Raw genomic sequence first — 62,240 nt, forward strand, 5'->3', positions numbered from 1 at the left:
CTAGGAAAAACAATAGCGCCAATTCACAGTCTTAATAAAACCACCGCAAACACCACCTCCGGCCATCACAACAGGTTGAACAAAAAATCAAAACCCGCCGCCTTTGAGGGTAACATCGGACGATAGCTAATGATCTGGTTTATTGATTTGCATGCTTTGATACCATGTTATGATCTAGTAATTGATGCAATTTGAAGAGAGAACATACACAACCCTAGTTCTTAGAGAGAGGGAAAATTTTATTCATCGAAATAAACTGAGTTCTCTAAACATTTACTAACCAGTTAACTAATATATATATATATATATATATATATATATATATATATATATATAATATATCCGGTAATTAGCGACCAAAAAAACCGACCAATTTTGGTCGGTTATGGCCAATTATATACCAAAATGCGACCAAATACGCTTGGACGGTATTTTGGTGGTCGTTTTAGTATACCGACCAAAGTTGGTCGGAAATTACTGACCAACGTTGGTCGGTAAATTAAATTCAAAAAAAAAATATTGCAAAAAATAAAAAACGGACCAAAGTTGGTCGGTATTTTAANCCCCCCCCCCTTAATTTCTCCAGTAAAAGATATCCCAGTATATCACAAGCGTCTATCCCCCGTTTCTTCCTCTCATATATTCAATGTAGGTCAAAATACGTGTAAAACAAAAAAAAAAACTCATTGCTTAGAAAATCATGGACAATAGAGACAATGTTTGGAATGAAGAAATTTCAGAATTATTTGTTGAAAGAACTAATTTTTTGTCAATATTCCGTGGTTCTGGTGCATACACATTTCATGCTAGCCATCACCCTCATCCTGATTATCAACAAGTTGCATCTGGGAAAAAGGAGATAAAACGATTTCTGGGAAAAAAAATACGGTAGAGAAGAATCTGTGAAGAAAAATTAATCTTTTGTCTTTCACACCCATGGTATTCTTTTTCTTCATCTTTTTTCCCTTTTATTTTCTAGTAAATTCAATCAATTGTTAAATAGATAAGTTGACATTTTTAAATTTATTTTTCTGAGAAGTTAGCGTGGTTCAACATTTTAATTGTTGAATCATGTGGTATTAAGGATTAAAGGCAAAATATCAAAATATTTATGTATGAATTTGGCATAATATATGTAGATTGTTTTATATACTTACAGTATAGCAAGAAAAATAAAATACTGGTGCAATATTCCTATACATTTAGTATAATATGCATATATATAAAGAAAATCGTATTTGCGAGGACTATATATTAAGTACCATAATATGCATATACTATATATGAATATATAATTCGAATACAAATATACGTATTTACATAATATATTTAAGAGCTCTATTATCTATAAAGAATATTGGATTTAAGAGGACTATATATAGTATATAATATATTTATACTATGTATACTATATAACTTCTTTAAGTATATTGCATATTTTAGGTAGAAAGTATATTATTTTATTTATATATATTATTTAACCATTATTTCATATTTACAAAATATATATTATATTCTAGTATTTATTAATACTTTTAAATATATATACATTATACAACATATTGGGTTCTGGCTTGGATGAAGTACAGGGGATGCATTATTTATTAATACATTTAAATATTATTTATTACTCCTATTTACAGGGGATGCATTTTTTGGATGAAGTAATGTCGTGTACAGGTGGAGGCTCTGGGTCTTTTTTGTGTGCATATTAAGTGTATAATTTGGGTATAATAAGTGTATAAAGTATATACACTGAATGTATGCATCAATTCTACATTGCATACTAAATGAATAATGTGTATAAGCTAATGTATAATGTATTTAGACTATGATAGATTTTGAAGTTGGAGAATGACATATACAAAATAACATGAAATTTGAAAACCCACGAGAAACAATTGAATTTAGAGAGTCAAAGTGAATTTTGAAGAACCAAAATTTTTTGGGTTCTGGCTTCAATGGCAGAATGAAGAAAAAGCTAGAAACACTTGTTTTGTGCAAAAGCCTTTTAGTGGTCGTAGTTTCTGAAGATCTTGAATGACTTAGAAAGGAAGAAGCATGCTGGAGAATTTTGGCGTTTTAATTGAATTTAAGGTTATATCAGTAACAATGAAGAGATAATAGCTTTGTGCCATTGACAAGAGTTCTTAAGACTTAGGTTTGTCTACTCGTTTGTTACCCGTAAAATGGTACAGTTAAATTTATATGTGATTTCTAGACAAGTGAATTAATTCGATCCTAAAATAATAAAGAAATTGAAGAAATATGTATCACTTAGCCTTGATATGAAGATGAAATAGCAGAAATAGTAATTCCCGGAGCGAAGCTTCCGGCCACAGCAATAATGAAACCAAAACGTAAGAAGATAAATTTGTATAGAGCATTGAGTAAATTATATCATAAGTTTGCTAGAAAATTCGTGTCCCCTTACAATGATAATAGAGCTTACTATTTATAGTTACACCTAGGGAATAAGGTCCTAGGATCAAACCCCTCTTCAATGCCAATTATGAGGGCCATTGAAGGATATATATAACGACAGTCATGAATGCCATATTCTTTTGTAACGGGCAGCGCACTAAATGCTGTGGAATATTCTCCATTAAATGCTACCGGACGGAGGGTATTTATTGCCTCTTTATGAGTGTCATTCCTTCCGGTAGCAAACCGGACAATTGCCTTCGGTTTTAACTATCCCCTGCCTTAGGCTCCACGTGTCATTCTCTTAAGAGACCACTTAACATAGCATGTTTTACTCTATACAGATAGTCCTTCTGCTTCCCGGTGACATAACTTTGTGTCACCGGGAAGTTGGTAGAAACTCTCTTTTTGGCGGGACTTACTATGATTCCTTCTGAAAAGCTTCTGACGGTTGATTAGATGCACGTCTCTTCGCATTTAATGCCCAGAACACGCGTCATCCCACAATTCAACACCTTTTTTCCGAGGTAATCATGACCACGAGTTTAGCCGCCCAAACCTTTACTTATACGTAACAACCTTCTTTATTCATACTCTATAACTCTCCAAACTCTCTAAGGCCTTCTTTATTCAACTTGTGTCCTGTTCTTTAACTCTCTTCAATCGAAAAAGCTTTTCCTTCTTCTATAACATATAATGGCTTCTTCTTCAAAGAATACCAGTTCCTCAAAGAACAAGAACAAAATTGAGGACGCTGCCCCTCCAATAGTAAGAACCATCATCCCTAGAAGTCTTGTTACAACAAAAGACTTCGAAGAGAAATTCCCTTCAGTTAGCCCTCGTATATGGGTCATTGGCAGATACCCTTCTCCCATCCGTCCTTTCAGTATTTCTACTGTGAAGGAAGATTGCCGCTACCAAGATTTGGACATTATTGCTCTTAATCTAACATAGCGAGTAACCTTACCCAAGGAGGGTTTTACATACTTTTATACATATCCCTTTACTTTGGGAGCGTTTTCTTGAGTGGAGAGCTTGACTCTGTTATTGCGGAGTTCTGCCTCCGCTACTAGGTGTGTTTGGCACAAGTAAGTCCTTCTGTATGGAGGACAATTGCTTGTCTTCGGCGTTTGTGCCAAGAGACGGGTGATGAGCTATCCTTAGCTCATGTGATGAATCTCTATTCCCCCAAAATCTTTTGTGGGGGAATGATAAACTTCAGCAAATGCGGCCACCATGCTCTATTATCTATCATGGATGATGAGAATAACTGTGGGTGGATGGAACGATTCGTTGCAGTTGCCACTAATGATATCATTCCGGCAACGGCTTCATCCTTTCCGGAATCATGGAACCGCACTCGTAAGCTCCTTGTTTAAATTTCTTTCATTAGAATTTTTTTCATATCCGCATTGATCCTCCTTTCTTCTCCTGTTTTAGCAACTCGATAGGTTCCACCTAGGATTAAAGACTTGAAACAGTAGGTCCATAAAATCTTGGACGTCTCTACGCCCGAAACTCGCACGTGGGAAGAACTGGCCCTGAAATACGGGTGGAAGGCAAAAAATCATGGTAACTTAGACTCATCTCGTTTTTGCTTCTATAACGATCCGACCGGTTGTTTTGAGCTTTTGCACTTTGCTCGCCAGTTCTCGGGCATGACTTGCCCCGTGTAGTGTATTATGACTTATGTAAATTGTTGGTTTTGGTTTTCAGGGTGATTAGAATGAATTTGAAAGAACAGTTCTCAGTTTGAAGCTTGAAATTTGAAAGGTTTGACCAAGATTTGACTTGTTAGTATATGATCTCGAATTAGAATTTTTATGATTTGGTTAGCTCCGTTAGGTGATTTGGGACTTAGGAGCGTGATCGGAATGTATTTTGGAGGTCCGGAGTAGATTTAGGCCTAAATTGGCGAAATTGAGTTTTTGGCGTTTTCCGGTTGATAGGTGAGATTTTGATATAGGGGTCGGAATGGAATTCGAGAGTTGCAGTAGTTCCGTACTTCCGTTGTGTCATTTGGGATGTGTGTGCAAAATTTTATGTCATTCGGACGTGGTTTGGTTGGATTTTTATTCAAAAGCGTAATTTAGAAGATTTTGAAATTCTTAGGCTTGAATCAGATGCGAATTTGGTGTTGTGACGTTGTTTTGAGCGTTCCGAAGGTTGGAACAAGTTTTATTGATGTTATAGGATATGTTGGCATATTTAGTTAAGGTTCCGGTGGCCTCGGGTGAGTTTCGGGTAGTTAAACGGACTATTTCATGCTTTGGAAAAGTTGCATATTTTTGAGCTTCAGCTGTTCACCAGAAAATTTCTGATGCGAGGAGTCGAGTTTGGAAGCTCATATCTTGCCATCTATAAGGAATCAGAAAAATTGCAAACCATGAAAGTTGAAGTCGTTGCATTCAAGTTTTCAGAAAGTTAAACCATTCATGATTTGGGCATGTTATCAGAAAGTTATGATCGATTGAAAATGGCTGGTGGAGCAGTTTCGATAGAATTTTCTGATGCATGGAGCCGACTTTAGAAACTCATATCTCGGAATATATAAAGAGTTATATGGTGTACAACCTAACAAATGAAATATCTTCGAGTCTAGTTTCTAAATATTCAAACCGTTTGTCATTTGGATATTTTCACAAGGAGTTATGGGCGTTTTAACAGAAGGTGTACAACAGGGGAAAATGGTAAGAGGATGTACAACCTGCACAGCGCAAGGTACAACTCAATGAAGCCTGGGCCGATTGTTTTAAACACGAGTTTTAGCCATTTCTTTCATCTCTTTCATTTGGCTTGGACGATTTTGGAGAGCTCAAGGAGGGATTTTCACCAAGCAACACTAGGTAAGTGATTTCTTCCTATTTTTGAGTTAAGTATGTGATCTTACATGGATTTAGACATGAAAATCAGTAGAAAAAGGTGGAGTTAGGGCTTGAGATTATGAGACCTTCTAGGGATGATTTGAGGGGTCAAACGAACTCCAATTTTCGAGTTCTTTATATGTACGGACTCGTGAGATGATGAAGAACATTTTGGTATAAAGTTTGTCCAGTTCCGGGATGCGGGCCCGGAGGTCGGGATTTGACTGATTTCGGGTTTTGTGCTTAAAATCGATATTTTTCAGTTGGAATTCATTCGTTTAGCATAATTTGATGATAAAAATCTGAACTTGGTAGATTTGAAGCACTCGGAAGTTGGGTCGAGAGGCAAGCGTGTTGCAGAGTAGCTTTTCGGGCTAGTTCGAGGTGAGTAATGATTTTAAATGTTGTTCTGAGGGTATGAAACCCCGGATTGCGCAGCGTCGTGCTATATTGAGGTGAAACACACGCTAGATGACGAGCATGGGATCGTGCACAGTTGGGGATTGTGACTTAGTCCATCCCGAATGACTATTTTTCTGTATAATGGGCAGCTAATTGTTTGATATTATTATACTTTGGGCTAAACGCCATATTTGGGCTTCGTGCCAACTGTTTGAACCCTTAGGGGATTGTTAATGATATTTTTCTCACTGTTTGATTTCATACTTGTGCTCAGTCATGCTATATTTTCACTATTTTAAAAACTCAGCTATGTTATTCTGTTTTAAACACATTAATTGATATTTTCAAAGATAATTGAGCTGAGCTTCATATTTTATTGATGCCCGAGGGGCTTATGAGATTCTGACTGAGTAAGGCCGAGGGCCTGTATTGTGAGGATACTTTTGGGTCGGGCTGCACGCCACAGCAGTGATCTACTGATTATGATAATGAGGCCGAGGTCCTGAGATTGTGCGCCACGAGGTGGCTTGATATTGATATAAGGCCGAGAGCATGTTTATGATGTCACGAGAAGGCTTGATATTGCGCTTGGGCCGTAAGGGGCCCCTCCAGGAGTCTATACACCCCTAGTGAGCGCGGATACCCATTGTGATGTGAGATATAGCCCGAGGGGCTGGTATGGTTCTGAGATATAGCCCGATGGGCTGGTATGGTTCTGAGATATAGCCCGAGGGGCTGGTATTGTTCTGAGATATTGCCCGAGGGGCGTATTTGTTGACATTGTGCCCGAGGGGCGAACTTTTATGTACTTATCTTTCTTATTTACCTGTCATGTACCTATTTAATTGTGTAATTGTACCTAAGGGGCGGATCTTCTATGCTTATCTAGTTCTAATTGCTTGCATTCAATTGCTTAACTGTTGAAAAGCCATTTTGAAGAAGTTTAAACTGAGCTAAGGTGCTTAAGAGATTTCACAGCTTCATTGCTTTCTTACTGGTTTTGTACTATTTCTATACAGCATGTTGATGTACTCTTCGTGATTTCCTATCACTCAGTCTTCATTTATTTTTATTACTCACTAAGTTGGAAGTACTCACTTTACTCTCTGTACCTTGTGTGCAGATTCAGGTATTTCTGAACCCGGTAGCGGGTATTGGTTGCTCAGAGGCAGAGTCATCGGAGTTTAGCAAGGTAGCTGCCTGACATTCGCAGCACTGCTTTTCTCCCTCTCGATTTCAATAGACTGTATTTAGTACATTTTTTACTCTAGTTGTATTCGGACCTTAGTAGATGCTCATGACTAGTGACACCCCGGTATCGGGCTTGTTGGTTTTTATATTTCGCAAATTATACTGTTAAATGCTTTTTTGGTATTTTATTTCTGATTAAAGACTTAGTGTTTATTGTTATTAATTGTTTAAAATGAATTGGAAGTGTGTCGGCTAGCCTTGTCTTCACGAGAGGCGCCATCACGACCGGGTTGGTTTAGGGTCGTGACAAGTTGGTATCAGAGCCTAGGTTACATAGGTCTCACGAGTCATGAGCAGGTTTAGTAGAGTCTCGCGGATCGGTACTGTCTGTATTTATCCTCGAGAGGCTGCAGAACCTTTAGGAAAAACTTCACATTCTTGAATTCTTATCGTGCGTCCTTGATTCAGCTTGAAAAGTAACTCTTGAAATTCCTTCCACGCGTTCGTATGCGCGCATGAGCGCTCAGTATCAGATGTGCATCGATGGCTTGTCATTCCCTGATCGAGGGGCAAGATGTGATCTCAGTGTGTTTGACATTGGGCCAGTCTGGAGGACTTGAGGTCGGATTTTTACCTATAGCTTGAGCACCGAGGTGCTGATTATGTGAGCCGTGTTTTTGAACTTATATATTCGGTAGTGCCCCTATTAGTAGAAGTGATGGCTGGATAGTTACGTGATGAGTGTGATGTGACTGCGAGATGTATTCATATGATTTAGAAGCGACAAGAAGGGTCTGCTGGAGGATAGAAGAACTATTAGGTGCTTGATTTCTATCTTGATTCGAGGTATAGCCCCGAGTTATGGGTGTGTGAAGAACCTTTTCATGTTTCCTAGTTGGGAGTGAAGTAAATTTCATTTTCCGGTATGAGTTCAGACTCAGGAAGATCAAGCGACTGCGTAATGTTTATGACGGTGGAAGGTATACAGAAATGTTAGTTTGAGGCAAAACAGGTGGGTTATCTCATGCGGAGTGTTCTGAAGTTGTGTGATCCTTATGTTGTCTGTTAGGAGATATCATTTACAAGTGAAATATACGTGTTGAAATTTAATTTTGGGTCGCTCAAGAGAGTGGATTTAACTGTTACGAGGGTGAATGCGAGATTTGCAGAAGATTCAAAGTACTAGATGGTTGGTGTTTCACGAGTTTATGAAGGATCGAGTTTAATCTCACTATGGTTTTATGACAGTAGTAGAGTATAAGCATTATGAGTTATTGTGTGTGTTTTGATCTATGTCTTCGAGCCAAGTGGGAGAGTCTGCTATTGATTAGTTGACTGCACGGTTATGTGCTATGTTGGTTTCAGTTGAGGCGTACGGGTGAATCAGTTATGGCCTACGGAGACTGAGACCGAGGATGGCTCGAGCAAAGGAAAATTCTTGACAAAGGTTATAGTATGCTTCATAGGTGTGTGAGAATCACGGAATGTCTTGAGTTGTTGTTGTAAAGGATGCTCGGTGCATAGAGCAGGAAGTTGCTTGGTTGTTTTGGAATGAGGTTACATTCTGCGGTGTCGGAGTGCTAATGAGGCACTGGTTGTTCGGTCTGTTTGATCAGGCTAATTGCAGTTTGAGTAGAGTGAATGACTCTCGAGTATGGTTCTAATATGTTCAAGATTGTACATGTAATAATTAGAAAATTTTCAAGTGTATGATTTGGCTAGGAACTGAGGTTTGCGCTGGAGGGTGTCAAGACTTGTGTCATTTCTATATCAATTATGGCATTCTATACATCAGTATTAGGAAGGTAATGGCTTCAGATTCGCAGGAAGTCTTTTCAGGGTAGGTATTTTGAATGTGGTGCTTTTGAGAACATTTAAAAGAGTATTCAGCGGGTTGTGAGCCTTAGACTGTGTGGTATTATGCTTGGGTCTCGTGTGTTGAGTCTGGGTTGAGGAATTGCGATGCTATAGCAAGAAGGAGTATCAAGTTGAAGGTGAAATCAGAGGAACTCGGATAGATGGGATCGGATATGGCGATTCGTGTGCTATATGGAGTTGGAGACTGGGAGTTCTCATAAAAAGGTTATGTTGTGGTTGTGGGTCGCATGTATTGGCACTGTGTAGTGACTATCGGGGTTTGGAGACCCGAGTGGATCTTTTGCTGCTTGGTAAGTTAGGATTTGAGGGATATTGGGTATAGACTGGTTGATTTGTGGGAGCGCCAAGAGGAACTGGACCTCGTCTATTTGCGTTATTGGAAGCCCTCGATAATGCCTGCTTTAACTCTGTCATAACCTTATCTTGCCGTGTGAGGTGGCCTAGAATGATCTCTTGTCGCTCTTGTAAGACCCTTACCGCATCAACAACATGCTCCTCATCAGCATCGTCGGGAGTCGCATCTTGAACATGTCGCGGATACCGCTTGTCATGGACCGGCGTAGCACCGTTCCCCTCATTGTGGGTGTCGCTGACTGAATTCTCATGATGAGGTTGATCTCCTTGAGTCTCAAGATTGTGTGTGTTGTTAACACCATTATCTGCCATTTTTTATGTTTTTTGCTAAGACAAATAATCAAAACACGTTATTAAAAGAGGCAAGGATCAACTTAATTACACGATTGTCTAGGCCCCACAGTGGGAGCCAAACTGTTTACCCGTAAAATAGTACACTTGAATTTATATGTGGTTTCTAAACAAGTGAATTAATTCGATCCTGAAATAATAAAGGAATTGAAAAAATATGTAACACTTAGCCTTGATATGAAGATGAAATAGCAGAAATAGCAATTCCGGGAGCGAAGCTTCCGGACACAACAATAATGAAACCAAAAGTAAGAAGATAAAATTGTATAGAGCTTTGAGTAGATTATAGCATAAGTTTGCCAGAAAATTCGTGTCCCCTTACAATGATAATAGAGCTCACTATTTATAGCTACATCTAATGAATAAGGTCCTAGGATCAAACCCCTCTTCAATGCCAATTATGAGGGCCATTGAAGGATATATATATAACGGCAGTCATGAATGTCATATTCTTTTGTAACGGGCAGTGCACTAAATACTGTGGAATATTCTTCATTAAATGCTACCGGGCGGAGGGTATTTATTGCCTCTTTATGAGTGTCATTCCTTCCGGTAACAAACGGGACAGTTGCTTCGGTTTTAACTATCGCCCGTCTTAGGTGTCACTCTCTTAAGCGCCAATTAGCATAGCATGTTTTACTCTATACAAGGTTAAATTAATTTTGAAATTTGGTTGGTTAAGCTTTTTTATTTTATTATTATTGGATTTACTAACGACGGTTAGAAATATTTACGGCTATTTATAGTGAATCAAATTTATGGCTAAGCGGGTGTAACCAAAAGTATTTGAGCGGCTAATTGTGCTTTTTTCCCAACAATAAATGACCTAGAATGATAAAGAAAAAAATAATGTGAAAACTAGACTAGTGAGGTTTACTCTAATGATAGAGTACCTCCACCACTAAGCGGTAGATTAGCGATTAAAACACTATAAATTCTCTTGAATCTCGCACATGTTATCGCTGTGAGTATGAAGCTGCCGATCACTTTTATATATCTTGTCTAAATTTAACAACTATGAAAAAACCTTTCTCATCTTTTTCATATATTTCAACTAGCACTGACCAAATATAAAATACAGCTAATCTCAGTATGCTTGTCCAAATTATACTTTAATCCTTATAGTGTTCAAATTTCATTAGAATGAGACGAAAGGGACAATAAGCTTTATAGTGTACATTGTTTGCACAATGAAATAAGATACGAATGCTTTATATTCAAGTGAAGTCCACTTTAAGCCTCTCAAAGTAAAGAGCTAAAGAGAGGTTATTAGCTTGGATAAACACTAAACCTGTAAAACAAGTCGTTGGTTCTCTTGAAAAAAGAGAAAAGAAATGACTTAAATGTCTACTTCGAGATTTTCTTTTTTATATATTTATTTAATAAACATAAGTTAACCATAGAACTTAGTTATTTATCCATAAAACTTTAATTATCATTCTGTTCATTTTTTTTTTTTTTTTGTCTTAATTCTGTTCATATATCTACGGGCTTCCAAAATGTTACTAACAGGAAATTGAATTTTCTGTTTTTTTTTTTTTTTAATTGATTAGATCTCACATCTTAAACTCTTCTTGTTAATGACGAAACTACCTATGATACTTCTCTTGTATATATAGTGCTAATATTTCTTAAATTCCTTAATTTCACGTTGATGATAAAAGTTTCATCAACTTAAATTACATAAAATAACGAATCTTAACAGCTTGTTTGGATGGTTGTTACGTATCGTTTCATAATGTATCGTATCGTATCGTATTGTATTGTACTGTATCGTTTGATGAATACAATGTTTGGATGGACTGTGTCGTTTTGCCTTCGTTTCATGGTATCATGCACCAGTAATATGATGAATAAATTTGCAATATTATAAAGAAAAATTATGATACAGTATATAAAAAGGTAGGTTAAATGATAAAATAAAATTATTTAATAAGAATGAAGGGTGAGATTGAGAGAAAAAGACAAGGTAACGACGGGACCACACCAAATCGGTCGTTACATAAAGTGGCACATTTCATCGTTACGTAACGACGGATTTAACGATACGATACAATAAAATTTAAGTAACAATCAAAACAAACATTGTATTTAAAGTAACAATACGATACAATACAATAGGTAACAACCATCTACATTCTTAACATTTTTTTTTTCTTTCACACAAAAAAGCAAAATAGCGAGAAATCAATTGAAGATTCCTAATTAAATGAGCAGTTAAGCTTCTAGCCACTAGACTCACCACGTTCACTAAATATCGATGAATACATGTCACCTTGATATAAAGACAAGTTTTACGGTTTGCCCACCCGCATGTCAAATGAGTTATAGAAGGTTGGATGATCGATAAATCTGTCGAAATTTAGATGATAAAAAATAATTAAGACTATTTGATTTTTAACATCTGAATGTATAAAATTTATCTTTATTTGAAAATTAATAAACATAAAATTCAAATAAAATACTAACTAATCTAATATTCTATCAATTAAATATATAGTTTTTTAATATATGATAGTTGTTGGTGGTGATGGCTAACGGTGAATGCCGACTAGAGGCGGTGGTTGGTGGTAGTTTTAATTGATGATGGTGGTTCATGCTAGTAGCTAATAGTGATTGGTAGTGGTGGCGCTTATGATTGAGGATGGTGGTGGTAGGTGGTGATAGTTAATAATGGCGGGTCGTGGTAATAGTTGTGACTGAGGAAGGTGGTGGATGGGTGGTGGTAGGTTATAAGATGGACAATACCGGCTGTGGTTGTTGATGGTGATGGGGTGGTCAGTTGTGGTAGTTGAGGTAGATGAGTGTTGATTGTGTGTATGAATGATGGTGGTTGGAGTGGTGGGGGTAGTGGGTGGTGATGGTTGATAATGGTGGCGGCTATGATTGAGGATGATGGTGGCGTGGTGGTGGTAGTGGTGGTGGTGGTGGTTGAGTATGGTGGTGGTGGTGGCATGGTGGTAGTTGATAATGGTAGGCGGTGGCGTCAGTTAATAATGAATATGTGATAGCATCTTAATGAACTTAAGTCTCTGTTAGGCCTCATTTGTTTGCACTTAATGGAGGTCTGAATATTAATCATTCAGATCTCAGACATTAAGTGCGTTTGTTTTTAAAGTCTGAATCTTAATTATTCAGATCTTAATCATTAAGTGTGTTTGTTTTTTTTACTTCACAGCCACTTAATGTGTCTGAATAGGTATGTATGATTAAGATCTATAACAGAGACTTAATTTCATTAAGATTTAACTGCCGCCACCGCCTACCATTATCAACTACCACCATGCCACCACCACTACTATACTCAACCATCACCACCACCACCACCACCCCACCACCTCTACCTCCTCCACCACCACGCCACCATCATCCTTAATCGTAGTCTCCATTATCGACCATCACCACCACCACCCCACCACCTCCACCTCCGCCACCACCACGCCACCAACATCCTTAATCATAGCCTCCATTATCGACCATCACCACTTACTATTCCCACCACTGCGACCACCATCATTCTCGCCACAATCAACACTCATCCGTCTCAACTACCACAACTAACCACCCCTTTCATCATCAACAACCACAGCCGGCACTGCCCATCAATATAACCTACCACCACTCACCCACCACCTTCCTCAATCACAACTACTACCACCACCCGACATTATTAACTATCACCACCACCATCCTCAATCATAATCGCCACCACTACCAATTACTACTAGCTACTAGCATGAACCACCATCATCAACCAAAACTACCACCAACCACCGCCTCTAGTCGGCATTCACCTGTTAGCCATCACCACCAACAACTATCATATTTTAAAAAACTATATATTTTATTGATAGAATATTAGATTAGTTAGTATTTCATTTGAATTTTATATTTATTAATTTTCATATAAAGATAAAATTTATATATTCAGATGTTAAAAATCAAATGGTCTTAATTATTTCTATTCAGATCTTAATACACATCTTAATATATTCAGATGTGTATTCAGATTCAGATGTCTTAATCTTAATACATATCTTGATATTCAGATGTGTATCCAGATTCAGACGTCTTAATATTAAAAAAAAAACAACAAATGAGGCCTTATAGATCTTAATCATACAGACTTATTCAGACCCATTAAGTGGTTGTGAAGTAAAAAAAACAAACACACTTAATGATTAAGATCTCAATAATTAAGATTAAGACTTTAAAAACAAACGCACTTAATGTCTGAGATCTGAATGATTAAGAATCAGACCTCCATTAAGTGCAAACAAATGAGGCATGAGTCATAAATGAAGATTGCCGGAGGACATAAATCAAAAGATTTAGGGTGTGTTTGGTACGAAGGAAAAAAAAATTCAAAAATTATTTTTTAATTTTCTCATGTTTGGCTGGCTTAAATGTTTTGAAAAATATTTTCTTTATGAACTCATTTTTCTCCAATTGTAGGAAAATATTTCCCCTGTCAAAAGAAGGGAAAACATTTTCCAAAACTCTTTTTTTCGACCTTATCCACCATATTCCCCATCCCCACCAACTCATCCTCACCCACCCCCACCCCCCAAACCACCACCCTACCCACCCCCAACCCTCTACCCTCCCCCCTCCCGCACACACCCACCTCTTTCATTCAACAAAATGAATACTTTTTTTATGATGTAAAAAATATTTTTTTTATTTCAACAAAATGAATACTTTATTTTCATGATATAGAAAAATATTTTCTTTTATTTCAATAAACTAAGTATTTTTTTCAACAAAATAAGTACTTTCTATTCATGATGTATAAAAAGTAGTTTCTTTCATTTAAACAAAATGAATACTTTCTTTTCATGATGTAGAAAAAGTAGTTTCTTTCAATCCAATAAACTACGTACTTTCTTTTCTTGAAATGAAAAAAAAGTATTTTTTTCCAACAAAATAAGATTTCAAGTGTAACGACCCGGCCGGTCGTTTTGGGAATTAATGCCCTGATCCCCTACTAACTGCTTTCCCCGTGTCTTTTCCTGCTATTGTGGTTTGCCGGGATGGTTCATCTTGAGTTTCAGAGTTAGGGGTGTTCATGAAAACCCGAAAAATCGAACCAAACCGATAAAAAAAACTGATACTTTTTAGGTTTGGTTTGGTTTTGGTTTTGAATTTTAAAAACCAATCAAAATTGATTTGGTTTTGGTTTTAATCAAAAAAATAACCAAAAAAACCGAACCAAACCGACTATAAAAGTAGTTATTTAAATTTATTATTACACCTATATATATGTATATTTTTATATAAAGTTTCTAAAATTTTATGGTACATATTAGTCATTTATATTTTTAATCTAGTTCTTTGCTATTATAATCATCTAATTCTTTGCCCTTACATTCTGGTTTGCTTGGTAGTTTTATTTTGCTAAGCACAAAAATTTATTTCATGTTAAAAATAATCGATTTTTAATTGAGTACTTAAATTATTCATCACTATTTGATTCAAATATCATCAATATATCTTGGTAAATGATAGATTTCTCAAAGACCAATTGATTTGATAGTGTTACGTTGAAAATGTAGTCGCCGGAATATGCGTTTGGTAGTGTATGCATCATATTTAAGAAAAAAACCACAACCGAAAAATCGAAAAACCGAAAAAAAACCGACAAAAGCCGAATCGATAAAAAACTGACTTAATTGGTTTGCTTTGGTTCTAATATTTGAAAAACCGACTTACTTGGTTTGGATTCTTTTTAGGGAAAAACCGACCCAAACCGAACCATGAACACCCCTATTCGGAGTGTTTTGGGACACTTAGTCCCTAAATGAGAGTTTAAGTCTTAGAATGTAGACTGTAGTCGGAGCAGTGTGAAGACGGCTCCGGAATGGAATTTCATCGACTCCTTAGCTCCGTTGGGTGATTTCGGGCTTAGGGGCGTGTCCGGATTATGTTTTGGAAGTCCATAGCTCATTTAGGCTTGAAATGGCGAAAGTTGAATTTTTGGAGTTTCGGGCCGATAGTGAAATTTTGATATCGGGGTCGGAATCCAATTTCACAAATTGAAATAGGTCCGTAGTGGTGAATGTGACTTGTGTGCAAATTTTGGGGTCATTCGGACATGGTTTGGTTGGCTTCGGCATCGGTTGTAGAATTTTGGAAATTCAAGTTTCATTAGGCTTGGATTGGAGGGTGATTCGTGGGTTTAGCGTTATTTGATGTGATTTGAGGGCTCAACTAAGTTCGTATAATGTTTTAGGATTGGTTGGTATGTTTGGTTTAGGTCCCGGGGGCCTCGGGTGAGTTTCGGATGCTTAACGGACTTGATTTGGAGTTAGACAATTTTCTTAAGTGCTGAACCCGTTGTTTTCGCACCTGCGGATATTGGATCGCAGGTGCGGTGCCACAGAAACGGCTAGGTGGACCTCAGAAGTGGAAAAGAGCTTGGCATCAGGAACCGCAGATGCGGCCGGGGGACCGCAGATGCGGCCCCAACCCGGATAAGTCATTTCCGCACCTGCGATGATTTTTCTGCAGGTGCGGGACCGCAGATGCGGTGGACCCCTCGCAGAAGCGGGATCTTTGGCAGAAAAAGGGCCAAGTCGAGGGTTTTATCCCATTTTCAATTTTGGGACTTTTGGAGCTCGGTGGGAGGTGATTTTGTGAGGTTTTTGAAGAGAAAATCAGTGGGCAACGATTCCTAATCCTATTTCGTTTATATTTCATCAATCCATATTAATTTTCTCAATCTAATCAAGGAATTTGAGTGGAAAAATGGGAATTTGGGGGAAAAGTTCCCCTATCGAGTTTTTGGATTTTGATCGGGTTTTAGGTGTCGGAATTGATTAATTTTTGGACGAGCGATCTCGTGAGTGAATGGGTGTTCTAATTTGGTAACTTTTATCCAATTCCGAGACGTGGGCCCGGGGAGAATTTTTGGGCGTTTTCCTATTTTCTCACCTTAGCTTTAAATTCACTAGTTAAATTAGTTGATTGTAGCTATATTTACGTTATGTAATTGATTTGATTAGATTTGGGCTGCTCGGAGTTGGATACTCGTGGCAAGAGCGTGATATCTGATTGATTTTGAGCTTGGTTCGAGGTAAATGACTTGCCTAACCTTGTGTGGGGGAACTCCCCTTAGGATTTTCGTACTGTTGTTATATGAATGCTGTATACGTGAGGTGACGAGTGCGTACACGTGCTAATTATTGAAAAATCCCGTTTCATTAAGTAAATATCTATGTTTCTTTTAAATTGAGCAACACTAGTATATGTAGCCTCTTGTTTAGCGTAGGAAAACATGCTTACGTGCCTTAACTGCCTTATCTGCTTTAATTGCCTACCTGGACTCTGTGTAGCATGTTTGGGCTAGGAATTACTTATCTCTTTGATACGATAGAACTGTATATTTCTTGTTGAGACTGTTGTGTGTATTGGTTGGGTTGTGTATTTACTTTGGGACTACGGAACGGTATTCCGGGAGATCCCCCTGCATGTTTACTTTGGAACTACGGAACAGTATTCCGGGAGATCCCCCTGCACATTTATATTTGGGACTACGGAACGGTATCCCGGGAGATCCCCCTGTACTGGATATTTACATTGGGACTACGGAACGGTATTCCGGGAGATCCTCCTACATATTTACGATTTGGACTACAGGACGGTATCCCGGGAGATCCTCTGTACATTTATATTTGGGACTACGGGACGGTATTCCGGGAGATCCTCCTGCATGTTTACTTTGGGACTACGGAACGGTATTCCGGGAGATCCCCCTGCACATTTATATTTGGGACTACTGGACGGTATCCCGGGAGGTCCCCTTGTACTGGATATTTACTTTGGGACTATGGAACTGTATCCGAGAGAACCCCCTGCATATTTACGATTTGGACTACGGGACGACATCCCGAGAGATCCTCTGTACATTTACGTTTGGGACTACGGGACGGTATCCCGGGAGATCCCCTGTTGCTATTTCTGTGTTCTGAGTTATTTCTTCTTGTGATTTTATTTTGACTGTTAGCATTTTTAACACTACCGCGATATTTCATATTGTTTTATCTTATTATATGTATAAACCAATAGGGCCCTGACCCGATCTCGTAACTACTCGACCGAGGTTAGGCTTGGCACTTACTGGGTACCACTGTAGTGTACTGATGCCCTTTCCTGCACATGTTTTTCATGTGCAGATCCAGGTTCTACTTTCAGCCATACTTCCAGTGAGGCGAGGCGATTCAGAGACTTCGAGGTATATCTGTCGCGTCCGCAGACCTAGAAGTACCTCTCTATTCCTCCTTTAGTTACAGACTTACTGTATCTTCTTTGTTGTTAGACTTTCTAGAGATTAGAAACACTATGTACTTCTGTAGCTTGTGATTCGTGAGATTCCGGATTTTGGGAGTGCTATGTTCAGTCCGAGAGTGTTATTATTTTATATGCCGAGCGACATTTTAAACTCCGTTATTATATTTACCTATTAATTGCTAGTTTCGTATCTTTATTTCATTTCCGCAAATTTGTTAGGCTTACCTAGTCATAGAGACTAGGTGCCTTCACAACAGTTCACGGAGGGAGAACTTGGTCGTGACATCAAGATGTAGAAAAGATATTTTCTTTTATTTTAATAAAATGAGTACTTTATTTCATGATGTAGAAAATATATTTTCTTTCATTTCAACAAATTGAGTATTTTCTTTTTATGATGTATAAAAAGTATTTTCTTTCGTTCAACAAGATGAGTTCTTTTCATGTTGTAGAAAGGATATTTTTTCAAATAAAGTATTTTCTTTTTGGTTATCGAGCCCAAATTTCAACGTTATTCTTGTGTGAAAAAGTAAAGCAGCACATTAGTTCCTTTGGGTTTGTGTAAATTTTGAAAAAAATAATTAAATTGTTGAAGAAACTATAGTCGCGGGGGTGGGGGTGGGGTGGAGTGGGGTGGGGGGGTACAAGAACATGGGGATTTTGGGGAAGGTGGGTCGAGCAGAGGAGCATAAAAAATTATTTCCTAAAAATATTTTATACTATCTAACCAAACACTAAAATTATTTTCCGAAAAAAGTTTCACTCATCAACCAAATAAGGAAAAATAAGTGACAAAACTACCCATCTTTTAAGAAATTTTTTTTATGAGAAAACTTTTTCCATGAGAAACATTTTCATTCTTACCAAGGACACTCTTAGAAATGAAAGAATTTGTTTGTGACTGTTTTGCCATTTACGAATTTAGGCCATCTCCAACTCTCCCCCATTTCTCTATAATGGGGGCAATTTTTGCCATAATGAAGCTCCAACCCTCTCCCATTTTTGCCTCCAAAATGGAGGATGAATAGTGTTCTTTCATATTTGGGGGGACACTATTCATCCCCCATTACTATTCATGCATATTTTATTATTATTTTTTATTACTTAACTCTTCTAATTTATCTCTTTATATATATATATATATATATATATATATATATATATATATATATATCTAATTATGTTTATGTAGTATCTTTATAATATTAATTTTACATATTAACTTTGGTGTATAATTTTGATAAATTAATTTTCGTGCATTTAATATTTTTATGTACTATGTAAGTTAATTTTATTATAAGTTATGATTGTACAAAGAATATATAATCATCTCAAAAAATGAATGGTGCAAATATAAAATATTAGATGTTGCTAAAATTGAAAGGTGCGAATATAAAATATTAGATGCTGCTAAAATTGAAAAGTGAAAATTGAAAATACATTAAATTGGAAATACATGAAAATTGAAAATACATAAAAATTGAAACTACGGTAAATAACACAATAACTTAGTAGGGAGGTATTTTGTTTCCAGATACACCAAAATCACTATAGTATTGAGTGAAAGTTGCTCATTTTGCACTTCGTAATGCAATAATAGATCATTTATGGGAGCATACTAGATGTGGAAGTTGAATATTTATGTAATATTTAATATGAATTTTACCATTATGTAACATGTATTGAATTATCTTGTATCTAAATGATTTCACTTTTGTTTGAATTATCCTTATATATATATAATGTATAATATTTGCTTACAACTTATATTATTTAAAAATTTATGGTATAAAATAATTTATATATGTGATGAATATGTAAAAAAGAAAAAATATAGATTTTCTTTAATAGAAATAAGAAAATAAAATTTAAATAAAGATAATAATATAATATTGAAGAGAGAGAAGAATATAAAATGGAATATATAATAATATAATATTGAAGAGAGAGAAGAATATAAAATGGAATATTCTTTTTTGGAGTAAAAAAGTGAAATAATGGTTGGAGTAACTTTCCTGCATTTTGGAGATTACTGCATTTTGGAGTAAAAAATGGAGGTAAGGGTTGAAGATGACCTTAACGAAAATGGCATTGACCGGAATTTATATGTTACATTTCTATGTCACGCTTTTAAATTTAAACTTTAATTATCCTTAAATTTATGATATGTTTTTTTAGCGATAAACATATCATTGTATGTGTAAGACCCTAAGACGTAGGGCTGCTTATCGGGCGGATTGTGCGGTTATTTACTTTTAACGGTTCGGCTTATCGGTTATCGGCTTTTAAATATATTAATCCGCTAGCCACCCGATAAGATATCGGGCGGATTGGTATCGATTTAGCTCTTATCGGGCGGTTATCGGGCGATTTTATCGGCCTAATTCAATCTATATTGCATGCATTACAGAGGGCGTACTATCGCAACAAATATATTGAGTGGCAAGGTTTACACGTTCCATAAGCAGTTGAATTGTGTGAAGACATACGCTCTCTTCTAGTAGTTCCAAGTTAGCCTGAAGGTCAACTAAATGAGTCTCTTTCCACTTTCACATGATGAATTTGAAGTTTTGAACTCATTACATGTTTGAGAAATTTGAACCAAGGTTGTTGATTATTACAATCGTTTTATGGTCCGCTTTAACGACAACATTTATTCTCTACCGGAAGGTAAAATTACTATGTTAATAACCGATTTCACTTTTAATTTGGAGGTGATGCTGCCTTTTCTTCCTGCTACTATTATGTATTATCTGCTTGTGAATGAAAAGGCACCAGATTAGCGATGACACGTGTTTGATGATGGTAAGTTAAGTGAAACTTAAGGTCAAAGGTAACGCTTGGCCGATTATGATACTGGTGGCGTTTGGATTGGATGCGGAACATAGATATATGATATCATCGATGGCGTTTGGATTGGATTATATATATATATATAAGTCGTTAATATATATATATATATTCTTAACGGGTTAGCAGGCTATCCGTTAAGAAAATTGAATAATCCGCCCCCAAATCGATAAGTCGTTAATGAAAAAATTTCAATCTGATCCCTGTCCGTTAAACCGTTAACCCGATACTAATAAGCCATTAAGCTTCAGTTTCGGTTCGATTTCGGTTTCGATTCTGTTTTGAACACCCTGCTAAGACGTATTGAAGGAAAAAAATTGGCCGAATTAGATTGATTAGGAATATGGTGTCCTTAGTTTCTGGAATAGATATTTCAATGCCACTCACATGTAAGTTAAACTAATTAGGTTAATTGAATTAATGAATCATTCAAATTTCTCTTCTTTCCTTTTTCCTTCTTTTACGTGAATATAAAACTTCTTGTCTCAACCTAATTAAGCATAGTCAAACAAATCTCTGACAGCGTGTAAACTAATACTAGTATACTAATTTCCAATTGCATGTGAAATTAGTCAATTCTTTTCCTTTTTTAATCAAAATCGGAACATCGACAGTCATAAGTAGCACACGTGGAAAGATCTCATCCATTGACGAAAATTTTCAGATTTGCCGCGCTGAGGTCATTTTATGCCCCAGGTTCGAAATTTGTCCTTTGTCCGAAACCCAAGGCTCGGAGAACCCGAACCTACACCAGTTTCCAAACCAAAATCCTATCTGTCGAGTCGACAAACATAAGGCTCGGAATCTCCGAACCTAAATTTCAAAATCCGAACCTCCACATCACCTTCCTCTCTCTCTTCTCTGCTTAGACATGTAGCTAAATCTCAGCTTCCCTTATTCACTGCTGCATTAAACTCTTCCCCACCCACCCCCTCAAAATCACCCCACGCGTTGGCGAATCTATCGACCTCCCATTTCTTCCTCCACCGTCCGATAATTTGACCCCAGATCAATCGCCCGCCGGTAAGTTGAAGTGTTTTTACCTATATATATGTATTCAAATTTTTTTAATTTGTTTTTGTGTTAATAACATCATCATTTTTTTTTGGTCTTTTTAAATCTCTGTAACTAGATTTGCACGAGTTTGGTGTGATTTTTCATTAGAGTTTGAGTTTATCCTTTCTTCTTTTTTGCTACTACTTGTTTTTATCTGTAAACTCAGGTGTTCATGCATGTGTGTGTGTGTGTGTTTATGGGTAAAGAAGGATTCTTTTTTAGCTGTGTAAGAAACGTGTCTCTTGATTGTTCTGTAGAAGTGTAAGAGTCGTGTGGATTTAACCAAATTGAACCCTCCATTTGACTGTCCACTTGCTACTCTCTCTCTCTCTCTCAAAACAATGATCTGTCCTTTCTCTCTCTCTATCTCCATTTTGAGGTTGATTCATGAAATATTATAAACCATAAAAAATGATTTTTTTGAAGTTTTAGAACGTCATAATCTTACATGTATAATTATAAGTATTCTGTTTCCATTATTGTTATTGGAATATCAATAAATTGAAAATTCTAAAATGGGTCAGCGACTTAAATGCATACCCTACATGTTCACATGCAAAGGGTGATAGGTTGTTAGCTTTAATTGCTAAGTTCATAGAAAGAAGCAACTCAATTTATCTTTTTTCCTTTTTTTTTTTGGGTGGGTTTTATACGCTTCACAGGTGAAGCATCAGATGTCGTAGTTGAAAGCAAAGTTCACTCTGGATTTGTATTTGATTCTCAGTAGTGTTACGGCGATGTCAGTAGAAGAAAGGCCGTCATCTTCATCTTCAACATCGTCAACGACGTCGTCGTGTATGGTGGTGGATCCGTTGTTGAGGGATCTGAGTGAGAAGAAACAGAATTTCCGGCGAAATGTAGTGTCTCTTGCAGCGGAGCTCAAGGAGGTTCGCAACCGTCTCGCTTCTCAAGAACAGTCTTTTGTTCGTGAAACCCTAACAAGACAGGTCAAATTGATTTAGTATGATTTATTGTTGTGTGAAATGATTTTTTTACTTTTTTTTGTTTTTTTTCCTTTATTTGTGAAGTAGAGTTTAAGTGTGGGTCAGGCAATTCTTGGACTTTGTCTGATTATTGTGTGTTTTTTGTTTTATCAGGTAGCAGAGAGTAAAGCTAAAAAAATGGAAGAAGAGATAAGCAAATTGCAAAAGAATTTGGAGCAGAAAGACGGGCAGCTTCAAGTTTCTTCTTTAAACACCGAGAAGGTAAAATAATCATGAGTGTCACTCTACTTGAAAAATTATGCATCTTTTATTGCAATTATTTCTTGCATATATTTGGTTTTGATGGTTTTGAATTTTAGATAAATTTAATGGTTTTGGATCTGGGTGGAGTTGGGTTCCAAGATCTTGCGTGGGAGGCACCTGGGTTAATTTGCTGAAAAAACAGATACTTGAAAGGAATATGATGATGGATATCTTTTGAAGCTACTTTTTGGTTGTTTTTGCTTGTCCTTTTGGGAAATTGAGGAATAGTATTGAGTAATTAATCTAACATTATTGTCTCTAGTAGTTCTTTATGAATGAAGTGGTCCAAGGACTTTGTCTGGGTCTTGGATGGTTCAAAAAATTTGTTTCTTGTAGCTGAGTTAGTGAGATAAAGAGGAATCTTGGATGACTTACCATTTAAAAAATCAAACCACTTTTTGGCTATACATGTTAGTGGCTTTTAGATGGCCAGCACTGGGTTGTAAACATCACTTTCTTTCCCTTTGTTCGGCATTTAAAATTATATGTACATCTTTTAGTTCGTTGAGTCCACTTGGGCTCCCAATCTTTGGTCATCATTACTGCATATAATTTTGAGGATTAACATGATGCCATATGATTGAGATTTTTTTTTAATCATTAAGCTAACAATGGAAGCTCTAACATGCACACCTTTTGAAACTCTCTATTATGAGAGTCGAGTTCTCTTGGTATTATGTATCTTGATTCCTTTAGATGTTGAGGCATATATCATTGCTTGAACTCTGAATAAACTGGTAATTGAGAATCTTGAATCCTCAGATGATAGAAAAGCGATTAGTCGAATTTAACATAGTTATTGTACTGGCTGAATCAAATAAAGAGTGCTCAATTGAGAATCTTAAATAGCACTTTTAGTATATTGAGTTCATTACAGTTTTTTACCTGATGTATTTAGGGGTAACTCATGTGCACAACTTTATGTAGCATTCTCAATTATGTGTGATAAAGTTAAAATGTATGTATGACTACGGCAACCTGATAGATATTTGTGGTTGGTTCAAACTTTTGACACCATATTGGTGTGTTACTGATGAAATGATTTGAATTGACAAAAAAGATGATGTGTAATAAAGGTAAACATATGATGATACATCCCCATTAAGTGTATTAAACTGAAATTAAAGGAAATTAGCATGACTAACAATATTTCTTTAAACTCCTAAAGTTTTTGACTTTTCAAGTGACATACTTCAAATGTAAAGAGTTATATATAGTATCCCTAATTGATGAAATTCCTATTAAACCCTTCACTTACTATTTTGATACTCTTAAGATTGAATGAAAACTCAAATTGTGTGGATTGCATAAGGAGAATCTTCTGTAAAGAATATGTTCTCGTCCGGTTAATTTAAGATACTAGCTAATTTGTTCACTTGCTTTTGAGTTTTCCCTTATTGTTACAATAAGAGTGGGCTATTTCTGAAATGTAGAGATGCAGTTCTTTTGTCCTCAATGCAAAGAAAGAAAATTACTGCACAGATGGAATAATATGCATAAATTATCAATTGAAGCAGTCGAATGGAATCATTCAATGGTCTGTTTGCTTTTTGCCCTGATTGGGTTTAGCTTCTTTCACTTGTTTCATAATTTCTATTTTCTTTATTTTGGGGTGGTTGAAGTTGCAGTTATTGGAGGCTAGATTGTTTTTTTTCTTCATTCCAATTTTCTAGAGCACAAATTCTCATTTTTCTGCTTAGCTTGAGTTCAAGCTGATACTGTTTACCCAGCTGTCACGATCTAGCTTCCTCCAATATTTGCTGCCCAATTCTATTTTTAGTTTATATTTTGTTACAGCTTGAGGAAGACCCTGTCAGGAATTTGCACAAGACACTGGTAGATAGAACCTTTTAAACTTCAAAACTCAAATATGCACTGGTTATCATGAGCCAGTTATTTTGGCATTTAAACATGACTACGTTGTGCTCATTCAGTTAGGTTTATGTATTATTGACACTTGTAACAGTAATAAATCCACTTAAGAATAACATAATGCAGTAGTCTTTTTTCCTTGGATATTTGTAAGCAGTTAATAATATAGGTTCTGAATGCGATCCAGTATCTCAAGCAGTTGGATGATCTTAGATCACAGCTTTCTGCTACTCAAGCAACTGCAGATGCAAGTGCTGCATCAGCTCAATCTGCACAGCTTCAGTGTTTGGCACTTTTGAAAGAGTTGGACGAGAAAAATAGTTCACTGAAGGAACATGAAGCTCGTGTAAATAAACTTGGTGAGCAATTAGATCTTTTGCAGAAGGATCTCCAAGCAAGGGAATCATCTCAAATGCAATTGAAAGATGAAGTCCTGAGAATTGAGCATGATATCATGCAAGCATTAGCGAAATCTGGAGCAAACAAAGATTGTGAATTGAGGAAGATTTTAGATGAGGTCTCACCAAAGAATATTGAGAAGATGAACAAGCTGTTGACGAGTAAAGATGAAGAAATTGCCAAACTCAGGGATGAAATCAGGATCATGTCTGCCCACTGGAAGCTAAAAACTAAGGAGTTGGAGTCTCAGGTTTGATACATGTTTTCCAGGCTCTCTAAATTCCACGACACATTTGAGTTATTCTTTCTCATGAATCTCTACCTCTTTTCTGGACAGTTAGAAAAGCATCGTAGAGCTGATCAAGAGTTGAAAAAGAGGATTATGAAGTTGGAATTCTGTCTCCAAGAGGCGCGAACTCAAACTCGCAAGCTCCAAAGGGTAATTCTACTCTTTACTGCTACATTGTTGAAATTATATCTGATATCGGAAACCTTCTTTGTTTTAGTTCAAGAATTCTGAATTTAATTTGTTTAAGTTTCCAACCAATTTATAAGATCTTAACACATTGAAATACTACTGAAAGCAATGTCATACATGTGATATAAATACAGATGGGAGAACGACGTGACAAAGCTATTAAGGAACTCAGAGACCAATTAGCAACTAAGCAATTCGGAACTTCCAGCAATGATAAACAGAACTTCTGGGAATCCTCAGGGTTCAAGATTGTTGTGTCAATGTCAATGTTGGTGTTAGTCCTCTTTTCAAAGCGGTGATAATAATATATGTATTTAACGTTGTATAAAGGAGATGTGTAGCTAGCTTGTAGTCAACTTGGGGAGAGATTAGGGAGAGCTGTAGATTTGTACCTCACGCTCTCACAGCTGAACCCTTCATTTTGATCCTCAATTATTAGATCAACGCAGTACTTTAGATTATACTATAATCATATTCTCAGAGTGCATAATTGCATGCCAAATTTCACGACACTAATTATTTTAGCTAGCCCCAATCAGCAGAGACCCGTCATATTATTTTCTTGTCTCCTATTAATGTCTGTACTTGGTATTTTTCTGGTGAGAAGTCCTAGTCTCTTATGTTAATTTCCAGAATTAGTCAAAAAATTGAATCGAGATGCTTTCTTGTTGACTTTAATTTATTAAATTATACTACTAGTACCTAATAGTAGAAGACAAAACATATTCTACTCTTTAATGAGTTTAGTTTTTATATATCAAGAGTAAAGTTTGTTTTGTAGATCAAATCACTTGAAAGATAATTATAGGTAAATTATCCATAACTAGTGAGATCAGTAAATTCAAAGTTAATATTTATAAGCTGATGTAGAAAACTTCGTACACTATCAATATAATAAATTCAGATTTAAATCCTCTTTAATCTTGCCGTAAGGGAGGTTTACACGGCGTTAATGTAGCACGTAATTTGCGTTAATGCATGCAGTTATTGATTAATCAACTTAAAGTGGCCATCAATACACCACACCGAAAGAGAAATTAGCTATTACTTTATTCTGCTCTCTTTTGATGTTGATAGCTACATTATGCTTTACACTTTTGTCCCTGTTAGGCGAATGAATGAAAATTCCAAATAATGCATAAGCTTTTAGGGCATAATTTCCATGTACCAAATGGACTTAGTCGCGGTAAAATAGTTGAGGTGCACGCAAACTGCAAAGACATCACCGTTATTTAAACAAAAGAGCAGACATATAATTAACTTAGTTTTACTGGGCTACATTTTCCATTTTATTTAATTCGAAACATATATAGACCTGTCTCTGTAACGTATTTACCTGGCAAATTCCCTCTATTCATATATAAAAAGTAGTAATAGTAGTAAACTAATACAATGATTGATCATATGAGATGTAGGACTAGTAACCTACTTCCTAAACAATAATACAATATAACAGTGGAACATCTGACCTATTAAACTTAAATATTGATGGATGTAGATAATGGCTTCTAAAACCAATATATGAATTTTACATCTAAGTAGGTGGTATGCAGGATAATTAACTATACTAAAGCAGTGTATAGGTATGTCATGTCTAAACCTCGAGAATACTCCTAACTGCTTCCATTTCCTCAACAAGAACTGTACATAGCTAGAAACTGAAAATCCAGCTTCTTACTTGGTAACTGAACTTCTTCTTAATTTCCTCAAAACTCCAAGATAAGCTTGCTAGTCACAATGGAGGTGACAAGAAAGATGCAGCCAACTAAGGGTTGCAAGCCATTTGACATGGACAATGAGGTGGTTGCAGTGGGAGGGATACTGTCACTAATGCCCGGCATCGTTCCAAATCCAGAGTCGCCTCCATTCGGTACTGTTGGTGCTACTGAGCTGCAAAATTACACAGGACAAAGTTAATGTAATCATTACTCCCTCTATTCCATGTTATATGACACTTTCCATTTTAGTTTGTTCCAATACGTTTCTATATTTGAAAACTGTTTAACATTTCTATTTTATTCTCAAGGACATGCTCTTATACCCATATAAATGTCATTTAAGATCACAAGTTCTAGGATACTTTTGGTATGTGTCAAGTCTTTTAACCTTTGTTAAACTCCATTCCTAGTCAAAACCACGACATAACATACAACGAAGAGAATATTCATTAGACTGATTGAGCAAATGAAAGACCCCTTACCCTGGAGTTCCAGGCGTTGGTGTTGCAGACGATGATGTAGAAGACCCCGATGCAGGAAAAACACAAGAACCAGTGCCTATATTTCAGCATGTTAATGATCAGAAAAAAATAAGAAGATCCAGATTTATAACAGTAAGGCAGGATATATAGTAAAGAATACTTATTTGCTTACTTGGGTTTGAGTTGGTTATCATGGCAGCACCCCCAAAATCACAGCTTGTTTGCCCTGGATTCTTTTGGAAATAGCTATTGAATGCATATGATGCATGATTTTGCATACTATTGGGATTATAACAACTTCCACCCTGCTGAATGGCTGAGCAATCTGCTCCCTTTCCACAAGCATAATCAAGCGCTGACTGAAGTGAAGTTTCCATCGCTCCACTCTTCGCGACACACCAGCTCTGCCCTGAAGTAGCAGGAGAGCTTGTGGTTGCAGGTGGCGTTACCGGGGTGGTGACAGGAACACCACCTACTGGGGTTGGATTCGCCGTTACAGGATTACTTACAGGTGAATTTGTGCTAGGGGTGGTAACTGGATTAGTTATTGGTACCGATGGATTGGGGTCCGTGTCAGTCGGAGGGGTAGTAGAAGGAACTGCTGGAGGTGTAGACCCAAGATTCGGAATTCCAGCATTAGGATTTGTGGATGGGACAGTGACAACTGTTGGAGCTGAATTATCAGGAGGCATATTAACTGGAGTGGTGACAGGATTTACTACAGGAGTTGTAGGAAATCCGGTTGTTGTTGGATCGATCGAGTCATGTTTGATTGCTTTAATGGGCAACAATTCGAGCAGTCTTTTCGAGAAAAAATGGAATTTTTGTTCCTTTTCCCTTTCAAGTTCTTTATGCTCAAAGCTTTTAGCTGGCGATAATCCTGCAAAGAACATTTACAAGATATTTAACTTGAGTTCAACTTATGTTTTGTAGCTCTTATAACATCAAATCTCAACCAATGCAGCTCATAGTCTAACTGGCCATGGTAAATTTAACATTCTTTATTTTACTATAAACATCTTTTTCCTGGTGAAAATTGGTGATAAATCAAAGAGAATAACACTGACTTTCTCTAATAAGATAACTGTCTTGTCACTTTCAATGTTGGTCAAATTCTTGTCTAGGCTTTGTTCCAATATACCTGATTTCACTACCCCCCACACACACACACCACAATAAATTGGAAAAGAAGATGAAAAAAACAAAAATATTGCAAATAGGCCCTAAATAAGCATGTAAGGCAGCTTGAACCATCAACCCCTCAGAGCAAACTTGTCTAACTACAGAAATCCAATATATCAACAAGTGGTGAAACTTACATCAATTGTTATAACATCAACCCACAATAGTACTCTTGCTCACAGAAAAAGGAAAAAGAAAACTGACCAATAGTCTTAACATATAGCAAGGAATACAAAAAATGGTGAATATTCATTGCAGAATCTTAAAATAGACAGAAAACACAGTAGTCATAGAATAGAAGAATCATCAGCAAAAACAAGAAACTTGGAATATTCAAATCAAGAAAGTACACTAACCAGAAATGCAGGCAAGAAGTATAGACAAGAAGAATAAGAAGATGAATAAGGAAGTTCCTCTAGTCATTATAATGGTGGACATTTTCTTGAATGTATGTGACTTGAGCAAGAGATCCCAATGGAACTATAATAGGAATTATATAATGTTGGTCTTTAGAAAAACATGACAAAAGTTGTACTATATATATTTAGCAAAGGTGAGAAAGGGAAAAAAAGGTATGAGTAGATGATAAACAATGGTGGGGTAGAGAAGGAGAGAAAGTAAAAGAGAAACGAATATGTAACTTTCTAGACGTATAATATATATAGGAAAAAAAGTGATTACTTTGTGATGAAGAAAATATTGAAATTTGTTTTTGCTTCTCTGTTGTGGAAAAGCATAAATTATTTTTGTTATTTCATTGATTCTTTTAGCAGAAATTTCTGAAAGATTGAGTTCATACTACTAAAATGTAACACTTGGCAAATTGCAGACAATAGTACATGCATGTAGAAAGCAAAGAGTGGAAACCTTATCTTTGAAAGGGGCAAAGGATCATGCTGCAGTGATCAATAAAGTGAATAAAAATCATGGAAAATTAGGATTTTAAATTTTAATAGAGATAAATTCACTAGATAATTTCATTTTAAGCTTTTATAAGTAGAGCTATACGATATACGCATTGATATATACGAGATAAAATAGTTGAGTATGCATAAATTGATTTTAATACGAACAATAAATTTAAATAGTTGCTTACCCAATCACTTAGCTTAAAAATAGCCGACAAATATATAATATACGTATCGTATAATCATATATAATCAATATATAATTTTATGTATATCGGCGGGATAAAGTAAACGGTAAATCCAACCGGAGGGAACATATATAGTGGTCGGTGGAGCCATGTTTTAGCGTATTGAGAAAAGGATGGGAGTGGCAACATGAGACCAGGAGATACCATAATATTCTATTTTGATGTAAATCACACTCTTTCCTCCCCAGATTCACTACACCATTTATTTTGTACACGAATATTAAGGTAAAAGTCTGAATATCATATACCTTAAAAAAGACCAGATCCAACTATAATAGTAGTAGTATATAATTTTTTGACCAAACGGTATCAATCACACCTTTGTCTTGGTCATTGGAAAAAAACAAGAACCAAGGTAGGATTAATTCTACTCAAACTCTACAAAAAGAGGTATGTACCAACAGTTGTTGAGCCGATGGTCTATCGGAACCGCATCTCTGCCCCATCGAGTAGGGGTAAGGTCCGCGTATATACTACCCTTTCGAGACCCTACTTGTGAGATTTTTCTGGGTCGTCGTTATTGTCCAGATTCATGTTGATGACCTCAAAATCCACCATTCTGCTTCGTAAAAGGAAAAGTTGAATTGCAGGTACATTCAAGAAAAGGTGATTATGGTGGGTATTGACATGTCAAATTTTTTCGTTTAAATGGTCAAAGATAAATCAGATTTAGGTGTTTGGTACATCACAGTAATTGGAGCTGCTGACACTTTCTGTTTGCCTTTTTATCTGTTACTCCTTTTCTTAGCAAAAGGAAAAGACAATGATTTGGAATTTCAATTTCTCGTTTTGGAGTTAAACATGCATACTTTGTCGAACAATCATCCACAGAGAGGCATGGATCAACATTAATAGCAGCATTATGTTGTATTTTTACCATATTTGGTATAGGAAGCTTATTGGCCCGATTAATTCAAATTTACACGGAATATGTTCACTAAGCAGCGTAAAACACTCCATACCAAAATAATTTATATTCTTAGGCTCGAACCTGAAATCTTCGATAATAATTGAAGAAATTTCAACCATTCTACTATACCCTTTGGGCGCCATCATCGTCTTATATAAACACTTGTCGGCATATCAAAGTATTCAGAGTAATCACGATTCAAGTCATACTATTCTAAGTTTGCATAAGATTACTTCCTGATAGTTGTAAATTCAGTTGGATCCTTGTCTTTTCTACTACTAATTCAATAGGAAAAAAGTGAATTTGAAATTTAGCTAAGATCAATAACATCATGAAGTAGGTTTAAGAGAATCAAACAAATATAAGGTCACGAGTATTCTCATTTTTTAATATTATTTAAACAATAGTTAATAAAACCAACATCTTGTTGCACGCAAGGTGTAGCCTAGTGGTCAATGAAATGGGTGGAGAACCATGATGTTAGGCTCAAACCCTAGTAGAGATAAAATAACACTAGATTAATTTTTTCATACTTGCTACTTAGATATAATCACAATGCTAAGTGATGTTGAATTCTAGCAATGGAACCAACGCTTTTCATTTAATACTGAAAAAGCTAAATTTATATTTAAAGAAAAGGGAAGGAAATAAAGAAAACAAACAATATGATAATCAAGAAATAGTGCATTAGCTTTATGACGGCTGGCGTATAAATTATTGTCCAGAAGAAATACATGTGCTAAGTCTGCTTTAATAAAAAGGTTCTTTATGATCATGCAACCAGCTTTTAGGAAGGTTTTGTGGATTCGGTTTCTCTTTTTGCTCTAGTTGTCTGGAACTTATAATATGGATTTTGCATCTCCATTTAGAATTTAAGTTTTTATGTAGTGATAGTAAAAAAAATATTTAAAAAGTTAATTTGAAAGACAATTGCAATATTTATGGATTTATATTTTATGCACTAACAACTCTTCGTATCAAATATGATGACGTAACTTAATATAGATAACTTGGCGAATTAGTTAAACTTAAACTTTGAGTTTATAATTTGAAATAAATGATATGTCAAATATGTCAAATCATACAGTGTAAACGAAAACTTAAATCCTTCGAATTTAATATGCCAAATCAAAAGTATCCATTTCCATGTGAGCTAATTCGTAATCCCTTAAATCTGAGTCATCCGACAGCTGAAAAGATTTGATCAGCCTATCTAAATTGAATAAACAACTAACAATTACAAAGAAGTCCGCTAGTTCTTTTCACGAAAAAGCAAAGAGATAAAAAGCAACAACCAATACAACATACTACTAGCTTTTTCTTTGTAATGCTTTCAAATTTGATATTTAACTAATAGGTCGGCAGAAGTGTTATAGTTACCCTACATAAGTATTTTAGTCAACTAATTAAAAGGTCGAGATAAGTGATATAGTGTTATAGATAAGGTAAAGTCAAGATAAGCGTCGCTCTAATTGTATATTTTACAAAATTGTTTGTGTTTTGTGAAGTTAAACGTTTAAACTTTGTGACTAGTGATGACGAAAGTAAAAGAGATCCAATACAATTTGCCGTAAAGCCGGGAATTGCAATAGATTTCTTGTCAAGTTTTAGCTTCAAGCATACAGGACAAAATATACTTACTAATAAAATAATTGTAAGGAACCACTATAGTTTCAACTTTCACGAAAGAAAATTTTGGCGAGAAAAGATGAAAAGCATCGTCTGCATGAGCTGCATGCCCACAACTTCTGGGACAAAGCACGAGTGCTTATGGTTTAGTGGATATAAAGGTTACTGAGTTGATCCTTTGAAATTGTTGAGGTTTGGCTGGTCACTACATACGGTAATGGCGACAATTTCCTCTTCTTTTTCTTTATATAAAAATTGTGTCAGACAGAACTTGCCTGCACTTCGGCTATTCCACCAAAATACATATTACCTCTCGCTGCACATATACAAAGTTACCCTTCCCACCGTGGCTTAGATAAATGGGAAGAAGTTACAGTAATTCAAGTAAAAAAATTTCGGCAACCACACGAATTCAACGTCCTATGAAGGATGCTTATCATATTCCAACTACTGGAGATCCACTAAGGGGTCTTAACATTGTTTACAATAAAAAATATGATACAGAAGAAAAATGAAGACAAAAGAAGAAAAGGAAACCAAGTTGGTTTCTTGATACAAACCTCTCATAGGCACAAAAGCAAATAATACCGTTTTCTTGGGGGTTCTTTTGGCCAGTCAATGCTGGAGGTTAACGAACATGTCAGAAAAGAAAACATCTGATGTTGCTTCTCTTGCTGAACCATAGCCATTTAGGCGTTTTTTTAGAGAACGTAGATCCCTCTCATCTTTGGAGGTTCTTTCCTGCAACATTTTCATGAAGTTAGGCCACTTAACTTTGAACCGAAAAGAATATACTATGAGCTTGATTTAAATCCCAAATTATTAAGTACCAGACTATCACGCCACTTAACTTTGAACCGAAAAGAATATACTATGAGCTTGATTTAAATCCCAAATTATTAAGTACCATACTACCAGGCAAAGGATAGCAATTGGAGGAAATTGACCAATCAGTCTGATTTTGTTTTTCATTTTTCTTTGAAGAGGATGGAATTACATGGTCAAAATAAAATATTAGAATATCAAAGTGCATGCAGCTGAAATTACAGTAACGGGATGCACATTCCAACCAAATACAACATATGTTAGAAACAGAAAGCCAATTGCATAAAATGAGGACATACTACCATGCGTAATACTAAACAGTTTTGATAAGGTGATATTAACTGATAATAACATGGAACCAATGTTGTCGTAGAATACTCACATATGATTTCTTTAGCAACAGTATGTCAACCAAGTATTGTAGCCACAGCACATTTGTCTTGGGGAAACTGTACACGCAGATAAAAAAAGAAAAGAAGGCAAAAGGTCAAATCCCATAATCCAGTCACTAAAGCCTTGGTGATTTGCATAACGAAGATACTTCTTAGGTGCTAAGACTGAGGTCTGAAATTCAACCACACCATAATAGAATGCTACTTCATTTATCAACAAGTGATGGTTCATGAGTTCTATAAGAAGAACAAGAAGAAATAGACCAGTCCACAGTGTTATGACAAAAAACAAGCATGATTCGTCTTTGGCAGTCTAAAGCATACAAGTATGCTCTAGTACTAGAAACCCATTAACCTAGCATAGAACTTTTATTATGGGTTAGTTCCTCTGAATCTCCAATAGAAAATGAAATCCATGAATATAAGACAAACACCATCAAACAGGAAAGCCTCCCGCTGATGGTTTCCATGATTTAGAAAATTGGCCACCAATACTGTGTGCCAGAGGTCATTAAGCAGCAAAAGCTAACTGATCACAAGAGATAAAAGAACTTGCACGGATGTAATTTTGGTTCGATCCAAATTCTCTGACAGCAGCTTACACAAAATAGGATGTTATTTCAGTGATGAATTCCAGACATCTAACATGCCAACAGTTTTAAACTGGAGAATTATGAATAATTTTGTGGCAACATAACCTTGAAATGGAAGAGAAATACACTATTGTTAGAAGCCAAATGCAATTTGCTGCCTCCTGAAACAATTTGTTACTTGAAAGTGAAAGGAGTATTTATACCTTCCTTCCCAAAATTCGCCTGTGACATCTCTCATTTTCCTGTATGTATCAGACTGCAAACATGCCACAAAACAATGAAATATAAATAAGTATTAAAACACCTGAAGATATATGGGACTTCTTTGGTGTCATACCTGTTTATCTCCTTTTGGACCTTCAAAGAGTTCAGGGTCTGATGACAGGTCCAGAAAAAGTATGTCTTCACCTGTGATCAGTACGTATATGGATAAGAATCTCTAATCAATTCAAGTACAAGATTGTTAAGGGAGAAACAGAAAGGGTGAACACCTGTATTTATCCTTGAAAGAGTGAAGTCAATTATCGAAACCAATAATCCATATGTTTTGACATGTATTTCATTTCCCTCAAGAGTGAATTGCACCGTATCTGAACCTTTCCGACGTAATAGAATATTTCCCCTGTGATAAGAAAATTATTAGCGCACAGAAAAGTTCAACAAAGCATTGTCCTACTCTAGATTGTAAAATATGACACAAATCATCACATGGAAAACGAACCAGTGCAAATCGCGATGTTCAAATTCATATGCAGCTTCAGATACAGCCAAAGCAAGAGTTATCTGGAGTGCAGATTTTGCAGTCAAGCAATTGATAATGAATGAGATATTTGGTTAACAATGCCAAAAGAAAATATTCAATCACTTGCCTGGGCCAATAAACTCTTCGCTTCGTTAAAGTTCAAGAGCACAAAACTCTCAAGATCCTTACCTCCATGTTCTTGAACAAAGACAACATAGCACTGGAAGGCATGCAATAGCTAAGTCAGTGGCACTTAAAATTGTCAAGTAATTATACTCTAACTGCAAGAAAAATACCAATCTGCCTAGACACAAGATCCACTCAAAGAATAGATGAACAATGGGAGGCAACTATTAGCAATTAGGAGAAAAGGAGTAAATTGTGCTTTGCAAGGAACCTGTTTTTCTGGAAATTCCTTAGGATGATCATTTTCTGAACCATGCTTCCCATCCCAGTCTTCCCACGCTTTTAACAGAGATGCATCATAATGGCCCTGGCACACCCTCATGCTGTAGAAAGGTGAAACCAATTGTACATGAGTGGTCAACAATTGCTCTTCTCCTACTTTAAGAAATAGTATACAATTGAGAGTGCAGAAAACAGCACGCAGGAGGAACTTCAAAGTCATTAGAGGTGACAGTTATATATGGATGCTTATTTCAAGACCTATTACTGATAAGGTTTTTAAAAGAACTATTCCTCATTAGGTAGCAAAAGTTAGTAGTTTCATGACATATTCTGAGGTTAAGCATAAGATAACCCAACACAGGCAAATTAAATCAGACAGGATAGATGTTCCTAAACGCAGATTTTGTCTTGAAAGTTGAAACAGAGGTTCAGAACAAGGACCAAAAAGTTGAAAAGTTGCTTTAAGATTAACTAAGAATATACAAAAACTTACTCCATTGTCTGTATAAAGGTGGAACAGGAATTCAGGAGATGACCCTCATGAGCTCTTAAGCTATTAAGGGTACCAGAGAGTATGACCTCCTCAAGTAGTTCTTCTGATTTCTGAAATGTATCAAAACACAGATTTCGAATCAGAGTGACTTGAATATTTTCAGAAAATTGGTTGCTGACCCTTTGATCATATGCATGTTACTTAGTCCGTATCTCAATTTAATGAAATTGGAACCTATTCAATTGCACAAGAAATATAATTGAACTGGATACCTTTTGGATTTCTCCATTTACTCGTAAATCTCCATCAAATGGGACAATTTTGAAGACATTTTCGCCAACCTTAAAGGCCTCACCAAATGTGCCTTCGCCCACCTTGGCAATTGTTTGTGGCTCACTGCATTTGACATAGTTCAGTTTACGAAACTAGATGCTTTGAGAAACTAAAATTAAGAGCAAAATCAGACTGAATTAAGTCTATTGCCAACACAAATATGAATTTGATTCTTCATGAAAAGGAATGGGTACTGATTGATAAGGTCAAATTATACAAAGTATTAACTAGATAGCCATTCAGATATAGTTCAAAGCTAAGATCACATGCACCAAAAGAGAGCACTAGTACATGAGTTTATAACAGTACTAAGCTAAAGGTGTTTCAGTCAAAGGGAATCCATATCTGTATTTATCCTCATCCATTCTTACATGGTTCAAAACCACTATTAGGAGCATTCTCACCAAACGTATAAAAGATAATGAGATAGAGATTAAGAAGCCTCAGCCAGATCTACGTCTAAGAGTATCAAGGTGGACAACATCTTTCGTGCATCTATACATTATATGTTTAATGATCCTAGTTAAGGTTTTTCAAAAGGCAAAGTTGACAGTATCTAGAGATAATTGTATCAGCTGAAAGAAAATATACGTTTTACGTTATATGTTAATGATCCTAGTTAAGGTTTTTCAAAAGGCAAAGTTGACAGTTTCTAGTGATAATTGTATCAGCTGAAGCAAAATATCATGTTAAACTCGCTGCTCCACAAGTACCAAAGACAGTAAAAATCTGACTAAGAAGAAAGATATGCCTAGGGAGATATTTGTTGGACTTTAAGCCATTGGGCTTTAAAGTAGAAGAAGTGTGAATTGGAAATGGAGGGAAATTAAAAATTTGAAGAAGTGAACTTTTGTCTTGCACTTTGTCCCTCATTGGTGAGGGACAACCACATTTGTGTGCTTATATATAGAATCACTTCTTAAAGCTCTTAAAAGGAGTTGAAGAGAATGAACCCTCGCGCCGTCGTCGTCGGCTCGGCTTCGGCTTTGGATTTGTCAAATGATTGATTGATAAGATTATTTTTGGACAAAATTTATTTGATTATTTAATAATTAATTAAATGCCAAATCACTGCTGAAAATACGCCAGAACCCTGCTGAAGGTTCAGAGGGCCTCTCTGGCCGCAGTTCTGCCGCGACCGCGGTAGAACCGCGGCAGGCTGATTCAGAGAGCCTCTCTGACCGCGGTTCTGCCGCGACCGCGGTAGAACCGCGGCAGGCAGCGTATTCTTCTGAAAAGGCACCTTTTCTAGACACCTCTTCTGATAATTGCCTATAAATTCTGAGGCAAGACTCCATTTTCTAGACACGAAAAACACTCCAGAATCGCAGTCTCTCTCTCTCAAATTCGTAAGTGTGATTTTGCTCCGTTCTTTAAGTTCGTTGGTATCCTGCAGTTTGTATTGCCACTGTTGCAGGAAGGTTTATTCCGTTTTATCCTGTGAGGATTTAATCCATTACCTTGGCAACGTGTGAGGGGGTTAAAATTCCTTAAGGACACACAAGCAAATTATGGACTCGGAATATTTCTTAAACTCTTCTGTTTTTCCAGTTTCTTTTATTTTTCTAACAGTTTTTTCTGATTTTGTGTTTTAACACAGTAGCGCTCACAAGCTTAAGGAATTTCATACTAACGTTTCTGTGTTGAAACATATATTAAACTGTTATTCATATTTTGTATACTGTTTTGGAGACTAAAGCCTTGTTGCTTTCTACTCCAATAATTCTTCCTGTCCGGTTTAAAGTACATAAAAACTTTGCCGGAATAATAAACGTACGGGTTTGAAGTATATAAAAACTTCACCATTGTTACGTGTTGTATGTTTGGTTTGATATTCAGTTTGAAGATATCAAAACTTCACTGATTTAACAAAGTTCTGTATTGTTTTCAACTTTACAGAAATATGACGAATGAAAACCAAACTAATGGAGTGTTGCGGGAACGGGTGCTACTGTTACGAGTGTTGCTGCCTCGTCAAGCCGTTCTACTCCTGCTCATGCTATGGCACCGGCAGAAAAACCCGGAAAGTTTTCCGGTATTGACTTCAAACGCTGGCAAATGAAGATGCTCTTCTATCTTACTACGTTGAGTTTGCAACGTTTCATCAAGGAGGATCCTCCAGTCATGGCTGAAAATACTCCGGATGATGAACGACTTGTTGTAACTGAAGCATGGAAACATTCTGATTTCCTGTGCAAAAATTACATTTTGAGTTGTTTGGAAGATGGCTTGTACAATGTCTATAGTGTCATGGAAACTTCAAAAGCGTTATGGAATACGCTTGAGAAGAAGTACAAGACTGAGGATGCCGGACTTAAGAAATTCGTGGCTGCAAGGTTCTTGGATTTCAAGATGATTGACACTAGGTCGGTCATAACTCAAGTCCAAGAACTACAAGTCATTGTACATGACCTCCTTGCTGAAGGTATGACCCAAATCAATAATTTTATTAATAAGATTTATCTTATTATTAATAATGAATTTGTTATTGAAGGTATGGTCATAAATGAGGCCTTTCAAGTCGCTGCTTTCATTGAGAATTTACCTCCGCTGTGGAAGGATTTTAAGAACTATCTTAAACACAAACGGAAGGAAATGACACTAGAAGACTTGATTGTTCGTTTGAGGATAGAAGAGGACAACAAAAATGCTGAAAAGAAGTCACGTGGACACTCGACAATAATAGGGGCAAACATTGTTGAGGAGGCACCACAAAATAAGAAGAGGAAGAAAGCTTCTGGACCAAAGAATTATCCAAGTAAGAAGAAGTTCAAGGGTAATTGCCACAACTGTGGAAAAACTGGGCATAAGGCAGTGGATTGTCGTGCGCCAAAGAATAATAAGAAGAAAAAGAATCAAGCCAACATGGTTGAAGATGAAATGGAAGACTTGTGTGCCATGTTGTCTGAATGCAACTTGGTAGGAAATCCGAAAGAATGGTGGATAGATTCTGGAGCCACCCGCCATGTTTGTGCTAACAAGGAGTTATTTTCTTCTTATGCCCCCGCAGGTCCCGACGAGACAATCTTCATGGGAAATTCATCTACGGCCAAAATTGAAGGAGTTGGCAAGATTGCGTTGAAGATGACGTCGGGAAAAATAGTGACTCTAAACCAAGTCCTCCATGTTCCAGAAATTCCCAAGAATCTTGTGTCGACTTCACTTCTTGTCAAGAATGGATTCAAATGTATTTTTGTTTCCAATAGTGTTGTACTAAGTAAGAATGATATGTATGTAGGAAAAGGTTACCTGAATGAGGGCCTTTTTAAGCTAAATGTAATAGCAGTTCCTATCAATAAAGTGAATGCTTCTTCTTGCTTGCTTGAGTCAAACACTTTATGGCATTCGCGTTTAGGTCACGTAAACTTCAAAACATTGCGAAAGATGATAAATCTAGAAGTATTGCCAAAATTTGATTGCATTAATTCCAAATGTCAAATATGTGTGGAATCAAAGTATGCTAAGCATCCTTATAAGTCCGTTGAAAGGAATTCAAGTCCTTTAGACTTAATTCACACAGATATTTGCGACATGAAGTCAACACCATCTCGCGCTGGGAAAAAGTATTTTATTACTTTTATTGACGATAGCACGAGATACTGCTATGTTTATTTACTTAATAGTAAAGATGAGGCAATTGATGCTTTCAAGCAATACAAGAGTGAAGTTGAAACGCAACTAAACAAAAAGATCAAAATGATAAGAAGTGATAGGGGTGGCGAATATGAATCTCCTTTTGAAGAAATATGTTTGGAAAATGGCATTATTCACCAAACAACTGCCCTTTACACTCCACAATCTAATGGAATTGCGGAGAGGAAGAATCGAACGTTGAAGGAGATGATGAATGCATTGCTAATAAGTTCTGGCTTACCATAGAACTTGTGGGGGGAAGCTATACTTACAGCTAGCCGAATAATCAACCGTGTACCTCATAGTAAAACACAATCCATTCCTTATGAGAAGTGGAAAGGAAGGAAGCCTAGCTTGAAATACTTCAAAGTGTGGGGGTGTTTAGCTAAGGTAAAAGTTCCTAAACCTAAAAGGGTTAAGATAGGTCCAAAAACGGTTGATTGTGTGTTTATTGGATACGTAACCAATAGCAAGGCATATCGTTTTCTGGTTCATAAATCAGAAAATCCTGAGATTCACATTAATATGATAATAGAATCAGATAATGCTGAATTCTTTGAAACTATTTTTCCATATAAAAAGGAAAGTGAAGTGACCTGCCAAAAGTCAAAACGACCTCGGGAGGAAATAATAGATGATATGCCTAATGAAGACAATCAGAGAAGAAGTAAACTTCAAAGGACATCTACTTCATTCGGTCCAGATTTTCTGAATTTTCTGTTAGAAAATGAGCCTCGTGCCTTCGAGGAAGCAATGTCTTCCTCAGAGGCACAATATTGGAAAGAAGCTGTCAATAGTGAAATAGAATCCATATTAAGCAACCATACTTGGGAATTGGTTGATCTTCCTCCAGGTAACAAAACGTTGGGTTCTAAATGGATTTTCAAGAAGAAAATGAAAGACGATGGTACTATTGACAAATACAAGGCAAGACTTGTTGTCAAAGGATTTAGACAACGAGAAGGTCTTGACTATTTTGACACATACTCGCCGGTAACAAGAATTACATCCATTCGGATGCTAATAGCGTTAGCCGCCTTGTATGGTCTTCAAATCCATCAAATGGATGTAAAAACAGCCTTCTTAAATGGTGATTTAGAGGAAGAAATTTACATGGACCAACCTGAAGGGTTTGTGGTTCCGGGAAAAGAAAAGAAGGTGTGTCGACTTGTTAAGTCTCTTTATGGACTAAAACAAGCACCCAAGCAATGGCATGCGAAATTTGACCAAACAATGTTGTCAAATGGCTTTAAGATTAATGAATGTGATAAATGTGTTTACATTAAGAACGTTCCAAATCATATAGTCATTGTTTGCTTATATGTTGATGATATGCTAATAATGAGCAAAGACATTGCCGACATTCAAGCTACTAAGCGTATGCTTGCTAGTAAGTTTGATATGAAAGACTTAGGAGTTGCCGATGTAATTCTAGGAATTAAAATCCAGAGGACTCCTCAGGGTCTAGCTTTGTCTCAATCACATTACGTGAAAATGGTACTTGAAAAATTCAAACACTTGGAATTTAGAAGTGCAAGAACTCCAATTGACTTAAATCATCATCTTATAAAGAATAAAGGTGAAAGTACGTCTCAATTGGAGTATGCTCGTGTGTTGGGAAGCTTAATGTACATCATGAACTGTACACGACCTGATATAGCTTGTGCGATAAGTAAACTTAGTCGATTCACAAGTAATCCCAACAAACATCACTGGGTAGCAATGAAACGAGTTCTGGGATATTTGGAATATACCCAAGACTACGCTTTGCACTACAATAAATATCCTGCGGTTATCGAAGGATATAGTGATGCAAATTGGATAACCGGCTCAACAGAAACAAAGTCCACAAGTGGATATGTTTTTACTGTTGGTGGAGGAGCAGTATCTTGGAAGTCTTCCAAACAAACGTGTATCGCTCGCTCTACAATGGAATCAGAGTTTATAGCGTTGGATAAAGCCGGTGAAGAAGCTGAATGGCTTCAGAAATTTTTTAGAAGACATTCCGTTCTGGCCAAAACCTTTGGCTCCTATTTGCATACATTGCGATAGTGAGGCTGCAATAGGACGGGCAGGGAGCGTTATGTATAACGGAAAGTCTCGTCATATACGACGAAGACATAACACCGTTAGACAACTACTTTCTAGTGGAATTATCACTATTGATTATGTAAGATCAAAGGATAATGTGGCGGATCCGCTTACAAAAGGCTTAACTAGAGAGGGAGTTGAGAAATCATCTAAGGGAATGGGACTATGGCAGAGGACAAGTCAACATGGCGGTAACTCTACCTAGAATTTTGGATGTTCCGAGATCTAGGTTCAAGGAGCTCAAACAAAGTTGTGATTGACCGGTTCAACATTGTCAAAATAAAATCTTTGGTCCATTCTCGTGATGAAGACAATGTTCAACAAGGATAGAACTTTACACGTTCTTTAATGATTACCTAAGTTTGATGAGGTATTTATCAAATAGTGTCAATCTAAAGGATTACACGTTTAGGAATCACCTATGTAAGTGTGAAGTGGAAGCCGCTTCAATGAGAATTTTGTAAGGCCAATTCTCTACGCACTTATGAAACCAGGCGGTGTTCATGGCTAAAACGAACACAACAATGAGAACCAAAAGACGGTTAAGGGTTGGTTGTGTGATATATGGTTGTCTAGGTATACACTAAAGTTCGACGGTTCAAAGATATCAAATCTACCGATTGACCGAGTATATCCGACATATGTTCACTACGGAAAGTTCAAAGGGAAACCTACTTATCCAGATGCAATTAATCCTTACTTGCAAAATCACATAGCTTTCATCTATGATCTTTCTTGATACAGCCATTCCCATTCATGTGGGGGATTGTTGGACTTTAAGCCATTGGGCTTTAAAGTAGAAGAAGTGTGAATTGGAAATGGAGGGAAATAAAATGGAGGGAAATTGAAAATTTGAAGAAGTGAACTTTTGTCTTGCACTTTGTCCCTCATTGGTGAGGGACAACCACATTTGTGTGCCTATATATAGAATCACTTCTTAAAGCTCTTAAAAGGAGTTGAAGAGAATGAACCCTCGCGTCGTCGTCGTCGTCGTCGACTCGGCTTCGGCTTTGGCTTTGGATTTGGATTTGTCAAATGATCGATCGATAAGATTATTTTTGGACAAAATTTATTAAATTATTTAATAATTAAGTAAATGCCAAATCACTGCTGAAAATACGCCAGAACCCTGCTGAAGGTTCAGAGGGCCTCTCTGGCCGCGGTTCTGCCGCGACCGCGGTAGAACCGCGGCAGGTAGATTCAGAGAGCTTCTCTGACCACGGTAGAACCGCGGCAGGCAGCGTATTCTTCTGAAAAGGCACCTTTTCCAGACACCTCTTCTGATAATTGCCTATAAATTCTGAGGCAAGACTCCATTTTCTAGACACGAAAAACACTCCAGAACTTCTTTCTTTTTGAATATACTGCATCCTAATTCGCAGTCTCTCTCTCAAATTCGTAAGTGTGATTTTGCTCCGTTCTTCAAGTTCGTTGGTATCCTGCAGTTTGTATTGCCACTGTTAGGGGTGTTAATAAAAATTCGAAAAACCGAAAACCAAACCAAACCGACCAAAAAAACCGATACTTAGTTTGGTTTGGTTTGGTTTTGGTTTTGAATTTTAAAAATCGATCAAATTTGGTTTGGTTTTGCTTTTAATAAAAAAAATAACCGAAAAAAATCGAACCAAACCGACTATAGGAGTAGCTATTTCAAATTTATTATTACACCTATATATATATGTATATTTTTATACAAAGTTTCAAAAATTTTATGGTGAATGTTAATCGTTTGCACTTTTAGTACAGTTTTTTACCTTTATATTCTAGTTTGATTGGTAGTTTTCTTTTGTTAAGTGTAAGAATCCATTTCATGTTCAAAAAAATATTTTTTTAATTGAGTACTTAAATTATTCATCACTATTTGATTCAATTATCATCAATATATTTTAGTAGATAATAGATTTCTCAAAGGGCAATTAATTTGATAGTGCTACGTTAAAAATGTGGTCCCCGGAATATGTGTTTGGTAGTGTATGTCTTATATTTAAGAAAAAACCGACAAATAACCGGAAAAATTGAAAAATCGACAAAACCCGACAAAAACTGAATCGAGAAAAAACCGACTTAATTGGTTTGGTTTGGTTCTAATATTTGAAAAACCAGTCACACACGTTGCCAAGGTAATGGATTAAATCCTCCCAGGATAAAACGGAAAAACCGACTTACTTGGTTTGGTTTCTTTTTAAGGAAAAACCGATCCAAACCGAACCATGAACACCCCTAGCCACTGTTGCAGGAAGGTTTATTCCGTTTTATCCTGGGAGGATTTAATCCATTACCTTGGCAACGTGTGAGGGGGTTAAAATTCCTTAAGGACACACAAGCAAATTGTGGACTCGGAATATTTCTTAAACTCTTCTGTTTTTTCAGTTTCTTTTATTTTTCTAACAGTTTTTTCTGATTTTGTGTTTTAACACAGTAGCGCTCACAATATTTGATTTGAGGAAGTAGAACAAAAGTGGAAGGGTCATAGGAGCCGCACCAATACTTTGATAGTATCTCCAGTAGTGTTAAAGGAGCAGACTGTCCACATGCTGCCAATAGAGCCAAAAATGGATCCCAAGTGTGAGCATCCACTGAAGAAGGCCTGGAAGTCAGAGAAAGTTTACTAACACCAACTTCAATATCTTCATAACCTTCCTCATCCATGGGACATATTTCTCCATTGCCTGTTTCTGATAAAGGCCGCCCTCCGGACACATCTTCATTTCTAGAACCAGTGTGTTTGTTCTGGGTGGAGTACAAGCCAGAGGGAACTCGTAATGATTTTTTTTCAGGGGTTTTCACATTTGAGGATCCATAAATAACTCCACAAGCAGAATCTTTGCGTGAGGCTGGGGTTTCTAATATCTTCGATAATGAAGCTGGGGGTGCATAGGTATGGTTAAGTTTCTTTGAAATCAACCATTTCTGTAGAACTGAGGACAGACGTGATATAATGATATCGTCAGTTTGGACGCCTGTAGTCCATGTACTGTATTTGTTTGGGGAGGGGCTTTCTACCATTAGTTCAAAATCATCAACTTCTTGAAAATATGCTCGCTCCTCATCATAGTTTGCAGCTTCAACTTTTTTACCCTACAAAGTTATGAAGAATTAGAAATAGAAGACATGTGATTTTGTATGATAAACAAAATATTAGCTAACTGACGCCTATTGAAAAGAAACAACAACTACAAGGTGGCTTTGCGTGAGCTGGGAAATTTTTTCAACAAATTACCCTTGGAAGAGGTGGTTTTGCTTTTCGTCCAGGCTTCCTTTTTTGAGGATGTAATTCGGCACATACAGTAGCAGCAACACTAGTTCTCCCTCTGTCAACAAAATAAAGCGAAAAAAAGAGAAACCCCTCAATACGAAAGACAAAAGTGGAAGAAACGAATAGCTAACTGGAATTCACGAATATGACAAAGAAAGAGAAGGTATGTACTAGGAATTACCATGTTACATAACAAGGTGAGGAGGGGTTATGGATTCAATTACAAAGTGAAGTCAAAGCCCCGGTAAATTCATCAACTTGGGGTATCCCAGAAAAAGTTCTTAACAAGGAGACTAAACATAAACAAAAATCAGAGAACTGCTTACATCTTCAAGTCTTAAACCCATTTTGTTGACTGAATGGGAAACGGATAGATGAGACAAATTTTCTTTGCAAGTAACAGAATCATCTAGGTCGGGTAAGTTTGTAACAGAATCAATTTGTATTGCTAAGTACAAAACAATGAAGATATACTGCCCAGACGCTGGAGGTAAGGGCTCTCCTAAAATGATACATGGAATTTAGACAGCGTTTAAGCTCTTACAGGTAACATTCTTCAAAATTACTGATTGTTTGTCGTCATATTACTCATATACTACACATCTTAGTATAGACTAAACTGTTGCTTGTTTCAGCAAATCTGAGTATTTGCTTCCTAAATAACCTTATCCCAGATCATTTCCATTTCTACTAAGCTAAAACTACTTATCAAAGAAAAATGTGAATAAGCTAAAACCACTACAAGCACAATCCTTTTAGTATCTCCAATGAGATTGATTTTGATATCAATGGGAAATTTAGGGGGGAAATACCAAATTAGGGCAAAAGGCAAAACCTAGTAGAAAGAGAACGATTCCAACTGATTCGTTTAACAGGGAGAAAACTCAGCCGATTCTCGTAACTAGAAGTTGAATTTGATTTCCTCCTGAAAAAAAAATCAAATTTATAAAAGTTAAAACCTTCAGCGACCACCAAAACGAAAAAATAAATAAATAACATGGCAATTCGAAAACTGAAAAAGAAAAAATATATAAAGAGAAACCTGTCAGCATCTTGGGGAATAATATGGGATTTTTGGCGTCGATATACAACAGCAAAATTTGGTTCCTGAGGTTGATCGGAGGGACAAACAAATTGATGTTTTTCAGCAGCTATGAGTTCTTCCCACAAATCAGCTGCGTCTCAAATTCCACCGTGTTAGTACTACGACCTTAAGTATCTGAATCGAGATGGAAAATTAATTGGAGTAGTGAAGAGTTTTTACCCGCTCGAGAAGTCATGGTGGTGCCGAATTTTGAAGCTTCGAATTGTACCGTTGCAAATCAAATGTCTTGTCAACTGCAACTTAAAGTCTCTGAAGAAATTTCAAAGTGGGGAGGATTGAGCGGGAAGAGAGAGAATCCTTCGGTTTTGGGCCTGATAAATGGGCTTATCGGTAATCTTGACTCCGTATACAGCCCAAAATGGAGGCCTGCTAGACTTGGACTGCATGTCTTTGTAATGTCTGGGCTTAATATCTCAAGCCTAATAATTGCAGTGATGCATTGCATAACAACTTAATCCAATAATTGGCAGAAAATGGCCTATCTTCTAGCATTTGGCACACGTAGCCTAAATTTAAAATTTAATGACCTTCTCTCTTCTAATGGCCCAACCATCACCCCAAAAATAGACTTTTATTTCTTTTTCGTTAGAATTCAAAAATCTTTCAAGATTTTCTCCCAAATCTCTACAATCTTTTTTCTATGTTTTTAAATTATTTCTCAAAAGCATTAAAAATGTTAAAAATTATAAATATAGTTTGTATATCATAGTGTATATCCAAGTGTATAACACAAATAAATTTTATTTTTTGTATATCATGCTGTATAACAAGTATACCAATATATATATCACAACTTTATTTTTCTTCTTTGTGTATATCAAAAATTTATTTTCCTTCGATAGTTGTCTATAGTTTGTATACCATGGTGTATATCCAAGTGTACAACACAAATAAATTTTATTCTTTGTATATCATACTGTATAACATGTATACCAAGATATATATCACAACTTTATTTTTCTTCTTTGTGTATCAAAAATTTATTTTCCTTCGATAGTTGTCTATAATTTATTATTATCTTTATATCCAAGTGTATAACACAAACTAATTATACTATTTGTATATCACATTGTATAATACATAATAAAACGTGTATAGCAAAATATATATCACAAATTTATTATCCTTCTTATTCTCCATCTCGGCCTTCGATTCCTCGTACTGAAAAATACCTTANGAAAAAATCCTTTATTTCACTCCACACCACAGACGACGGACTGTTCATATACATTCTTATTTTCTAGCAAACTATATCTCTCTACTAAAGCTCCATTATTACATTTACTGCCATTTACTGTTGCTACTCATTATGTTTAACACAAGCTTCATTCAATAAGGCAGTAAAACAGTAAATACTTTAACAACACAGAACTGTGCATCAAGTTTTACATCTTTTTTTTTCTTCTTCCATTTTGTCATAAATTTCGGGAGGGAAGGGGGAAGGCAGAGAACAAGAAAGGGGAGTGGACCAGCGAACAATAGAGGGAGGGCAGCAAACGGTTAGGAGAATAATTAATAAAATAGAGTAGTTTTTAGAATTGGCTATATAATGCCAATTATTTGGGGCTACCTTTGCCAAAACCTAATATAAGGCTAAAAAATTGCCAATTCCCCATATGTGTTGTCATCGGGTGTCATTTTTTCTTAAATTTGTGAAAATAGCACGGGCTAGCCAGTTTTCGGACTGGTAATCAAAAAATGGAATCTTACAGAAATGTCCCAAATAAAGTCCAACTTATCACCCTCTAGCCATTAATCATAGACTTACCAAAACTAACCAAATACATATAAATATTGAAAACCCAAATAAATAAAGTTCTTTCTCTTCAAGAACTACACGCACCATATTTTAAGAGTGATTAGCAACATTAGATGCAAGACGAAAAGAAAATTTCATGAATGAGGTATATATATATATATATATATATATATATATATATACATACATACATACATACATACATACATACATACATACATACAAAACTCTAAAAATCTGAGCAAAAAAGGATCCTTTTCAAATGGTATGGTTGAAATTCATTGAAAACATATAGATTAGTCAATATACAAAACTTGAGGAAGATTGGAAGTGATTTGGTATCAAAATTCATAGTTAAAATTGAGTTCAAAAATTCTTCTACAACACATGTATCTCGCACACAGATATATATCGATATACATGTGATACATATTTGATACAAATATGATACATTTTGTGATACACAAATGATACACAATGTGATACACGTATTATTTTTCTCTTGTTCATCTTCTGCTTCGAATTTTCAATACAAACCACCTCAAAACTCCACCAAATCATTCCAAAAACTGATATTTAAGCTCTTTAAGATGTACACAATCTATTCTAATAACACCCACTCAAAAGAAATACAAAAATTTGATCTTTGTTTTTTGCTACAAATAGCTAATTGGCTAATATTAGTAATATTTTATGAATTGACCAATTTTTATAATAAGCTACTTATAAATGGACATACCTAGTAGTTTCCCATAAAAAAATAGCAGTGTTTGCACAGTCATTGAAAATAACCACTGTTTTGCTGAAACACGGAAAATTCCAGCACAATATGTGTGATTATGGAGCTCATGCGTATGAACTTCTAGCATATTATGCTGGAACTCCAACACACAGAAAGTTCGAGCATAATAGCGGAATTATGGAACTCCTGCGTACAAACTTTCCGGATATTATGTTGGAACTGCAACACATTATGAAATTCCAGCATATTATGCTGGAAGCTCATATGTAACAAATTCGAACTCCAACATATTATGATGGAATCTTTCCGGATTTTAAGGATATTTTTGTTTAGGTTTTATTTTTACATAAAAAAGTTGGTAAGTTTTTACTACTTTTGAAAATGGGGTTATTTTTCAACTACTATGTTTTCCCCGATAAATTTGGCAAATTAAGGGTCTGAGGCAGAGAAGGGAAGACATATTGAAGTTGTTATGTCACTATCATTATTCTCTACTAGGTGCACTTCGCCAAATCATATTGAGATAACAAAACCTACTAGATATGGATTATAAATAAAAGTATTAGTAATTTGATAATTAAAATACACATATACTTAGTTGCTTATGGACTATGGTCCACTGGAAGGGAGCTATTCAACTAATAGACCAAATTCACATGAGATCTGAACCTCAGACTCAACAATTCGAGGTTAATAACTATGTTAAGTACTCAATAGTTTGAATAAGAATTACTGCTATTATTATTCTCATAAAAATAATGAATAAGTTAAACAAATAGCAAAGATAATAAAATAAAACAAAACAAAACAAAACTGGCACCTTTCATCCTTCGGTCCTTCCCCAAATCATGGTGGGCATCTCTATGAAATGGGTGTCTATCTTATATATTCTGATACTTCTAATTAATTCTAAAGATTAGACCTTCAAGTGATTGGATTGAAAATGAAAAAGAAAAATAGAAAGATAGATTTATGTCTAAACGTGTGAACCAAACACAGCGGTTCGTACTGTTAAGATCCCATAATCAATTATGTAATCCAATTATTAGCAAGGGAATCCATGAATATGCCCCAGTAATATCTCACTGTCTCCCTCAATCGGCATCTAATATAATGTAATTTATCACATTTATTTCTGTAAATATTTTTATTGCATTAATGGGATATTCATTTTAGGTATTCCCGAAGCAGAGACGGTCACAAACCCATATATATACAAATTGAGTTGTGGTAATGGAACGATATTGCTTGCACAAAAACTTGCTACCTTGTTGTTCCTATAAAAAGAAAACTCAGAAAAAGAATAAAGTTCCTTCCTCCTAAAACATGTTTTAAAAATAGTAATCACTGTTTTATTTTGGCTGTTGGACCGATATATGAGATTAGAAACATTGATTAATTAATGTTATTGGTTGTTAGAGGAAACGGTGTAACATGGCATTTCGTTATTAAAATTTGATTTTGCTCCAATTTGTTAGATAAACCATCAAAACCATACACGTAACAGGACTAGATTATTAGTATATTTTAAAATGCTATTGGATTTCTAGTTTAAATAACAACATTATTAGTAATTAAAATAAAAGAGGAAAATTTGGTCATAACCCTTTTCAACATGAAACCCGTGTTTCTTGATTTCTGGAAGGTTGAGAGCTGAGAATAAAAAGATTTAGGACTTTCTAGTGTGATTTTCTAGTTTTGATGGTTTTTTGCTGTCACTAATTATAAAGTTGACTTTAATTAATTATCATATATGATTATATGTGTGGCAAATGTCTTTCAAATCAACAAAAACTGGTGGGATTTCTTTGTCAAATCCTAATAGTAACATTGACTTAGTAACCTCTTTTGTCCAAGAGAATTTGACCATCCATTTGCTAATCATTATTATTATTATTACTTTACCTAAACACATCCCCGTTCACAACCTTTTTTTTTCTCGACTTTTATGGGAAGAAACAAAGGTATGTAGTTAAAGGGAAAACTGAAGTTCCATGATGTGTAGTTTAATTTCTTCACAGGAAATCAATCTTAACCATCTATTTTTATGAGTTTAATTTCTTCCTTGCATTTACTGCAATCAGGGTTGTATCCAGGGTAGAGACAATGGGTTTAGATACTCATAATTTTCGCTCATAACTTGTATTTTTGTCCAAATAATCATTAAGCATGTAAAAATAATAAATTTTGAGGAAACTAAACTGGACAAGATATGATAGAATTACGAATCTAAACCCATAAAGTTCAAATCCTGAATTTGCCTCTCGCTGCAATCACGCGTGAAGTTGGTCCTTGTGATGATATACTAGTCCGTTTGAATTAGAAGTACCTATTTGTACATTTATTTGACATACATACATATGAATAAGTTGATAGTTCATGAGTTTGACCTCAAACTCAATCTGTCATTTAAAAGTTAAATTGAACAAAAATCATGTGATGGGGAGAAATTTAATGCGAAAAAGAGAGCAAAGGTTGAGTCATGTGAAAAGAAGTAAATTTATGGAGGAAAAGAAAGAGAAAGGGACACATTGGTTTCTAGCTAGTACAACGCTAGGCTAGTAGTAGTAGTAGTATGAGATTTGATTGTGACGCATGTAGAAAAGCTTAATTTGTTGTAGGTGGGGGTGTTTATACAAAACCTAAAAAACCGAAAACCAAACTAAACCGACCAAAAAAATCGATACTTTTTGGTTTGGTTTGATTTTGGTTTTGAATTTTAAAAACCGATCAAATATGGTTTGGTTGGTTTTAATAAAAAAAACCGAGAAAAACCCGAACCAAACCGACTATAGGAGTAGCTATTTTAAATTTATTATTACACATATAAATATGTATATTTTTATATAAAGTTTCAAAAATTTAATGGTAAATGTTAATAGTTTGCACTTTTAGTATAGTTCTTTACCTTTACATTCTAGTTTGATTGGTAGTTTTCTTTTGTTAAGTGTACGAATCCATTTCGTATTTAAAAATAATATATTTTTAATTGAGTCCTTAAATTATTCATCACTATTTGATTTCATCAATATATCTTGGTAAATAATAGATTTCTCAAAGGGCAATTCATTTGATAGTGTTACATTGAAAATGTGGTCTCCGAAATATGTGTTTGGTAGTATATGTCTTATATTTAAGAAAAACCGAAAAATAACCGAAAAACCGACATAAACCGAATAGAGAAAAAAATGACTTAGTTGGTTTAGTTTGGTTCTAATATTTAAAAAACCGACTTACTTGGTTTGATTTCTTTTAAAAATCGATCCAAACCGAACCACGAACACCTCTAGTTGTAGGGGCTATCCCGTGCCACATATGACAAATGAAAATGATTTACCAATTACCCGTAGTTAACGTCCGCAATCTTATTCCTTGATTCTTAATAAGGACTAATAACTGCGCGATGCACGAATAACATTAGATAAATTATTCATGTTAAATTGTGATGTTGCTTGTTTCAACATTTTAAATCTTATTCTTTTAACAAATTGCCAACTGTCTTCTTGGTTCTTTTCCAATGTATCCCAAAAACGAATATTTTATGAAATTAAAGAATATAATTAATATGATCTTCGAGTAATAATTGGCATAATTAGTGATATAAACAACCCAAAACGTAATTAAACCTCTTCATTTTTTTTTGGCCCGGAGGTTGGGGGTGGGGGGACGGAAAGAGAAAATTAACTAAAAAGTAACTGTTATAAATAGAATTGTATTTATGGTGAATGTCTATATTTAGAGAGATTCTAGAGTTTATTACTTGGTGGCTAAGTCACCCTCTCCTATAAATAGAGGGTTTTATTCCATTCTAATTCATCCCAAAATCAATAAGAATTCTCTCTCTCTACTTTTCTCTGTAATATTCTTCTTCTTCTTTTATTGTTTCATAACACGTTATCAGCACGAGACTCTAACCAATTGAGTAGAAGCTTTGGGATTGAGCATAATGATTGTCAATTATTCCATGAACTTCCTTCATGATTAAATTCTGGATTTAAGGTAAGTATTTTACCGTATTTTTCTCTTTTATTCTATACTTTAATTTTAAATACAAGCAAAGACAACAAAGTTTGATTATAACTATAATGGAGTTTGCAAGAAATTATAACCACCTGAAGTGGTAAAATTTCTATGCCTCGCCATGATCAAATTCATGTATGATTGTGGGCAAAGAATTGAAAATCCGTCCCATTGAATTTGTTCCATTCTCATTCCCTTAAGAGAATGTGATAGCAGTATGTGATAAGTCTGAAAGAAGACAAAATTATTACTATGAATGTATCAATGGATATGGACGTGGCAATAGACGAAATTATAATCGTCGTCATTTGTGGTAATGAGAACAATAAGGATTCTCAAAATAATCTTTCACTCTGTGAAAAATATTTGTCATCGATTTGACATGAGATTTTGTAAAGCACATATAGATGATTATGGTCCATTCATGATGTGAATGTGACAACATCTGATTTATGAATACATATTCATTCTTCAAAGAATATGAACGTGCTAGTGGTAGTGAATATACCACACTCACCTCTAAAAGGAGGTTTGAGATGATATAAGAAAATAATGTCATTATTATGGCATGAATGGTCATTGGTCACGTACCTATTGTACGCCAAAATATTTTGGCATTGTGATTGTTAAAAGACAACGGTAATGCAAGAAACAGATCTTGCATATAATTTTGACCATAACCATAATGCTATAACTTTCTCTTTAAAAGAGATATTCACCATATGGATGTTGATGAATATGTGGTAGTACCAAATTAATTGAGAGCTCCGGAAGAGCCAATTATTACTATTTTGGAGAAACAAAATTGATTACCAATAAGGTATTGTGTTGTAGTAAGTCTCAAAGAAACTTATTCAGTTTCTAAAGTATACGCGAAAGCGATTGATTATATTGAGACTATAAATAAAGGAAAGATTTAATATCTTCTATTACTACAACTTGTAGCGGGATAATATGTATGTGAAAAGCTACCCGCTTTATTCTCCAATGTGTACTACATAAACAAAAGAATACCACAATGAAGTGGATATTTATTGATATAAAAATCCATATCATAATAAACTTGGAGTTTATTGATAATTGCACACGTCATGGTGTAAATCTGAAGTTTATCAATATTGATAATTTATTCAGTTGGCATAATTGGTTTACCCATATCAATTTAAGTATGATGTGCAAAAATAAAAGAGAATTCACATGGGTAAATATTAAAGAACTAGAAAGTTCTTTACGAATTCTCTTATGTTGTCTGTTCTCATTAATTAATATACCAACTAAAATTGGGATTGAATCCCATGAATGCTGGAAATATCAAAGGTGAATATGGGCCCATTCACCTGCATACCACATAAGATGCATCTATGAGATGGTTACATGTGCGATTATTATTAACCCGCAACATGGTGTTTGCGGGGTAACTTGCTCAATAATTTAATTTAGAGCATATTCCAGATTTCCTATTCAAGAAGTTCATCTTGATAAGTTGGTTTACATCACAGCTGGTTTAGCAAAATGATTTATTGAGTGCCTCCACTTGATAGCTAAACAATTGCTTATGAGAACAAAGTTTTGTATATCAGCTTGATATACGTTATATACGAAAGTATATTATTTTCTCCCCTCACAAGTGGTTCATGGTCAGGAACCAAATAATTCCATCTTATTATTATTGATGTGCGGTGTATATTTTGATTAATACCATAACGCACAAAGATGGGTTCTCAAAGTTGAGGAAACAAGTTACTTTTTCTAACATGAGGGAGACATGATAAACAGTTGAGAAAAAGTTACGTGGAATGAATTATCATTTGTTCATATAGATCCTCGAATAAGATAATATGAACTTGAAGTTCATAAAAAGATAATTCATCTGCAATATATTGCAAAGCATGCTGGACGCATTTGCTGACCCAAAGAAAATAACTATATTCTCAATGCAAATGCTCCTATTAAGTCCTAGAAGGATAAAGTCTGTGGTACGCTTAAGGTGTATAGACTAATCGGTTTCAAGTCAACTTCTTGATAAGGAAGATGAGCAAATGATCAAAAATGATCATAATAAAGGAGGCAAGTGATCTAGAAGATCACATGACATAACACTTCATATCAGGTACCTGAATATATGAATGAAGAGATCTCTATGTTATGTCTTTATGAAAAATAAGGAGGTTGGAACCGATATAAAATGTTTGTCGACAACATCTATAATAGCGCTAAATATATACGAGCATCTTAAGTCTAGAGAAACAATTCAAGTAGAATTGGTTTCATATGAAAGACATGTTGTTTTGGACCTGCAGTTCAAACACTTGAAAGTATAAAGTCAATGGTATGTGCAATCAGTTTTCGATATCTTATATGTCTAGCATGACATGAAAACTTGATATGCATCTAAAGTCTATTATATGGCTTATATGACTTAACAATCCCTGAAGGATTTAAATTGCTTAAAGCATATAGAATTCATGGTCATGAAGTACTACATCCTCAATGCAATTTGTGCACAAATGTATCTTGTTATAACTATATGCATGATAATATGATAGCAAGAGTTTTCACCTCTATGTGAAGATATTGAACTGACGATTCCAACAAGATCATATGAAGACAATCCATCTCTATCAAGAATGATGATTTCAAGGTGCAATATATCCATTCAAGTTAATATGGCTGATTTGTTCATCAAATCTCTACCAAAGTTCTCTTGAAGATGGTGCACAAGATTGGAATGCAAATGCTCAAGGATGTGAATTGATGCTCTCATCAGGGGGAGTTAATACGCGTTGTACTCTTTTTTCCTTACAAGGTTTTGTCCCACTGGGTTTTCCTTGCAAGGTTTTTAACGAGGCAACGAAAAGGCGTATTGTTAGATATGTGTACTCTTTTTCCTTCTCTAGAATTTTTTTCCCATTGGGTTTTATTTTAGTTAAGGTTTTAACGAGGCACATTATCTGTTGAATAGACATTCAAGGGGGAGTGTTATAAATAGAATTGTATTTATGGTGAATGTCTATATTTAGAGAGATTCTAGGGTTTATTACTTGGTGACTAAGTCACCCTCTCCCTATAAATAGAGGGTTTTATTCCATTCTAATTCATCCCAAAATCAATAAGAATTCTCTCTCTCTACTTTTCTCTGTAATACTCTTCTTCTTCTTTTATTGTTTCATAACAGTAACAAAATTTTACCTTAAAATTCTACTTTTTTTTCTGAATATGCATTTTATCGGATTTAGTAAAATCCTTAAGAAATTGTGTCATAGACCATGATCCAACGATAACATGATATAATGGCATAAGTTCTAGTGATTATATTATCAAAATTACCAATTTTTGTAGGACGACCAAAAATATGCAAAACTTTCAACGTTTAATTAGAAATTTGGAGCTGACAAAATAAAAAATAATTGCAAGTCAATTACCAAATATCCCCACAGGAATCAACTAATTTGGTACATGGTAAACCAGAGTTTCCAACTGTAGCATTAGGCAGGCAGCTCTTACATCTTTTGGAATAATCGGCGAATTTTAGATTCTTTGACTAACAACATTAAAAATACTAACCAAATAAACATTGCGATGCCTTCTAATAATAAATCAAATTAACTACTAATTAAGAACCAGGTATGTTGTATCTATGTCGGACTACTTGACGTGCACATCCCTTTTAGTAAGTGTTTATTTTAATCAATCCATCTTATTCATGACCTAGAATATTAGAGATTCGAAAAGGAAAAAAAGGGTTAGGAAAAAAGAGAAGGAAAAAAAAACAATGCCACTAAAACTGAGTATTATGCAATTTTTATTTTTTTATTTTTTTGGTAGGATTTATTTTTTATTTTGGTAACAGGGTGGAAAATCTTTTGTCCTCAAAAAAAAATTCATACCAGCTGGACGGTGAATTTTCTGAGAACGGGAGGCGAAATATTATTAGTAAAATCTTCTACTTACCGGTTTTGAAGATATTGCTTAGAATACAATATTTTATGAATTAGGCCTTTAAAATACCTAACCAGCTGCTTTGACGAGCTAAATTGGGGCTTTTAAAAGTTTTTTGGTTAGATTCAGCATTAGTCGCTATAGAACAAATTAAAGAACATGTTTTGAAGAAAAATGTTGCTTATATGTTCAACAAAAATAGTTTAGAAGATGGAATTATTTTATATAATTAAGGCGCGTCAAACCTGGCTCAAAGTGCTTCTTATCTCTCATGCATCCGAGTCATTTTGTCTATCTCAATCATATAACATAGCGTCCGGTTTAATTTTTGAGTTCTTCGATTATTTCACCAAGTGTTTCTTGTGTCCCACCAACAAAGATATTAAGTAGCTTTGTTCCTCAACATTTAAGCATGTAGAGCAACGAGAGTAACGTCCCAGTAAAATCCTACTAGTGGCGTCTGGGGAGAGTAAAGTGTACGCAGACCTTACCCCTACCCCGAAAAGGGCAAAGAGGCTGTTTCCAGGAGACTCTCGGCTCAACAGGAGAGGCAATAATATCAAAAAGAAACAAGAGAAAAGACATGTAACAACAAAAGATACCAGAACGAAAATAACCACAACAAATAAGTGAAAGGACAATAACACAAAACTATGCAAAACAACAATGTGAATACAACAAAGACCGCTAATAAACCTAAATGAAACTCTATCAGACTACCCGGTACAAAGAGGGAAGAACTCCCGACTACCCCCTAGCCTACCACCCTAATATTCGACCTCCACATGTTCCTATCAAGAGCCATGTCCTCGGAAATCTGAAGTCGCGCCATGTCCTACCTGATAACCTCGCCCCAATACTTCTTAGGCCGCCCTCTGCCTCTTCTCGTACCTGCCAAAGTCAACCGCTCACACCTCCTAACCGGTGCATCTAGGCTTCTTCTCCGCACGTGACTGAACCATCTAAGCCGCGCTTCCCGCATCTTGTCGTCCACGGGAGCCACGCCCACCCTCTCCCGAATATCTTCATTCCGAATCTTATCCAGCCTAGTGCACACATCCATCTCAACATCCTCATTTCTGCTACTTTCATCTTCTGGATATGTGAATTCTTGACTGGCCAACACTCAACTCCATACAACATGGCCGGTCTAACCACCGCTTTATAAAACTTACCTTTGAGTTTCGGTGGCACATTCTTGTCACATAGGACTTCAGAAGCTAACCTCCATTTCATCCACCCCACTCCAATACGGTACGTAACATTCCCGTCGATCTCCCCATCTCCCTGGATAATTGACCCTAAGTACTTAAAACTTTCTCTCTTGAGGATGACCTGTGAGTCAAGCCTGACTTCCACATCCGCTTCCCCCGTCACGTCGCTGAACTTACATTCCACATATTCCGTCTTAGTCCTACTCAACTTAAAACCTTTAGACTCTAGAGCCTGCCTCCATACCTCAACATTTAAGCATATAAAAAGAAATTACCTAACATTTTTTGCCTCAAGTAGAATTACTTTAAATTCTTGTCTTCCTTGATTTTCATCTCAATTCATTTAGGCCACACCCTTGGGTGTTGGTTGATACAAACAATATAAGGGAAAAACATAAGAATATAAAACAATATAAGGGAAAAACATTAAAAAATTATTAAGGGAATTAAAAGTTTAGTAACAAGTGGAGCTATTTTGAGCGGGTCCTAACTTAAGATTAACCAAATTAATTCCTGGTGGCTGCCGTTGATTTGATTTTTATTGAAATATTTTATGGAAGGTAGCTTCAAAGACTGTCACAATAATGACATAATTTATTTATGATAATTCCTAAGTTTATGCGGTCGGCCAAACCATGATAATATTATTTTGCTTAATCTTTTCAAAAACTGTGATCCAAAGAATTTTTAAATTTGAGACAGGGATGGTGCTATGGACATAAGGGACCCTATTAACCCTTATTAAATTTCTTATAACGAACCACTTGCGTTGTATAGCCTACAAATGTAGGGCAATGGTCCCTTTGTATATTAGGATAATACATTCTTTCTGTCATATATAGCTTCAACTACAAGGAAGTTCCTTTATCTTTCATTTGAGTTCTTTTAGCAAATTAGATTCCTCATGATTAGCAGTATTAGTATTTAAAAAATTAACCGACAGTTTAAACAAGATTAAAAAAAAAAGGACGACTTTCTCTTTTTTCTTTCTCTAATTTCTCAACTGCTAGCTAAAACGTCTTGGTATGATATTTGTTTTGTTAAAGCTCGGGTTCCATATTAGTTAGGTGTTAAACCAATTCGAGGTTAAAATATCATGGTATAGCCAGTTTTCACACTGGTCAATGAAAAATAGCCAGCGTTTATCAAGTTAATAAAAAATAGCCACTATTTTGCTGCAACAGGGACCGGTCCAGTATAATATACGGGAGTTCTGGTGCATTTGTGTACGAACTCCAGCATATTATGCTGGACCGGTATACTTTGCTAACTCCTGTAAAATTTGCGGGAGACTGGAGCACCAGTGCTCCAAACTCCAGTATATTATACTGGACAATTATACTTGCTGGAACTCCCGTAAAATTTGCGGGAGTTCCAGCATAATTATGCTTGAACTCCCGTAAAATTTGCGGGAGTTCCAGCATAGTTATCCTGGAACTCACGTAAAATTTACGGGAGTTCCAGCATACTTATGCTGGAACTCCCGTAAAATTTGCGGGCGTATTTTTTCGGATTTTGAACAATGTTTTCGCTCAGATTTAAAGTGGCTAAATTTCGATGACTTTTGAAACTTGGTTATTTTTCAACGACCAGTGGTAAATCTGTCTATTTTTGAATTTCTCCCTAATTCGAGAGTTAATTTTATCGTTGGATAGTTAATATTTGGATCAGTCTATTAATGAACATCTATTTATTTCATTAAAATAGCACGGGATAGCCAGTTTTCGGATTAGTCATTCAAAAATAACCAACGTTTGCCAAGTCATTGAAAAATAGCCACTATTTTGTTGCAACAGAGACCGGTCCAGCATAATATACTGGAGTTCGGTGCACCTGTGTATGAACTTCCGGGATATTATGCTGGACCGGTATACTTGTTGGCTCCAGTATAATATACCGGAGTTCCAGTATATTATACTGGAATTCCAGTATATTATGCTGAAGTATTTTTCGGATTTTGAACAGTGTATTCGTCCAGATTTATCTTTACATGAAAAGTGGCTAAATTTCGATGACTTTTGAAACTGTGGTTATTTTTAAATGACCACTCGTAAATCTGAGTATTTTTGAATTTCTCCCATCTATCTCAGAGTTAAAAATTGTACTCCTATAAGAATATTTTCTTGTGGTTTATGGTTTTATACGTTTATTGCTTCACCACCTACTCTATATATTATATGGATTTCTTGTGTTAGAAATAATCTTTTCGTGGCTTTTAGTATTAATAAGAATTGAACCATGAATGATGAAACTAATCTACAAGATCAATTATGCTTGACCTCTTCAGTTAAAGAACTCGCTTCCCAAGAGACTAATTCTTTGATTCAAAACCGGGATATCACATGATTATAGTATCAGGATTTTAATCTGAATAACTTATCCTATATTTTATGGAAGATAATTTATATTAAAATTTTGGTATAAAAATAATAGTGGTTTTAACTTTTAACTAATACCTCAAATCAAATATGGGGTAAAATTAATTCTAAAATTTATACCGAAATAATCCACATTACCCTTGAACCAAACGGATGGTCAAGTTTCTATGTCATCAAATAGTGCATATTTTTATTATATATCATTATTCAAACTGAGTTGTTACAGTGGTACTTGTGATATTCTGTACCTAGTCATGGAATATCAAGTTTGCTTAGTCTTCCTATTTCCTATAACAAGATTTTCTGGTCTTCATATCTCTCTGTTTTCCTTTGTAAACGACAAATTACTCCATTATTCATATGAGGTATGGTCAAATAAAGTTGAACCTTGAGAATCTAGGACTTAACTGCGTGCATGAACTGAACTTACTTTAAAATCTCTCATCTTTAACCTCTTTTCTTATTCATATTCTGTCCTTACTCTTTAGGTCCCCACTTCCAACAATAGTAAAAATAAATTAAAAGAGGAATATTTCCCCTTTAATGTCCTATATGATCTAAATGGGTTGGTTGGAAACACTTATTGCCTTTAGTAACTTTAGACTGATTTTTTGGATTAGTTGTATTAGTTAATGATTTTAGACATATGTCACAATTTTTTTTGCAACTATATGTATAGTAGAAGTAAATGATTTTGAGAACATGAGTAAATTCAACCTCAAAGTTGGGTATAGAGTCTATTACTCAAGTATCCCAAATTATCTGCTAAATTTATTTTTCTTTTGTTTGTAACAACAAAGTCACTTAATTATGCTTATAGCACTGAGAAGGTCACTCAACTAGATTTTTCAATTTTTTGATGTCAAATACCTATTTTACCCTCTAAATTATCAAATTTTTTTAACTTTTTAAATATTATAATTTTTTTCTCTTTTAAATCTACATTGTGGACTTACGTATAGAATAAATATATTTTATTTATGAAATAACAAAATAAAAATTTAGTTTTTAGCTAATATAATGACGGAATAATAATATAATTGAGCATAATTTTCAAGAATATATAATTTATATAATAAAACTACCTATATTTAAATAATTATTTCTATATTACGTGCATGGAGTATGTATTTTACAATCTTTATTTTCTTTCATTGTCAATTGTGTAAATAAATTTTTGAATTTTTGTTCTTAATACTAAAATTATTATTGAGAACAAATTATTCTAATTAATATTTTTACTATGCTCATTATTTTGTTATTCCAGCATTATATATGGTTAAATACTTTTTATTTTTTTTTAATTTATAAATAAAATTTATTTATTCTATAGGTAAGTCCATAATATAAATTAAAAAGGGAAAAATCATAATGTTAAAAAGAAAGAAAAAAAGATAAATATTTATAATTTAGAGGGTAAAATAGGTATTTGGCAATCCAAAATTTGAAAAATCTAGTTGAGTGACCTTCTGAGTGCTACAGACATAGTTAAGTGACTTTGTTGTTACAAAAGAAAGAGACTTTAGCAGGTATTTGGGATAGTTGAGTGACTATTTGAGTAATGGATCCATTGGGCGTACGATTC

At 35.4% G+C, this 62,240-nt stretch overlaps 3 protein-coding genes across 4 annotated transcripts; 1 reads left to right on the forward strand and 2 right to left on the reverse strand.

Annotated features, from left to right (window-relative positions):
- Positions 1-21,488: 21,488 nt before the first annotated feature.
- On the forward strand, positions 21,489-26,258 carry LOC109213913 (myosin-11-like). 2 transcript variants are annotated; one of them, XM_019377753.1, is made up of 6 exons: positions 21,489-21,626; positions 22,322-22,606; positions 22,757-22,864; positions 24,966-25,427; positions 25,515-25,616; positions 25,790-26,258. In XM_019377753.1, the coding sequence occupies exons 2-6, from the start codon at positions 22,397-22,399 to the stop codon at positions 25,952-25,954; spliced, it is 1,047 nt and encodes a 348-aa protein (XP_019233298.1). In that variant the 5' UTR covers positions 21,489-21,626; positions 22,322-22,396; the 3' UTR covers positions 25,955-26,258. The 2 variants fall into 2 exon arrangements, with proteins under 2 accessions (XP_019233298.1, XP_019233299.1); XM_019377754.1 differs by having other exon boundaries at positions 21,492-21,626; positions 24,978-25,427.
- Positions 26,259-26,984: 726 nt separating this feature from the next.
- LOC109213916 (glucan endo-1,3-beta-glucosidase 4-like) lies at positions 26,985-29,632 on the reverse strand. Its single transcript, XM_019377758.1, has 4 exons — positions 29,394-29,632; positions 28,028-28,735; positions 27,856-27,931; positions 26,985-27,545 (listed from the first exon to the last, which is right to left on the reverse strand). The coding sequence occupies exons 1-4, from the start codon at positions 29,473-29,475 to the stop codon at positions 27,362-27,364; spliced, it is 1,050 nt and encodes a 349-aa protein (XP_019233303.1). The 5' UTR covers positions 29,476-29,632; the 3' UTR covers positions 26,985-27,361.
- A 3,423-nt stretch (positions 29,633-33,055) lies between these two features.
- Positions 33,056-46,866, reverse strand: LOC109213918 (serine/threonine-protein kinase haspin homolog). Its single transcript, XM_019377759.1, has 15 exons — positions 46,763-46,866; positions 46,541-46,673; positions 46,334-46,423; positions 45,463-45,553; positions 44,725-45,320; positions 36,458-36,581; positions 36,186-36,295; positions 35,682-35,793; positions 35,412-35,504; positions 35,264-35,325; positions 35,034-35,164; positions 34,880-34,950; positions 34,746-34,798; positions 33,940-34,006; positions 33,056-33,473 (listed from the first exon to the last, which is right to left on the reverse strand). The coding sequence occupies exons 1-15, from the start codon at positions 46,776-46,778 to the stop codon at positions 33,348-33,350; spliced, it is 1,875 nt and encodes a 624-aa protein (XP_019233304.1). The 5' UTR covers positions 46,779-46,866; the 3' UTR covers positions 33,056-33,347.
- Between the last annotated feature and the right edge of the window lie 15,374 nt (positions 46,867-62,240).

Source organism: Nicotiana attenuata, unplaced genomic scaffold, assembly GCF_001879085.1.
Source record: "Nicotiana attenuata strain UT unplaced genomic scaffold, NIATTr2, whole genome shotgun sequence".
Classification (NCBI taxonomy): Eukaryota; Viridiplantae; Streptophyta; class Magnoliopsida; order Solanales; family Solanaceae; genus Nicotiana; species Nicotiana attenuata.

Bases quoted from the DNA above. Each gene is read 5' to 3' on its own strand.
- LOC109213913 (XM_019377753.1), top strand. From the start codon at position 22,397: ATGTCAGTAGAAGAAAGGCCGTCATCTTCATCTTCAACATCGTCAACG. The intron at 22,865-24,965 runs GTAAAATAATCA...AATGCGATCCAG, and splicing joins CTTCTTTAAACACCGAGAAG to TATCTCAAGCAGTTGGATGA. The intron at 25,428-25,514 runs GTTTGATACATG...TTTTCTGGACAG, and splicing joins CTAAGGAGTTGGAGTCTCAG to TTAGAAAAGCATCGTAGAGC.
- LOC109213916 (XM_019377758.1), bottom strand. From the start codon at position 29,475: ATGTCCACCATTATAATGACTAGAGGAACTTCCTTATTCATCTTCTTA. The intron at 28,736-29,393 runs GTTAGTGTACTT...TGTTCTTTGCAG, and splicing joins ACTTCTTGCCTGCATTTCTG to GATTATCGCCAGCTAAAAGC. The intron at 27,546-27,855 runs GTAAGGGGTCTT...GTAATTTTGCAG, and splicing joins CCAACGCCTGGAACTCCAGG to CTCAGTAGCACCAACAGTAC.
- LOC109213918 (XM_019377759.1), bottom strand. The intron at 35,794-36,185 runs GTAAGTTTTTGT...ACCTTTCTACAG, and splicing joins ACCTTTATACAGACAATGGA to CATGAGGGTGTGCCAGGGCC. The intron at 35,326-35,411 runs GCAAGTGATTGA...TCTGCACTCCAG, and splicing joins CGAAGAGTTTATTGGCCCAG to ATAACTCTTGCTTTGGCTGT.